Consider the following 70,699-nt stretch of genomic DNA (forward strand, 5'->3'; position numbering starts at 1 on the left):
GTTCACCAGTCTTCACAGAAGTAATTGTGAATGCCGTTTATTTCTATTATTAACACACCTTTTATAGGATTCTACAGGGTCTGCGGGCAGAGCAAGCTACTATTGGCTAACACACACAGGTTTACATTCTTATCCTTGTACACAAGGATATTGTTTTGCTTTACTCTCTCTTCTGCAGGCAAGTTTCAAGGATTTTAGCCCTTAATATCACGACTTATTTCAAAGGCTGGTTTGTGCATACAGGCCTTTACTAATATATAAAATATAGCAACAATTCCCCCTTTCTCTTTTTGCACAAACCAGGCTTTGGATAAGATATCATACCACTTAGACTGTCATCCCAATTAACATTATAAGTAAAGTCCGTCCCCCTTCTAGCACAAGAGACCTCAACCATCCGGTGTTGCCCCAGCTGGCGAACCAGCTTCCAGTGGGGTCACTATCTTCCTCCAGGGCATGTAACTCATCCTGTAGCTGTTGCAGTTGCTTATGGATGGAAGCTGAATGATCAGTAAGATCCAAGCAGCACATGCCTTCAAACTCCCCACAACCACGTCCCTGTGCCAAGAGCAAAAGGTCCATTGCAGCTCGATTTCATAATATTGCATGATGTACACTACTCACATTGGCTGAAAGCTCACTTAACATTGTGGATGTTAAGTTCAATCCTTCCTTAGTCCAGCAAGCGAGCCTTTTTAGGGTGGCTAAACTTTAATTCATTCAGGCTTCGCTTTGACTGTTCGATGTTCTTCATTTTGCTAGCTATATTCAACAATTGGTGTTAGCTTGGGTGGAACAAAGTTAAGCTTCCCAAGATAACAGGGTCCTCTATGTGGACTAGCAGGAATCCTATTCCATGCCCTATCCCCACAGATTAGGAAGATGGAACTAGGTAATCGCTTTGGTAATTGCCCTGTGAGATTGCACCACAAACAAAGGTTTTACTTTCAGTGGTAGTAACGAGATCAGCTATAGGGTTGACTGCAGCTCAGGGCTACATTACTTCGTTAGAATGACTTTTTGTCAGGGGTTCAAACATTATCTGTCCACTTGAGGTATTGGTGGAACTTAACAAATCTAATTCTTCTGAGGGTTGTAACATTGAGAACTTTGGTAATTTTTTGCTTGCCGACAGGCTTCAGGTTGTCTTAATGTGAAGCCAACAGTGCAATTGCACTCTTGCAACATTGCCAATCAATTCAGTTGAGTCTCATTACTAATTAAATCTTTAAATGCTGGAGGATCCCATTCAGGGACTCCTATGAGACAGGTGCGAAAGGATCTCCAGGTGTGGCTAGGCTTAGACACATTGACCTTTGGCCAGTTCAATGTGCCAGTGACCCACATGTTCTGCCTCTTTTGGATGTTAGTTAGCAGACAGTTGGTTGGGACTATACACAACACAATTACCATAAGCAGTTTGTTCCATGCAAATGACACCATATTTGCAAACTTACAGCCAAAACTCCAATCGTTAAATGAACTTTCAAAGATGCTTACACTAGCTCTTGAAGGGGGAATACTTATACTTTATACTAACATAACAATTACTACACAGGCTAAACTATCTTAACCTATTATATAACTACTTTTAACACACGTGCTTTGGTATATATGTAGTCTAAGCGTGAAAGCAATTTGCTGAAAAGGTAAACACACAACTACAATTTGCTTTATATACAGTTAAATGGAGTCTCTACACTTCTTAGATCTTCTACAGAATTTCTCTAACACGATTCAGTCCTGGAACGTTCACTGCTCCCGTGATGTCAGCTGGCAGCTGATGGGTGACTGAGGGTTCTGATGTTCAAGTTGTTCTTCAGATCCTTCTAAATCTTAAAACAAAGGATACCTGAAAAATTGGTAGAGATATAACATCATAGTAACGACATAAAAGTTCTGTTGGCAACAGTCTGTGTAGTGTTCAGACACAACTGTGTCCTGACAGGTCCACTTCTGATCCATGTCTGGAGTACCAAGGCTGTGTGGTGACTTCTCTGTTCACTGGATCTCGTGTGTTCAGAGGCACACAGTCTGGTCAGATGGACAGGTGACCTTTTTGAACCTGCCAACAAAACACAGGCACTTCTCTCCTTGAAGTTAATGAATTACACTAATCAAATGTTTTTAGGGCATCCATTTCCCCCGTTTTCTTAAAAAAAAAATAAAATGAGTTGTACTTCTGTTATAAACATCAACAGCAACACAAAACCATATACACAATTAATAAGAACTTATACCGGTTAAAAATCAATTAAATCATAAACATTATTAATAACACATGTAATATAAAACTACTATTAATTACTAAAACACTGCACCAGCATCCCATAGTTAGCAAACAAACAGAAACAAAACAATCAGTGAAGGATTGGGTAATCACCTCCGGAAATGATTCTCCAAGCCCACTTCAAAACTGATCCAGCTGTCATATCAACAGGGTCAAATTGCTGAGTCAAAAAGTGACTCAAATACTGATTTGGGACAGAAAACATCTGGATCTGATGGCAAACGTTCCCTCCAGGTAAAGTCAAGGCTTGGCCAGGGCCTGGCTTTAAACTGGAAAGATGCCTCTTAACATATTTCTAGAACAAGGTTCTCAATAGCAGCAGCTATGAGATGCTTACAGCACAGCAAACTGTTAAAATACATTTGTACAAATCAAATGATCAGAAGCCTCAGGTACCAGACCAATTAAACCATGCAGCAGTTGGTTTAATCTGAAGCCTCTCCTATGGCAGCTGATCCTCAGCAATGATACTTACTTACTTAAAATTCTGGAAACACTGAAAAATAAGAAAGCTATAACAAACAAAACTGCAGAGATTGCAACAACCAATAGAACTCCTGATGAAGTCAAGGGTGTCACAGACTGCATTCCCTTCTATCCACAAGCAGGTGTTCACCAGTGTTCCGTCACTGCTGTTTCAGTTGTGGCTGTCTTCATATCTCTAGGAAAATAACTATACTTTGCAGTTTAAACAAGTGTCTCCAATAAAACACAAAACAATTTAAATTAAACAATATTTAAACCTAACAATAATTATATATAATAAAAGGAAATAACAAACTTAACCTTAAAAGAATATCTAAGTTAGAAAACTTAACTTAAAAACATTCAAGCCTAAACATTATAAAACTTAACTATCCTTAATTCTATTAACACTTAATCTATATTAAATAAAATCATAACTTAATATTATTCTGTTAGTACAAAAAGGCAACTAAAAGTTTGATATATACTTTTTAAACACAATATAACAGTAACATGAATTCACTATAAAGATTATAAGAATGCAACAAATACATCACAATTCTATGTCATCTAGCTTTGAGAATAATTCACAATAACTGCAAATGTTACTAAAAATACTTATTCATAACAGGAATTTGCCTAGTATATGCTTAAATTGGTTAGGATTTGAAAGTGCAGCTTTTCTAGAGAAAAACCACAACAACACAGGATTTGGCGAGTTGCCATCCAGCTTTGTAGCACTTTTCAAAAGTACTACATTTACATTTTTTCAGAAACATTAAGTCCAATTCTTAAACTAAAACCCAAAATCCAAATTGGTGTATATGCAGTTATATGTGCTTTATATAACAAAAGGACTCACATTAAAATTACCTTATTAAAATTGTGGAAAAAACAAGCAAATAGATAATATATACTTTAACTTAACTTTGTCTTGTACAGTAAAGTTCTCTTAACTAATTATTTTTTAAACCATAAATCTCTTCTGTAGATAACATTAATTGGAAGGTTTTCCTAGAAGCTGTAAATCATACCATGTTTTAACCTTAGGTTCTAAAACCAATTATTGCAAGGCAACTTCTGTTAAACACTTTTTCTCTCTTTTTTTTTTATTTTTTTTTAATTTTTTTCCCTTTTTTTTTTTTTTTTTTTTTTTTTTTAACGTTCAAAGAATCACAATAACTTCTCTAGCAAAATCCTAAAAACTGCAATTGCATAAACTCATAATTACTTAAAACACAGAATTAACTCTACAATGGCATATAAAAACATTTTGAAAACCCAATAAATTATGACTTTTTAACAAACTGGGTATTATCTGGGTGCTTCTTCTTAGAGAGGGAGCAGGGGGGTGAGCTGCCCACCCTGTTGCTGCTGCAGCTCTGCTCTTATCTTCCTTCACATTCTCTACATACTCTTGCAGCGAGGAAAACGGAGAGAAAGGAAAAGAAAAACCTCACAAAGTTAACTTTAACAAATGCAGTTTTTTCTCTCAATCTCTCTTGTTGTTTGCCGATAGAGGAAAAAAGGGCACGATTTTAAAAAAGCAGGCGATGTTACACGAAAAGTCTCTCAGGCCAGGTGCTAACAACGGCGATCATTGCAGCTTATCAGCGTGGCTTTGGAACTTTTCTTGCTGCTGCTTCTGCCCCCAGGGTGCCTTTGTTCTCACAGAGCCCACCTCTGTGCTCCCTCATGTCCCCCTGGTTCAGGTGGAAACCAGACTAAATTTGGCTTCTTTTCTTCCAGGGTGGTAAAGATGGAACGATCCAGATAAGATCCAGATAAGATTGTAATGCTAAAAGTGACTCCAAAAATGAAGCAAATATTTCTGGATGTATCACATCCTGCCATAACTGAACAGATTCTGTTCGTTGTTTCAGCGTTCGCTGTGGAACTTTTTTTTTTTTTTTTTTTTATTTATTCTTTATTTTCTTCTCTCTGACTCTCCCTCCCTCTCTCCATGGGCAGCATAGATAGGAGTGCTAGTCCAGCAGTGGGAGGTAAAGGCATCTGCCGCTGTGACGCAGGTAGAATTACGGGGCTCACAGCCTCAGCATATCTCTCTTTTTTGTCTTTTAAGGTATTAATTGCAATCTGCTAAGTTCAACCGAGAGACGCAGTGTCCTTGCTCTTTTCTGTAATTGCCGTTTCCCATATCAGAGCCGACATATCAGTCCGTTCTTGCACCGCAAAAAGCAGTGTGAGCACTGCAAATGCCCATGACAATTAGCCCATATAATGAGCATATCCAGGTCCTTTTCCTGGGCTGCTTCGCCTCGTTTAACGAGGATGCAGAGAAGCAGTTTTTTAACCGCCGCAAACTCTGCCTCCATGCTGACGGCCACCCGCAAGGGGGAAGGTTGCGACCCTTCTACCACGCCCTTGCCTTCCTGGGCCTCCCCCAGCAGCCTGACTTTCCACGTCCTACCGCTCAGCGTCTCACCGCGCTCAGGCTGCCTATCCGGTGCCGATCCAAGCCCGCGACGTCTAACGCCCAGATCCACTCCGCTGACTCCAAAGCCCCTCTGCCCACAGGGGTGTCCTTGGTCGGAGCGCCAGATGTTGAAAGACCCCCGAGCTGTTCACCAGTCTTCACAGAACTAATTGTGAATGCCGTTTATTTCTATTATTAACACACCTTTTATAGGGTTCTACAGGGTCTGCGGGCAGAGCAAGTTACTATTGGCTAACACACACAGGTTTACATTCTTATCCTTGTACACAAGGATATTGTTTTGCTTTACTCTCTCTTCTGCAGGCAAGTTTCAAGGATTTTAGCCCTTAATATCATGACTTATTTTAAAGGCTGGTTTGTGCATACAGGCCTTTACTAATATATAAAATATAGCAACAACAAAGTTCCACAAAATCTAAGAAACATCCCTCACAATTCTTCAAGTTTGCTCCAAATACCACAAAATTCAAGAAAAATCTCACCAAACTGCAGAAATCTTCTCAAAACCCCACCAAATTCCAGTAATATCCCACAAAATCCCCAGAAATTTCCACAAAATCTAAGAAAATACCTCAAAATCCTTCATGTCTCCTCAAAATCCACAGAAATTTCACAAAACTCCCAAAAAAATCTCAATATCCGACAATATTAAAGAAAAATCCCACAAAATTGCAGAAAAACCCCATACAATTCCCTAAAAGTTCTCAAAACCCCACCCAATTCCAGTAATATCCCACAAAATCCCCACAAATTTCCAAAAAATCAAAGAAAATATTACAAAATTCTACGTCACCTCAAAATCCTTCAAAATTGTACAAAAATCCCACAAAATCTCAATGTCCTACAAAATTCAAGAAAAACCCCACCAAATTGCAGACAAATACCACACAATTCATTAAAGGTTCTGAAAACCCCAGGAAATGCCAGAAACATCCCACCAAATCTCCACAAAATTCAAAAAAATCTAGGAAAAATCCCTCATCATTCTTCAAGTCTCCTAAAAGTCCCACAAAATACCAGAAAAAATTCCAACAAAATTGCAAAAAGCTTCTCAAAACCCCACAAAATTCAAGTAACATCCCACAAAACCACAAGAAATTTCCTCAAAACCTAAGAAAATTCCTCAAAATCCTTCATGTCTCCTCAAAATTCCACAAAACACCTACAAAATCTCCTCAATATCCTACCAAATTCAAGAAAAATCCCACAAAATTGCAGAAAAATCCCACACAAATCATTAAATGCTCTCAAACCCCCACCAAATTCCAGAAACATACCACCAAATATCCATAAAATAGCTCAAAATTTAAGAAAAATCCCTCATAATACTTCAAGTCTCCTAAAAATCTCACAAAATTCCAGAAAATCTCCAACGAAACTGCAGAAAGCTTCTCAAAATCCCACCAAATTCCAGAAACATCCCACCAAGTAACCATAAATTCCCACATAACCTAAGAAAATACCTCATAATTCTTCAAGTCTCCAGAAAATCCCACCAAATTCCAGAAAAGACTCCAACAAAACTCCAGAAAGCTTCTCAAAACCACACAAATTCCAGTAACAGCCGACAAAACCCCCACAAATTTCCACAAAACCTAAGAAAATACCTCAAAATCTTTCGTGTCTCCTCAAAAACCCATCAAAATTCCACAAAATTCCCACAAAAATCTCCTCAGTATCCTACAAAATTCAAGAAAAAACCCAACAAATTGCAGAAAAATCCCACACAAATCAATAAATGTTTGAAAAACCCCAGCAAATTCCAGAAACATCCCACCAAATCTCCACAAAATAGCACAAACACTAAGAAAAATCTCTCACAATTCTTCAAGTGTCCTCAAAATACCAAAAAATACCAGAAAATTCCACAACAGTACAAAAAAATCCCACAAAATTCCACAAACATCCCACCAAATTGCCACACATTTCCACAAAATTTCAGAAAAATCCCACAAAATTCTTCAAGTCTCCTCAAAATCCCGCAAGATACCACACAACTCCCACAAAATCTCCTCAATATCCTACAAAATTCAAGAAAAATCTGACAAAATTACAGAAAAATCCCACACAATTCCCTAAATGTTCTCAAAACACCAGCAAATTCCAGAAACATCGCACAAAATCCCCACAAATTTCCACAAAATCTAAAAAAATACCTAATAATCCTTCAGGTCTCCGGAAAATCCCTTAAATTTCCACAAAACTCCCACAAAATCTCCCCAATATCCTGCAAAATTCAAGAAAAATCCAACAAAATTCATTAAATGTTCTCAAAACCCCAGAAAATTCTAGAAACATCCCACCAAATCTCCACAAAATTCCACAAAATCTAAGAAAAATCCCTAACAATTCTTCAAGTCCCCTCAAAATCCCTCAAATTTCCAGAAAAAAATCTCAAAAACTTCCCCACATATTCCCAAACCCCTTCCAAATTCCAGAAATGTCCCACAAAATCCCCCCACATTTCCACAAAATCTAAGAGAATTCCTCAAAACCCTTCATGTCTCCTCAAAATCCCTCAAAATTCCACAAAACTCCCACAAAATCTCCCCAATATCCTACAAAATTCAAGAAAAATCCCTGGAAATTTCAGAAAAATCCCATACAATTCCCGAAATGTTCTCAAAACCCCACCAAATTCCAGAAACATCCCACAAAATCCCCACAAATTTCCACAAAATCTAAGAAAAATCTCTCACAATTCTTCAAGTCTCCTCAAAATCCCACAAAATACCAGAAAATTCCACAACAGTACAAAAAAATCCCACAAAATTCCAGAAACATCCCACCAAATCGCCACAAATTTCCACAAAATTTCAGAAAAATCCCTCACAATTCTTCAAGTCTCCTCAAAATCCCGCAAGATTCTACAAAACTCCCACAAAAACCCCTCAATATCCTACAAAATTCAAGAAAAGTCACACAAAATTTCAGAAAAATCCCATACAATTCCTTAAATGTTCTGAAAACCCCACCAAATTCCAGTAACATCCCACCAAATCTCCAAACAATTCCAAAGAAGCTAAGAAAAATCCCACAAAATTCTTCAAGTCTCCTCAAAATCCCTCAAAATTCCACAAAACTCCCAAAAAATCTCCTCAATATCCAACAAAATTCAAGAAAAATCCCACAAAATTGCAGAAAAATCCCATACAATTCCCTAAATGTTCTCAAAACCCCACCAAATTCCAGTAACATCCCTCAAAATCCCCACAAATTTCCACAAAATCTAAGAAAAACACCTCACAATTCTTCAAATCTTCTCAAAAGCCCACAAAATACCAGAAAATGTCACAACAGTACAAAAAAATCCCACAAAATTCCACAAAATTTCAGAAAAATCCCACCAAATTCTTCAAGTCTCCTCAAAATCCCTCAAATTTCCAGAAAAAAATCTCACTAAATTCCGTAAATCTTCCCCAAACCCTACCAAATTGCAGAAACATCCCACCAAATCCCCACAAAATTCCAAAGAAGCTAAGAAAAATCCCTCATAATCCTTCAAGTCTCCACAAAAACCCACAAAATTCAAGGAAAATCTCACAGAATTGCAGCAATCTCCTCAAAAGACCAACAAATTCCTGAAACATCCCACAAAATGTAAACAAATTTCCACAAAATCTAAGAAAATACCTCAAAATTCTTCATGTCTCTGCAAAAGCCCAGAAAATTCCACAAATCTCCCACAAAATCTCCTCAATAGCCTACAAAATTCAAGAAAAATCCCACCAAATTGCAGAAAAATCCCACACAATTCCCTAAATGTTCTCAAAACCCGACCAAATTCCAGAAACATCCCACCAAATCTCCACAAAATTCCAAAGAAGCTAAGAAAAATCGCTCATAATTCTTCCACTCGCCACAAAATCCCTCAAAAATCAAGAAAAATCCCAGAAAAATTCAGAAAAATCCCATACATAATTCCCTAAATGTTCTGAAAACCCCACCAAATTCCAGAAATATCCCACAAAATCTAAACAAATTACCACAAAATCTAAGAAAATACCTCAAAATTCTTCAAGTCTCCTCAAAATCCCTCAAGATTCCAGAATTATCCCACAAAATTATTTAAACTTTTGCAAAATCCCATAAAACTCAAAAAAAATCCCATGAAATTGCAAAAAAATAAAAAAAAATCCCTCAATCTTCTTAAACCCCCAACAAATTCCAGAAACATCCCACAAAATATCCTCAAATTTCCACTAAATTCCACAAAAATCCCACAAAATTCCTGAAACATCCCACCAAATTCCAGAAAACCCCACAAAATTATTTAATCTACATTTGTCTTGTCAATTGTAGATCCCGGCTGCTATTGCCCCTCTTCTGCTTGCCACCTGAATTTTAGCAGTACAGCTGCAATTGCCTCTTTCAATCAGTGCTACCCACTGTGCTTTTGTCACAGGGAACTCAGGATTTTTGTTTCAGGCATCATGATCACTAGAGATCAAAAAGCTCCCAAGTCCCTGAGCACTAAGTCGAGGGGAATTAAAGCCACACAGGTCACATTTGCAGTGTTCAAACACAGCCCTGTTGCTGCTGCTGCTGCTGAAATAGAATCAACTGACAGAGGCCATCACAGAAATTGCCTCTGCAGTGGCAAATAAAATGAAAAAATCCACCAGGAAAAAGAAAAACCAGAACTTCCCAACTCGCTTCATTGTTTCTTCTGAGCAGCAGAAGAAAAAGGAACAGGGCACCTTTCAGGCAGCTCCACAAGCTCAGGGTTCTCATTTCATTGGGAATCTGAGATGCAACTGGCCTTGTTAAAAGGATAAAAGCAAAGGGAATGAATTGGGAATTATTAGGAAAAAATGACCCTTCTTACACACAAAGTTCACCAAGTCATTCCCTGCATTTCTCCTTTTCACATTCTTTCTCTCATCCACTGACAGGTCCAGCTTATCATGTTCTGCTGCTTATCATCAACTGATTGTGCTCTTGATTTCTCCCAGTGCAAGAGATGTAGAATCATCTCAACAGAACACAGAAACAAACTCCCTCTGTCAGCCCATCTTCATGTTCCAGATCACTTTCCAGATGTCCATGGGGCTGTTGGAATGATGAGCTCTCCACTGCTGGCTGCAGGCTCTGGAGATTCTTTCTCCACATTCAGCCAGGCTTGTATTCCCCAACAATTCCTGGTAGCCCATCATGTTTTCTTTGGGTAGAAGAGGAACAATGAAAACCTCACCAATGGCACAACTCCCCTGTGCACAAGGAAAAGAAAAAACAAGTTGTCAAGTTCTTCAAACATTTGTCCTGCTTTGCTGCAAGAGTTGTGCTGCACTCACAGTGTGGGAAGCCAAGAGAAGCTGCAGCTGGGGGCACATCTTGTGACAGGAGCTGCGCCTCGTTCTCCAGGACAGGTTTTTGGAAAGAACAGACGGGACTGGGGAGAAGATTCTGGGAAAATGGAAACAGCTTTTTTAAGAAATGAAAATAAAATCCAAAGAAACAACCAATATGCTTTTCTCTATTTTTCTCTATTCTCTATTTTTATGTTCCCCTTTTCCATCTTGCACTGTTTCTCCATCCCATTCATTCCAAATGGCTCTCACCTCTAAGATCTGAGACTTGGCAAGTTTTAGACCCTGTAAAATACCCTGAGCTATAGCCAGTTTGCCTTGCCCTGTTTTCCTTGGAAAGCAATGCTGGAGACACAAGTGCAGTGCTCGGCTCAGGTACAAATTCTGCATTCAGGGAATGTGCTCAGACGGTGTCTGAGCCTCAGCAGGGACAAGGCACAGCAGCAGCCAAGGGCATTGCTGTGGCCCTGTGCAGGAGTCCAGACTCTGGCTCTTGGCTCAGCAGGGCAAAGTTGCCGTGTTTGGCCAGGCTCAGGGGCTGCCCGGGGAGCGCGGGGCTCGGGGCGGGGCCGAGCGGGCAACGGACAAACGGACACGGGGACAAACGGCCCCGGTGCTTCAGTTGCAGCGGCAGCGGCGGCAGCAGCGAAAGCAGCGAAAGCAGCGACAGCAGCGAAAGCAGCAAATTTATCAATTCTCTCTCTCTCTTCTCCCTCTCCCACTGTCCCGCATCTTCTCCCGGTCTCCCTTTTCCTGTGTCCCCTCCTCTTCCAGGTTCCCTCCCCCGTGCCCACCCGGGCCATGCCCCCACCCCGCCCCCGGCCCCGGGCGGGGCTGCCCCGTCTCCGTCCCCGTTCCCGGCCCCGTTCCCGTCCCCGGCCGTCCCTCCGCGGTCTCGCCTCCGCCCAGCTCTGGCTGTGCTGGCGCTGGCGCTGCTGGGCGGGCATCATTGCCTGGGGCTGGGGCGGCATCGCTGCCCTTTGGCTCCGCCTGGCCCGACCCCGACCCCGACCCCGACCCCGACCCCGACCCCGGCCCCGGCCCCGGCCCCGGCCCCGGCTCCTCCCGGGGCCCGCGGAGGACACAGGCGGTGCGGCCGCTGCCGCCGCCTCCGCTGCGGCTTCCCCGGCCCGAGCTCCGCCGCTGTCGCGTTCCAATGAGGGAACGCCTGCGGGTGCCCGGCCCGGGGAGCTCGGGGAGCGCTCGGGGGCCGTTCCTGGCCCCGGGCCGAGCACTGACGGCCGCGTCTCTTCCCCAGGGAAGGCGCAGCAGGCCCTGCAGCAGCGCTACCGAGTGGGTTCACTGCTGGGGCGCGGCGGCTTTGGCAGAGTTTTTGCGGCCACTCGGCTCTCGGACGGACTCCCGGTGAGCAGAGGGGCCGGCGGCGGGCGGAGGAGGAGGAGGGGGCGGAGGAGGAGGATGGGGCTGGACACGGTGGGCGGTGAGCTGAATCCGCTGTTCCCTTTGGCTTGCAGGTGGCCATCAAAAAGGTGCCACGGAACCGCGTCCGGCACTGGGGCGAGCTGGTGAGTGAGCCGGGCCAGCGGCAGAAGCCGGGCCGTGCCGGGCGGGGATGAGCCGGGGCCCGGCAGGGTGGGAGCCGCCAGGACACCTGCAGGGAGAGCGGGCGTGGGGCCAGCGGAGGGCACAGAGCATCCCGGGCTGGCTGAGGGCTTCCCGAGCCCTGGCACGGCCTCAGCCCCACTGACGGCACCGTGCTCCTCCCGCAGCCCGACGGCACCAGCGCACCCCTGGAGATAGTGCTGCTGGACAAGGTGTCCACAGGCTTCCCCGGTGTGGTGCAGCTGCTGGAATGGCTTGAGCTCCCCAACACCATCGTGATGGTGCTGGAGCGCCCGGAGCGGTGTCAGGACCTGCGGCGTTTCATTCGGGCACGGAGGTTCCTGTCCGAGGAAGAGGCGCGGGAGCTGTTCCAGCAGGTGCTGGCGGCCGTGCGGCACTGCACCAGCTGCGGGGTCCTGCACAGAGATATAAAACCTGAGAACGTCTTGGTAGACCTGGACACCGGCGAGGCAAAACTGATCGACTTCGGCTGTGGCACCTACCTGCAGGACACAGCCTACACTCAGTTTGCAGGTGAGCCCACACAGGGGTGGTGATCCTGGTCCTGGCATCTCCTGGCCCAACCTGGGTGTGGCAGCAGGGATTCTCCCAGGACTGGGGCTGGGGATGGGGCAGCCAGCCTGACAAAATCCCCCATGGGTGGGGGTAGCAGAGAGGGGGAGGCAGAACCTGTGCACCAGCTGGTTTGGTGTGCAGGTGAGAATGGGCTTGGACTGCTCTGCTCACCTGGTTTGCCTTGGTTCAAGATATTTTTTGGGCAATGTCAGCAGGGAGGATGTGGGTGTGGTTTTTCCCCAGCACTGAGTGGGTATTTCCCTTTGTGTGTCATGGTCGGGCCTTGCCAGGGTTTCTGCTGCCCTCTTCCAGCAGCAGTGGCTTCTTTTCCAACCCCAGGTTTGTACCCAAGTCCCAGGTGCTGGTGAGAGGGCAGCAGGTCACCCCGTGTGCCACTGGGGCAGCCCCCACATGCCCAGGGATGCTGGGGCCAGGCTCTGGGAGCAGCAGCATCCCCCTGATGAGCTCCATCCATATTCCATAGGAACACCGTCATACAGCCCCCCGGAATGGAACGACTTCGGCTGGTACCATGGCGAGGCAGCGACCGTCTGGTCCCTGGGCATCCTGCTGCACGAGATGGTCTGCGGGGAGCACCCTTTCAGGAGGGGCAGGAACATCAGATGGGGCCAGCTCCCGCTGCCACAACGGCTCTCCCAAGGTGGATCCTCATCTCTGGGCACGGGGGGAACACCAGTGCTGGGAGACAGCAGCGGGCTCGTGAGCATCCCGCTCTGGCAGCTGCTGAGGAGGTGGCACATGTCCTGCTCTCCTGCTCTCCTCCAAAACAAAGAATTGATGGGAAAGTTTAGGCCCAGCTCTGAGCACATCCAGCGTGGCCTGGGCACGAGAATAGTGGGGCAAAGCCGACAGGAGCCTTCTCCAACTGACCAGTGGTTTGTGGTTTCTCTCTCCAGACTGCCAGATTCTGATCAGGTGGTGTTTATCCCTGAACTCCTTGGACAGGCCCTCATTAGAAGACCTGTCCTGTGATCCCTGGATGCAGGATGTTCATCAGCCCTAGAAGAAGGGAGAGAGCCACAGGCACAGTGATGCAGGGACCTGGTAAGTTACAGCTCCACACATGCCCTGGCAATCAGCAGCAAAGAAACCCAGACTTTTTTGTCCTGCCTGTGTCACTGCACTGCGGTCATGGAATGGGAGCACACAGCCCTTGTGCTGGAGCTGAGCTGCTCTGCCCAGCACTGGTGGGCACCATCTGAGCTGGTTTTGCTTGTCCTGCTTCACTGACAGCCGGGCCCTGGGCAGAATCCTGACAGCCTGGTGTCACCCCAGGGAAGAAGGAGCCCCTGGAGAAGCTGTACCAGGTGGGGCTGCTGCTGCTGCTGGAGACATGGAGGACAACAGCAAGGATGACAACCTCTTCCTCCACCTGGCCAGCGGGATCTGGCGATGATGGACTTTGATTCTGGCACCTTCTTCAAAGCCAGGCTCCACAGGGAATTTTCAGGTAAGTCCAGACCCAGGGGGATGCTCCCAGATTTGTGCATTGGCCGGGAACCAAAGGTTTCCCTTTCACTGGGGCAGATGCAACTGATTCCTCAGTGGCTGCCCAGCTGGTTTTTGGCAGGGCTGGGGACGTGGGCTGGGGTGGATACGAAATGGGAGTGGGATCCTGGCCCTGCCAACAGCCCCCAGCACCCACCGTGCCCCGGGCTGGGGCTGGGGCAGCCAGCCCGACACAAACAAACCCCCATGGCAGGAGCACAGGTGGGACTCCAGAACCTGAGCACGGCTGCTTTGCTGTGCAGGCAAGGAAGGGCTTGGGCTGCTCCACTCCCCTGCTTTGCTTTGGGATCACCGTGATTTTGGGGGACAGTGCAGGGGGAAAGGGAGAAAGCATGGGCTTCCCTCACCCATGGGTGGGTTTTTCCCTAGAATGTAGGGGTTGGGCCTTCCTCAAGCTCCTGACAGACATAAGATTTTTTTACCATTTTTCTTGTTTCTTCTTTTTGTCTGTGACCTATTTTCATTAATTTGTTGTTTGTTTTTCTAAAGGAAGCGTTCCAGGTGGGGTCCAGTCTGGATCAGGAAGTGCTTGGGACCAGCTGTGGCGTGGATGGGCCGTGCCCTTGGAGAAGACTGAGGACATGGTTTGGGACCAGCTTTTCTTGTGGCAGCGGATGGTGTGAGGTGGGTCCTCATCTCCTTGGCATGGGTGGGACAAGAGCTTTTGGGAGATGGCAGCGGGCACAGGAGCATCCCGCTCTGGGCAGCTGCTGAGGGGCTGGGTGTGCCATGGCTGGCTGCAGGCTGGGCACATGTCCTGCCCTCCTGCTCTGCTCCCCAAGGCAGCAGTGATGGGCAGCTTTGGGCCCAGCTCTGAGCACGGCCAGCATGGCCTGGGCACCGCGGCTGGCTGGGACAAGGGGACAGGAGCCTTCAGCTGACGGGCGGTTTCTGCTTTCTCTCCTTGCAGCCGGGCTCTGCGGATGCTGAGGCTGCTCTGGGCTCTGCCAGGGCTCTGCTGGGCTCAGCACCGGGCCGGGATCAGCCAAAGAAGAAACGCTGTGACCTGCAGCAGAGACTTGAGCGTTTTGGCAATGCAGCTCAAGTCTGCAGTGTCCACCTCCAAGGGAAAACATGACACCCCCCAAAAATTAAACTTGTTCCATAACTTCTGAAATGAAATCCATCTGGGATGACCCCAAATGACATTTTTCAGCTTCCTCAAGCTGTAGCTCAGCCCTTCTCTGAACAGTTCTGTCCCCCACCTGCCTTTTACTTCACAACTGCTCCATCCTTTCCCCCAGTGAGTTCCCAGCCCATCACAGTCTCCATCACACTGCAGCCTTCCTTGATGCACCTCTCCACGAGGAAAGCCAAGCCCCAGTCTCAGGGACTGTTGGGGGTTAGGTGTCTTTCTTTTTTATTTCTGGCTTGCCCATAGGATTTTTACCCATTAGTTTGGGGTAAAACCTAACTGTGGGTACTTGGTGGGTGCTTGAAAAAAGACAAAGAGTTTGGCCGGGACCAAGGAGGGAAGGGGGCAGGAAAAAAAGGAGGGTGGCAACAGTTTGGTGGGCTTTCTTCAGTTTTGGAGAAGGACACTTCGGGCGCAGAGTTGTTGTGGTGGGGAGAAGGGAATTTCACCATCACCCAGACGGAGCTGCTGCTGCTTCTCCTCCTCCCCTCTTTGTTGGTGGCCTCGCACCCCCTGTCCTGCCGGGATGTGTGGCAGTGCCAGGCACCGCCGTGGAGCTGCTGATCCACCTCAGCCACCGGCCCAGGATCTCAGCTCATCCCTGCTGTTCCAGCTGAGTGTTCCTCAGAGCCCTGCAGGAGCACCGGGACTGCCCGCCCGAGGGGGTTTGTGAAACAAAGCCTCTCCTCCATCCCGTCTCAGCCGAGAAAGCTGTCACGGGGCCCCTGGTTCTGTTTTCTTGTTAATGCTGTAGTTATTGTTGTTTGTTTGCCTGGTTATAAATTCTAATAAAGAGCTGTTATTCCTATCCTCAGATCTCTGCTTGAAAGCCCCTTGATTTCAGAATTATAATAATTCAGAGGGAGGGGGGTCTACATTTTCATTCCAGGGGAGGCCCCTGCCCTTTCTAGCAGACACCTGTCTTCCAAAACAAAGACAGATGGGGAGTTTCTCCATCCTCCTTACCCTTGTGGGGCCAGCAGTGCTCTTGGTTCCTCATGCTCTTTTTGTGGGGCCTTTTGTGTCTGTGCCCCTCCGACTTAGGGGGACAGGGGATATTTGCTGCCCCCTTTCTGCTTCTGGGAAGCCTGTGCGGGCTCTTTGTCCCTCTCTGATTTGGGGGTTGCCAGTGTTGTCACCATCCTGGCATCCCCCGGCTGCTCTTTGTCCTTTTCCAGGCCAGGGGTGTTCTCTGTCCCCTTGTAATTTGTGGGGCTGGCACAGGCACAATTCCCCTCCTCTTTGGAGGGGCTGGCAGTCTCCTCTTCCCCCTCTGACTTGGGGTATGCTCTGGGCTACATCCATCTCTTAGTTTGGGGGGGGCAGGTATTTATCTCCCTTCAGTTTGGGGGGCCCGGTGATAGTCTCCATCCTCCTCCAGTTTTGAGGGGCCTGGGAGTAGTCTCTGTCTCCCACCGATTTGGGGGGACTGGTGCAGGCTCCACCCCCCTCTGATTTTGAGGGACAACCTGGAGGAAAGGCACCAAAAGCTTGACAAAGGCTGAAGGGAACGCTCTGATTACCCCTTTTGCTAAGAGGTTCCCTTAGCTGAAGTTGCTAACCAGGACAAAACTTCCAGGCCCGCAGTGGGTTTTGGGTTGTTTTATTTCCTGGGCCCTCAGTCCTGCGTAGGACACGGGAACTGGGTGCTGCAGAGGCTGCGCCAAGGCATCAGAAATGCCCGCCCAGCACCCAAGGGTGGTAGAAGATCTGCTCCAGCACCGGCCGGTCCATGGGGTGCTTGGACAAACACCAGCGGATCAGATGTTGGCACTCTGGGGAGAGAAGGCAGAAAGCGGCGCTCACTTGCAGAAGGCTCCTGCCCAGCTGCTCCCGGCGCCTGCAGAAGCCGGGCCACGCTGCGTGTGCTGGGAGCTGCCCTTGGCGGGAGAGCGGCACGGCAGGACAAGCGTCCCCTCCTTCAGCCAAGCGTGCCACACCCAGCCTGCCACGGGCCACCTGCTGCAGCCGGCCCTTGAGGGCACATGGACGTCCCGCGCAGCTGCGGGAGGGCCGGGCTGGGCTGCGCGGTGCCACCTGCCAAAGCCTGCCTTCTTCAGGCCGTGTACCAACCTGGAGAGACCTCCTGCGGGAAGAAGAGCTGCCCCAACACGGTGTCACGCTCGTTCTCGAAGGGCAGGAACCCACACACCATCTCAAACAGCAGCACGCCCAGGGACCAGATGGTCGCTCCATCGCTGTGGTAGCAGCGCAGGCCGATCCACTCGGGTGGGCAGTATGTGCGTGTTCCTAGGGGAGACGGGCGGCGCTGCTCAGGCGCAGGCTGCTGCCTTCCAGAGCCTGGCGCCAGCCTCCTGCCAGAGGCAGGGGCTGCAGCCGTGGCCACAACTTCCCCCCAAGGCCTGCCTGCCTCCCCCTGACAATGTGCCAAAGCCAGGAATCCATTCTGCAAGGCTGACAACACCAGTGGAGCAGCCCAAGGCCTTGTGGGCCTGCCAAGCCGAGGAGCCAGGGCCCGGCTTTTGCAGCCCCTTGCTGTTGGCAGGGCCGGCAGCCGGCTCCTGGGGCACAGCACCTGCCCCGTGCCACAGGGCAGCCGGCAGCCGGCTGAATGCCACACCCCACGGCCCAGGAGGGAATGGGGCCGTGCAGTGCCTGGCACTGGGAGCAGGGCCCGCGCTCTGGGCTCACCGGCAAACTGTGCAAAGGCCCACTCCTGGAGGAAGGTGCCGCAACCGAAGTCGATCAGCTTCAGCTCGCCAGTGTCTGGGTTGACGAGGAGGTTCTCTGGCTTGATGTCCCTGTGCAGGACGCCACAAGCCGTGCAGTGCCATACAGCCTCTCTGAGGGACGGAGGCTGTCAGAGATAGTGGAGGCTCCTGGCACCATGGACGTTCTCTGACCGCCTGAGCTTCTTGCACGGATGGCGGGTCTTCTCTGCTGTGCCATCCTTGCAAGGCTTGAGGCTCTCCCAAGGATGGTCAATCTTGCTGGGAGCATCCTCCTGAAGGGATGGTGGCTTCTGGAGAAGCTGGGCGAGCCACAGCAGGGCAGGTGGCCTCACCTCATCAGCTTCTCCAGTTCTTTCCACAACGCCAGCCACATCCCAAAGTAGAGTGGCACAGATGTCCCATTGCGTGCCCAGTGCCGGATAATCACTTCCTGCAGCTCTTGGGCCACTGCCATGCAGGGACCGCAGCTGCAGGAGCTCTCCAGAGGGCTTGCGGGAGCACCTGGCCGCTGGCGAGGGGTGGCCCGAGGCCTGGAGAACCTGGGAGCCTCAGGGGCTGCTCGGTTCCTCCATGGGCCTCTGGGCCTAACCCTGGGGTGCTTCCTCGTCTGCCGCCTCCGTGGTTGCCAGTGGCCACAGGCCCAGCAGACAGCCCCAGCGGCCAGCAGCAGGACAAGGGCAGGCATCAGGACACCACCGTCACCCATGGCTACGGCACGTCCCATGGCGACTGCACTGGCAGCTGAGGGGGCTGGCCCGGTTTATATAGGGCTGGCGCAGTGATGTCATAGTGCTGTGGCCAGGACAGCTGTGTGACATCACGGCCCTGCATCACACCAGAGCTCAACCCCTTTGTGACATCACGGCCCCACCCAATTCAGGGATCACAGCCCTGGCTCATCCCTGAAGATGAACATGGCCTGGAAAAGCCTGGAAATCAGAACCGGAGCTCAGCCCCTTGCAATGAATCCTTCCCTGGAGCAAGCGGCAGCACATCAGGAAGAGTGCTGCTGCCACCTGTGTCAAGCCCTGGATCTCAGGACGCCACAGTGGCACCAACTTCAAACAACCACTCCCCTGTGCCAGAGAAGATCCCCCAGAGACAAAGGGAGGTGAAGTTCCTCCGTCTCTGGGGAGCTCTCCTGAAATGGCTGGCGAGGACTGCAAGAGTTTTCTCTTAGCAGCTCACCAACTTCCGCAGAGTCTCCATTCTAAATAAATCTGGATATTCCAAAGAGCGCTCATGCTTGTCCCACTGCTCTGGTTTTGACTGCCATGGGGTTCCTCTCTTCCCAAGAGCTGGCATGTGCTGGGTTTGGATTCAAGATGGGAATGCTGTGATTCAGTCTGGGGTGGTTTGGTTTCTGCTGAGCAGGGCTTGCCCTCTTCAAGGACTTTGCAGTGTCCCTTGGTACAATGCGTGTTTTCCTCTGGGTAGGGAGGGGTGAGTGTTGAAGACAGAGGCAATAAATGCATTAGAAAACCTGCACTGTGTCTGTGTCCATGTTTGTCAGGTGACCATCCACATCCTGGAAGGGGATGATGTAATTTCTATTTTTTAATTTTTTTTTATTAATGTATTTAACAAGTCAATTTTTATTTTGCCTCACATTTTTGGCCACCTTCATCTCCAGCTGAGCTTTCCGTGCACCAGATTTCTTGCTGCAGTGGCAAGAAGCATCTCTGTATTCTTCTCCTGACCTTCATTCCTTGTCCTCTACCCGTCCCATCCCACCCCAGGGAGCAGGGACCGTCCTGGGGCAGATCCAGGAGGATATCCAGGACCATCCCTGCCTGGGACGGGTGCCAAGGAGATCCAGGAGGGTTCAGTGTCCAGCTCTAAGTCCTGGGACACCCTGTGCCGTGCTCCCAACAGCCCTGATTTTCAGGAAGGAGCCACAGCAGCCTCCCGGCCATCAATGGATTTTTCTTAAAGGAATTCGCTGTGGAGCTTGTTTCTGTTTTCCTGCTCTTTCTGAGCTCCTGTCAACATTGTGGTAGTGCATATTTCTGGGAGTTACTGTGTTTCTCTGTGACGTGTTTTTCCCCTCCCCTCCCTTATCCCTGAAACGTTACCCCATTGGTTGGTGCTATATATCCCCCCCGCCCCTCTCCCGAGGTTTGAAAGAGTCCGGGAAAGAGTAACCCGGCCTCTTCTCTCTCTGGCAGCTAGCCAGAATAAACATCTTCTGATCCCCTGGAGGGAGAAGCAGCACCTTTTGGTCTTTTCTCGGTCTCGAGGAGCCTCCCTGACCCCTCCATTCGACAGAGCTAGCGTGGATTTACTTCGGGGGGCAAAGGGAAGGTCTCCTCAGGTGGCGCCCATCGTGTGGGGCTTTAAAACCCCTCCGGACGGCTGGAAAACACCCCACGGGTGTTTTAACAAGCCTAGGGATAGCCATCTACCTCGCAGTTTTTCTGACGAGGGTCGAGTTGGTAGCTCGCGGACTACACGAGTCAACTCGGACTGGGACTTTTTTCTTTTCTTCGAACACCGCGCATCCTTCAGGAAACAGGTACTGGGGGGGTCGCGGGGGGTGTGAGAAATCTGGCAGTTGTTATAGGTGTTTTTGCGGGGCACGGTGGTGGTAGTGCTGCTGGCAAAGCCTCTCCCTGGTATCGGGACCAGAGGAGTCCACGTGGAGTGGGGGGGGAGTGCACCGGCAGCAGGTCCTGGGCTCCGCGGTGGTTTTTAAACCCTGAATGCAGTTTGGATCTTTTCTGCTTTTTCGGAGATAAAAAAAGGGTTAGACCAACCTGTGTAATAAAGCCTTAAGATTAGCCATGGGTACTCTTTTGTCTACACAGGAAAGGAATAAATATTCCCTTATTAAGAATATTTTAAAAGCTGGAAATATCAATTTCTCAAAAAATAAGCTGAAGAAATTAGTAAAATGGGTTTTTTTGCATTTTCCGGATTTAAATGTTGATTCCCTGCCTGACTGGGAAAAAGTTGGTCAAGCCCTTACTGTGCAAGTTGAATCGGGGGACAGCACAGCTGGTGATTTCCTCCCCCTTTTCCTTTTAATTCGGAAAACCATATTACAGAGGAAGAAGCTTCCGGCTTTCTCCTCCGCTTACCTTCCCTCGGCACCTCCACAGGAACGCTTGTCCCAAGCATTACAAGCAGACAAAAACTGCCTGTACCCTTCCCTCCCCGCAGAAAACCCTGAAAAATATAGCTTTAAATCCTCCCTGCAAGGAGGGGAGAGCTCTGCTGAATTTACTCAAGAACATGTGCAGAGCCAAGATGGCGCCGGCCACGTGTTAGCCAGCCACATGGTGAATCTTCCTGTGTATTCCCTTTCTCCTACCCATAATCCCCCCCAGCCCTGCCTGGCCCCACCCTATGACCCTGTCCCCCGAGGCTGCAACCCTATTCCCTGTTCCTCCGGCCCCTGTCCTGTGGGGAGGGGGGGCGGAGAGAGAGAGAGTTATACCCCTTGCTCCTGCAGAGGGGCAGGGAGAGGGGTGTCCCGGCTCTGCCCCCCGATGGGGGGGTGCCAGCCTCCCGGGCCTGGCATGGGGGGGGGGTGGAACCCCGAGGCCCGGTGTGGGGGGGGGTGGGACCCCGAGACCCGGCATGGCGGGGGGGGAGACCCTGAGACCCGGCATGGGGGGGGGTAGAACCCTGAAGCCCGGCGTGGGGGCGAGTGCCCCCCCGCCCGGCTCCTGCGGGGGCGGGGCTGGGGGCGGAGATGGGGCGGAAACCGGAGGCGGGGCTGGGGGCTGGGCCGAAGGGGGGGTGAGGGGCGGAGCCCCTCCCATTTCCCACGGTCTGGGGGGCGGGTCTGAGGGCGGAGCCGAGTGGGGGCTGAGGGGCGGGGCCCCGCCCAGTTCCCACGGTCCGGGGGGCGGGGCCAAGACCGAGCAGGGAGGTGAGGTTGCCTCACCACATTCCAAAGGCGGGTGTGGTTGTGCTGCTGCAAATTGCCCTGATGGCCCCGGGGGACGCCCCGGGGGATGGAAGGGTGGAACCTCACAGCCTGCTCCCAGTGTGGAGCCACATGGTGCCCCTGGGGAATGGGGGAATACGGGCTTCCCCGATGTCCGAGCAGGACAAGCCCTTCCCCCCGCCCAGCTCAATACAACTGAGAATGGAAAACTAAATAGTTTTAATTCAGCCTTTTTCCCCACTGTTGCTCCTGTCACCTTTACTGGAACGAGACCTCAAAACCGTACTTACAAACCGTTTTCATACCAAGACAAAAAAGAAATTTGCAAAGTACAAAGAGAATTTGGCCGTAATAGTGAAATATTTAAAAGCATTGTTAAAACAACATTAACCTCAAATGATTTAGTTCCTACAGATATTAAAGATCTTTTTAAGTGTTTGCTTACACCATCTGAATTTGAATTATGGGAAAACACATGGAAGCGGTTTCTAAAAAACATACTGGTGGAATTATTAAAAACTAATCCCCAATATGTAGATTTATTAAATAATCCTATTTCTTTAGAGCATTTATGCGGTGAAGGAGTATGGGAAAAACCTGAGGACCAAACTAGGGCATTGCCAAAAGCTGTGATAGATAAAATCACTACAGCTGCAGAAAAGGCTTTCACACAGCTACCTACAGCTGACACTAAGGGCAGTTATATTAATGTAAAACAAATGCCCTCAGAAGGATTCCTGCAATTCTTAGACCGATTAAGAGAACAAGTCTCCCGTCAGGTAGAAGACCCTGTGGTGCAGACAGAGTTAGTCAAGGAACTTGCTCAGAGAAATGCTAATGAATCTTGCCGTAGAATTATTTTAGGTTTGCCTGTGGATCCCCCTCCGACCCTGGCACAGATGTCAGCGGCCTGTGCAAAGAAAGCAGAGATGTTTTCGCAAGAAAAGAGACCTCCCTGGACCACCCCAAGACCTGTTGCTGCAGTTTCATCTGAGACAAAGAATGAACAGATGACGCCTGACCAGCAACAGCGAATTTGTTTTTATTGCAGAAAACCAGGACACTTTGCTAAAAACTGTCCTTTAAAACAACAGAAACACACAGATACCAGCTTGCCAAAAAACTTACATCACAGCGCTTATCCACTCAGCGTGCAGACATAAATGAAGTGGAAACGAATCTCTGTCCTTTAATAAAAAGGGGGAAGGGGGGTGAAAAACTGCAAAACTATAATTGTGAAAAACGTTTGCCTAATAAGGTCTGGCAACCGCAAAAGCGATTCAGACTTGTAACTTCTAAAGCTTTTTGTTTCAGATCTGACCGCTGGACTGTCGTGGGAGTAGATTTGCAGGATAATTCACAAGACCTGGCTGGACTGGATAGTAGGTATTTTGTTATTGGAGACACAGCACACACACCAATAGAGATTGAGGTGGCTCCCATGACAATCACAGGAGGCCTAACACACCTCACTCTCTTAGCTAGGTGCCCCCAACCACCTTTCTATATAGACAAAGGGCAGGTAATAGCCCAGGTAATCCCTGTTCCAACAGAAGTCCCAGTAGATGACAAAGCACCGGGAGTTTACTGGGCAGAAGTAGTGGGTGAAAACAAGCCTATTATAGGATGCAATTTAACACATAAATCAGAACATCTCCATGTAGAAGGGTTAATTGACACTGGGGCAGATGTGACCATCATACCGGAAAAGGTGTGGCCATCACACTGCCACTACAACCAGTGGCAGGAAAAATACAAGGTGTTGGAGGGATGAAACTGGCAAAAATTGCTAGAGATATCGTCCAGATCGAAGGTCCGGATGGTAGGATTGCTAGTGTCCGACCTTTTGTAATTGACTACAAGTGCCCCCTGTGGGGGAGAGATACCATGTTGCAGTGGGGGGTGAAACTCACTATTCCTGAGACACCTCAGGATTTTTGATAGAGGCCACTGTACAGCGTCCTGTCCAAAAATTATCTTGGCTAGATAATGATCCAATTTGGGTGAACCAGTGGCCTCTCAGCAAACAAAAACTTGGGGCGCTAGAAAAATTAGTGGAAGAAGAATTGGCTAAGGGACACATAGTAGAAACAACCAGCCCTTGGAATTCCCCGGTGTTTGTAATAAAAAAGCCAGGGAAAGACAAATGGCGTCTCCTTCAAGATTTAAGAGAAATAAACAAAAAAATACAAAACATGGGATCTCTCCAACCAGGAATGCCCTCCCCAACCATGCTACCACAAGATTGGCTACTAGCAGTACTGGATATTAAAGATTGCTTTTTTCAAATTCCCCTGCATCCAGAGGATGCACCAAGGTTTGCCTTTTCCATTCCTACCATTGACAGGGAAGCCCCAATGAAACGGTACCACTGGACAGTATTACCTCAGGGGATGAAAGCCAGCCCCTTCATCTGCCAGTGGTATGTGGGGTCATTGCTGTCCTCAGTGCGTGCTGAAAAGAGAGAGGCTATCATTTTGCATTATATGGACGATATTTTAATATGCTGTCCCAATAACAACATACTGAAAGACACCCTTGACCTAGTGGTTAAAGTTTTAACCTCTGCTGGATTCCAATTGCAGGAAGACAAAGTTCAGAGGATGCCACCTTGGAAATATCTGGGCCTGCAAATTACAGCACGGACTGTTGTTCCACAAAAATTGGAAATTATTGGTAATCCTAAAACTCTAGCAGATCTTCATTCTCTATGCGGGTCACTAAACTGGGTCAGACCCTGGCTAGGTCTCACCAATGAAGACCTGGGCCCCCTACTCAATTTATTAAAAGGGGAGAGAGAGTTACTGTCTCCCAGAGTGCTAACTCCAGAAGCAAAAACTGTAATTGAAAAGGCACAAAAGGCCTTGACAGAAAGACAGGCACACCGCTTCAAACCTGAGCTGCCTTTCAAATTTATTGTCCTGGGAAAATTGCCACACCTACATGGGTTAATATTCCAATGGGCTGAAGGGCAGAGAGACCCACTCTTAATAATAGAATGGGTCTTCCTCTCCCATCAAAGACCCAAGACTATCACCAAGCCACAAGAGCTGATGGCTCAGCTGATTCAAAAGGCCAGGGTAAGGCTGCGGGAACTGGCAGGTTGTGACTTTATGTGTATTCACCTCCCAGTCAGGCTCTCTGGAGAAGGGAAAAACTCCCCTGAGAGACTGACCAAAGAGATGTTTGAGCATCTGCTGCAGAGCAATGCTAACCTCCAGTTAGCTCTGGACAGCTACAGTGGGCAAATTTCAGTTCATGCACCATCACACAAATTGTTTCATGAGGAATTCCATCTCATTCCTCGTGAGAAAAGGAGCCGGAGGCCACTCAAAGCTCTCACAGTGTTCACTGATGCATCTGGGACATCTCACAAGTCGGTGATGACTTGGAGAAATCCACAGACTCAGCTTTGGGAAGCTGATGTTGAGTTTGTAGAGGGGTCACCCCAGATAGCTGAACTAGCTGCGGTCGTGAGAGCCTTTGAAAAATTTTCAGAACCGATTAATTTAGTTACTGACTCAGCCTACGTAGCAGGAGTGGTGTCCAGAGCGGAACAGGCAGTTCTCAAAGACATTGAGAACGAACATCTCTTTAGATTGCTTTCAAAACTGATTTACTTGGTCTCGAATAGAGAACAACCTTTCTATGTGATGCATATAAGATCGCACACCCCATTGCCAGGTGAAATCGCTGAGGGGAACCGGAAGGCTGATTCCCTTGCTGCCCCAGCCGAAAAGGTATGTCTCCCTGATGTGTTTCAGCAGGCAAAAATAAGTCACCAGCAATATCATCAAAATGTGCCAGGACTGATTCGTCAGTTCCAGCTGACACGGAATCAGGCCAAAGCCATCGTGGCTACCTGTCCCAATTGTCAGCTCCAGGCAGTGCCATCATTAGGCATCGGAGTTAATCCCAGAGGCCTTAAGAGCTGTGAAGTGTGGCAAACAGATATCACTCACATTCCCAGTTTTGGTCGCCTGAAGTATGTACATGTGAGTATTGATACATACTCAGGAGCGGTGTATGCCTCTGCTCATGCAGGAGAAAAGTCTGTACATGCTAAACAACACTTAGTACAGGCCTTTTCTGTATTGGGAATCCCTAAAGAAATTAAAACAGATAATGGCCCAGCGTATAAATCCAAGGAGTTCCTGGAATTTGTCCAGCAGTGGGGAGTGGAACATAAAACTGGCATCCCCCACTCCCCCACAGGTCAGGCTGTAATCGAGCGTACGCACCAGACGCTCAAACAAGTCCTAGCCAGGCAAGGTAGCGAGGCAGTGTGGATGTCTCCCCAACAGAAACTATGTAAAGCTCTGTTTACTATTAATTTCCTAAACTGCTCATTTGAAAACATGAATCCTCCTGTAACTCGGCATTTTAACAGTAGTGATCAGTTTAAATTGTCACAGCATCCACCGGTGTTAATCAGAGACCCTGAAACTTGGCAAACCAAGGGTCCCTATGAACTTGTCACCTGGGGGCGTGGCTACGCGTGTGTATCCACCCCTTCAGGCCCCCGATGGATTCCTCAGAAATGGGTAAAACCTTTTATTCCAAAGAATCCAGCACCAGCAAGAAGAGAAGAGAAGCAAGTAGCTGTTGCTTCCAAAAGAAGACGCCGCTGAAGAGAGCAAGAAGAAACCTGCATACTGTAACTGTAAATATGTTTTAAAGAATGTCTGTTTCCTTTTTTTTAGAAATAACCTACCTCTTACTCAAATCCATGATGAGCCTTAAGCCTGCTGTCATCCTGCTCGCACTGAGCAGCCTGACAACAGCCTGGATCGTCCCACAGCCACGTCAAAACGTCTGGGTGACCCTGGCACAAACACTCCAACAGGAAAACATATGTCTATCGACCGCAGCAACAAAAAATCCTATGTCTACCTGCCTGGTAGGAATTCCCCTGCAGCATGATGAATTCACACACAGCTTTAGTACACTGACTCCTGAGGCAGATAATAAACTACACAGCACTCATGTAGAAGCAGAGTTAAGAAACCCTGTCGAAGAGTGGCTACCCCATTTTCCTAAGGCAACCCAGGAACCCCAGGAGTTAGAGTTGCTGGGTTCCTCCCCAGCATCATACTGTGTACACTTTAGAGTTAGTCCTCCTACTCATAAAGAAACATTCCACCATATAGTACAACATAGAGAAGAGTTCACAGCAAAAAAGTGGTGCCATGTACTAAGCTACATCAAAGTGCACTCTTCAGTTCATCCACATCCCAAAAGCCTCCCCAAAGGACTGTTCCTCATTTGTGGGGACCGTGCATGGGCAGGAATTCCATCCCGTCTCCTTGGAGGGCCGTGTACCATAGGGCGTCTGTCACTGTTAGCGCCCAATCAAACATTAATTGGCGAGTGGACCCATAAAAACAATTTGACCAAAAAAATTCAAAAGAGAAGTGCTACAAAATTAGATGAAAATTGTGACTCAGAAATTTTCCATTGGTCAAAATCAAAAAGGATTGCTGCATCCATTTTTCTTCCCTGGGTAGCTGCAGCTAAAGCCCTAGGTGAATTGGGACACCTAGAATGCTGGGTAGTAAAACAAGCAAATTTAACATCCAATGCCATAAGTGCCCTCCTAGAAGATGAGGAAATTACCAGGCAGGCGACACTTCAAAACCGTGCTGCAATAGACTTTCTCCTATTGCTCCACGGGCATGAGTGCCAAGAGTTTGAAGGTCTTTGCTGTATAGATCTAACATCGAAGGCTCCTAACATCCATGCCACTCTCCGAGAGATGAAAAGCATGATCGGACAAGTCAAGCAAGAAGCTGATGACTGGTTCAATGGACTGTTTAAGAACTGGGGGCTCTCGGGGTGGTGGGCTTCAGTAGTGAAAACTATTCTGTCACTGCTAGTCATTGTTTTGCTGACCGTGTTAGTGTTTGGAGCGCTAAGCAAAATACTGTACAGAAGCATAGTTAAGCTAGTCTCAACTACCTCAGATGTCAACCATATAGAGTTGGCAGACCGGAGTAACCCTCACCAACCTACAAATGGGAATTGGTGGGCCACTTCGGGTCAGTAAGTAGTATAAGCTCATTACCTTTCATTTAATTACATATGTTAAAGTAGGGGCAGATGTGGTAGTGCATATTTCTGGGAGTTACTGTGTTTCTCTGTGACGTGTTTTTCCCCTCCCCTCCCTTATCCCTGAAACGTTACCCCATTGGTTGGTGCTATATATCCCCCCGCCCCTCTCCCGAGGTTTGAAAGAGTCCGGGAAAGAGTAACCCGGCCTCTTCTCTCTCTGGCAGCTAGCCAGAATAAACATCTTCTGATCCCCTGGAGGGAGAAGCAGCACCTTTTTGTCTTTTCTCGGTCTCGAGGAGCCTCCCTGACCCCTCCATTCGACAGAGCTAGCGTGGATTTACTTCGGGGGGCAAAGGGAAGGTCTCCTCAAACATGGCATGGAGCTGGAAGAGGTGGAGAGGAGAAACGTCGGTAATGGGAAGATAGAGGGAAATTGCTGGGAAAAGGAAGACACACACCCCTAACGGTGGCTGCAGAAAGCTCCACACACTCCAGCCTGCCCCAAAACCAGGGAAGCCCTGGCTAAAATCCAGGAAAAACACTGCTGAGGATCCAAGGAATCCGAGCCATGATCTGTGTGGAGAGTGTCCCTTACAGGAGGAACGTGAATGGAACCGAGCGAGGCTAGGGCAGGAGGGTCAGAGCGAGCAGAGAAGGGGGGCCCATCAACATCCTAATTTACTGCTCCAGAGAAAGAAAAATTCCCAGCTTTAATTCCAAGGAGGATAATTTAATATCTCCTTGGCATCTGCAGATCTATGACCTGAATCCAGTCATGAGTTTCCTTCAGGTCTCCACCCTTGGGACCAGTTAGACAGATAGTAGGGTTAAACTCTTTCCCACTTGTTAAATCTGGATCTGCCCATTCCATGAGAGACTTTTAATTGTGTCCCTCAGAGAATCCTTCTGGAGCAGAAATCCCAGTGTGAAATGAACGGGAACAGGGAGTGTTGGGCGAAGAACTGACTAATGTGATAAGGGAATGTGCCTCGCTGGGGATCCAAGCCAGCCGAATTTCACCCAGAAAAAAAAAAGAGGCATTAAGTTCAAGCCTTGGGAAGCATTTGATTAAGATGTGGCAAAGAGAAAGGGCTTATGGCAGTTAATATGTTAATCCACTCACCCCTTATAAGGTTATGTTTCTAGAATGTTCCTGGTTCTCTCCCCTGATTGGTTGTTATTTGTTGCAGTATTTTGCATATTTCTAACCCCAGTTTGTGGTTGGACCCATGCCCTCAGGCTCTGCCCTCAGACCTACCCTGTATATTTTTGTGTCTGCCCGTAGTCCTGGTCTTTGCAGTTTGTCCCTATACTGCGCACGGTTTATGGGCGTTGTCCTTATTTTATTTCTCATAAAAAGTGTTAATTTTAGGTGGACACAAACTCCATCATACCCTTTCATTTTATTTGCACCTCAATTCCCTGAAGTCGGAGATCCCTAAAGTATTAAAGGTACTGGTTTTCAATGGGATAGGATCCATTTAATTCCCAGAAAGAGGCACAGAATTAGATTTGAATCCAAGTTCGGATTCAGCATGGGAATGTAGTGGACAGCACACTGATGGTTTCCATGTTGCTGAGCAGGGCTTGTCCTGTCCATTGACTTTGCAATCCCTGACTGGACAATCCATGTCCCATGCTCTGCCAGCAAGGAGGTGACACCATCACCGTTCCCCTCCTCATCCCCGTGTCCTATTTAGACAAGAATCTTCCTTCTCCTCTGCTCCAGAGGGTGCTCGAGTGCCCACAGGGAGCCCCTTCCTCGCTCCCGTGGAACTGGTGAGGGCTGGGGTGACGCAGGGCTGTGATGTCACAAAGGGGTTAAGCTCTGGTGTGATGCAGGGCCGTGATGTCACACAGCTGTCCTGCCCACAGCACTGTGACATCACCGCGCCAGCCCTATATAAACCGGGCCAGCCCCCACAGCTGCCAGTGCAGTCGCCATGGGACGTGCCGTAGCAATGGGTGACGGTGGTGTCCTGATGCCTGCCCTTGTCCTGCTGCTGGCCGCTGTGGCTGTCTGCTGGGCCGGTGGCCACTGGCAACCACGGAGGCGGCAGACGAGGAAGCGCCCCAGGGTTAGGCCCAAAGGCCCATGGAGGAACCGAGCAGCCCCTGCAGCTCCCAGGTTCTCCAGGCCTCGGGCCACCCCTCGCTGGCGGCCAGGTGCTCCCGCAAGCCCTCTGGAGAGCTCCTGCAGCTGCGGTCCCTGCATGGCAGTGGCCCAAGAGCTGCAGGAAGTGATGATCCGGCACTGGGCACTCAATGGGACATCTGTGCCGCTCTACTTTGGGATGTGGCAGGCGTTGTGAAAAGAACTGGAGAAGCTGATGAGGTGAGGCCACCTGCCCTGCTGTGGCTTGCCTAGCTTCTCCAGATGCCGCCATCCCTTCAGGAGGATGCTCCCAGCAAGATTGGCCATCCTTGGGAGAGCCTCAAGCCTTGCAAGGATGGCACAGCAGAGAAGACCCGCCATCTGTGCAAGAAGCTCAGGCGGTCAGAGAACGTCCATGGTGCCAGGAGCCTCCGCTATCTCTGACAGCCTCCATCCCTAAGAGAGGCCGTATGGCACTGCACGGCTTGTGGCGTTCTGCACCAGGACATCAAGCCAGAGAACCTCCTCATCAACCCAGAGACTGGCGACATGAAGCTGATTGACTTCGGTTGCGGCACCTTCCTCCAGGAGTGGGCCTTTGCACAGTTTGCCGGTGAGCCCAGAGCGCGGGCCCTGCTCCCAGTGCCAGGCACTGCACAGCCCCATTCCCTCCTGGGCCGTGGGGTGCGGCATTCAGCCGGCTGCCGGCTGCCCTGGGGCACGGGGCAGGTGCTGTGCCCCAGGAGCTGGCTGCCGGCCCTGCCGACAGAAAGGGGCTGCAAAAGCCGGGCCCCGGCTCCTCGGCTTGGCAGGCCCACAAGGCCTTGGGCTGCTCCGCTGGCGTTGTCAGCCTTGCAGAATGGATTCTTGGCTTTGGCCCATTGTCAGGGGGAGGCGGGCAGGCCTTGGGGGGAAGTTGTGGCCATGGCTGCAGCCCCTGCCTTTGGCAGGAGGCTGGCACCAGGCTCTGGAAGGCAGCAGCCTGCGCCTGAGCAGCGCCGCCCGTCTCCCCTAGGAACACGCACGTACTGCCTGCCCGAGTGGATCGGCCTGCGCTGCTACCACGGCGATGGGGCGACCATCTGGTCCCTGGGCATGCTGCTGTTGGAGACGGTGTGCGGGTTCCTGCCCTTCGAGAACGAGCGTGACATCGTGTTGGAGCAGCTCTTCTTCCCGCAGGAGGTCTCTCCAGGTTGGTACGCGGCCTGAAGAAGGCAGGCTTTGGCAGGTGGCACCGCGCAGCCCAGCCCGGCCCTCCCGCAGCTGCGCGGGACGTCCATGTGCCCTCAAGGGCCGGCTGCAGCAGGTGGCCCGTGGCAGGCTGGGTGTGGCACGCTTGGCTGAAGGAGGGGACGCTTGTCCTGCCGTGCCGCTCTCCCGCCAAGGGCAGCTCCCAGCACACGCAGCGTGGCCCGGCTTCTGCAGGCGCCGGGAGCAGCTGGGCAGGAGCCTTCTGCAAGTGAGCGCCGCTTTCTGCCTTCTCTCCCCAGAGTGCCAACATCTGATCCGCTGCTGTTTGTCCAAGCACCCCATGGACCGGCCGGTGCTGGAGCAGATCTTCTACCACCCTTGGGTGCTGGGCGGGCATTTCTGATGCCTTGGCGCAGCCTCTGCAGCACCCAGTTCCCGTGTCCCACGCAGGACTGAGGGCCCAGGAAATAAAACAACCCAAAACCCACTGCGGGCCTGGAAGTTTTGTCCTGGTTAGCAACTTCAGCTAAGGGAACCTCTTAGCAAAAGGGGTAATCAGAGCGTTCCCCTCAGCCTTTGTCAAGCTTTTGGTGCCTTTCCTCCAGGTTGTCCCTCAAAATCAGAGGGGGGTGGAGCCTGCACCAGTCCCCCCAAATCGGTGGGACACAGAGACTTCTCCCAGGCCCCTCAAAACTGGAGGAGGATGGAGGCGATCCCCGGGCCCCCCAAACTGAAGGGAGATAAATACCTGCCCCCCCCAAACTAAGAGATGGATGTAGCCCAGAGCATACCCCAAGTCAGAGGGGGAAGGGGAGACTGCCAGCCCCCCCAAAGAGGAGGGGAATTGTACCTGTGCCAGCCCCACAAATTGCAAGGGGACAGAGAACACCCCTGGCCTGGCAAAGGGCAAAGAGCGGCCGGGGGCTGCCAGGATGGTGACAACACTGGCAACCCCCAAATCAGAGAGGGACAAAGAGCCCACACAGGCTTCCCAGAAGCAGAAAGGGGGCAGCAAATATCCACTGTCCCCCTAAGTCCGAGGGGCACAGACACAAAAGGCCCCACAAAAAGAGCATGAGGAACCAAGAGCACTGCTGGCCCCACAAGGGTAAGGAGGATGGAGAAACTCCCCATCTGTCTTTGTTTTGGAAGACAGGTGTCTGCTAGGGAGGGCAGGGGCCTCCCTTGGAATGAAAACTTAGACCCCCTCCCTCTATATTATTATAATTCTGAAATCAAGGGGCTTTCAGGCAGAGATCTGAGGATAGGAATAACTGTTCTTTATTAGAATTTATAACCAGGCAAACAAACAACAATAACTTCAGCATTAGCAAGAAAACAGAACCAGGGGGCCCATGACAGCTTTCTTGGCTGAGATGGGTTGGAGGAGAGGCTTTGTTTCACAAACCCCTCGGGCGGGCAGTCCCGGTGCTCCTGCAGGGCTCTGAGGAACACTCAGCTGGAACAGCAGGGATGAGCTGAGATCCTGGGCCGGTGGCTGAGGTGGATCAGCAGCTCCGCAGCGGTGCCTGGCACTGCCACATGTCCCGGCAGGACAGGGGGTGCGAGGCTACCAACAAAGAGGGGAGAAGGAGAAGCAGCAGCAGCTCCGTCTGGGTGATGGCGAAATTCTCTTGTGCCCACCGCAGCATCTCTGAACCCAAAGTGTCCTTCTCCGAAGCTGAAGAAAGCCCCCCAAACTGTCCCTACTCTCCTCTTTTCCTGCCCCCCTTCCCTCACTGGGCCCGGCCAAACTCTTTGTCTTTTGTCAAGCACCCACCAAGTACCCACAGTTAGGCTGTCCCCACAACTAATGGGTAAAAATTCCACAGGCAATCCAGAATTAAAAAAAAAAAAAGACACCTAACCCCCAACACCTGCCCCTGACAATGACCTGAGATGGGATTGAATATAACAAAAGGGCCATGGCCAGACCCTCACGTTCTTTGATCCCACATCATGTCATTGCCATAGGCAGGAAAAGGTACAGGTGTCTCCCCAGCATGGATCACAGGGAACATGGATCACCATGTCTCTGCCAAACTTGAATTTTCCAAGGGGGGATGAAGCTGGAGCAGTGCACAAAGCTCTTCCTGTACTTTGGGGCATTTGCAGAGCTTCCCTTACTGGTGCTGCCGTTGGTGTTGGGTCAAGCTAGATCTCCAGGTGTAGCTCTTCCCACACAGGGGACACTCGTAGGGTGTCTCCCCAGTGTGGAGGCGTTTGTGGGTGTTGAGGCTGGAGCTGTGGCTGAAGCTCTTCCCACATTCCCCACACTCGTAGGGCCTCTCCCCAGTGTGGATGCGCTGGTGGGTGATGAGGTGGGAGTTGTGCTTGAAGCCCTTCCTGCAGTCGGGGCAGCGGAAGGGCCTCTCATCCGTGTGAATCCGCTGGTGCTCGAGGAGATGGGAGCTGGTCTGAAACCTCTTCCCACACTCGGGACACTCATAGGGCCTCTCCCCAGTGTGGATCATCTGGTGGATGGTCAGATGGGACCTCCGGCTGAAGGTCATCCCACATTTCTCACACTCATAGGGCTGTTCCCCGGTGTGGATCCTCTGGTGGCAGATCAGGCTGGAGTTCTGGCTGAAGCTCTTCCCACATTCCCCACACTCATAGGGCCTCTCCCCAGTGTGGATGCGCCGGTGGGTGATGAGGGTGTAGTTCTGCTTGAAGCCCTCCCCACAGTCAGGGCAGCGGAAGGGCCTCTCATCTCTGTGAATCCGCTGGTGCCTGAGGAGAGTGGAGCTGCTCTGAAACCTCTTCCCACACTCGGGACACTCGTAGGCCCATTCCCCAGTGTGGATCATCTGGTGACAGATCAGGCTGTTGCTCTGGCTGAAGCTCTTCCCACACTCCAAGCACTTGTAGCGCTTCTCCCCATCCTGAAGCTGCTCATGGACCACCAGCTCAGAGCCCTGGCTGGATCTCCGGCCGCCTTCCCGGCACAGGGTGGGTCTTTCCTCCTCAGAGCACCCTGGGATGGGTTTGGATCCCCTCCTCCTGAGGGATCTCTGGGGATTTTCCTCCCCATTGGATTCCTGTGCCGTGGAGCTGCTCAAAATTGCCTCTTCCATGAGCTTCTCCGGTGGGGATTTGTCCTCCCTGGTCTCCATCCTCAGCTCCTTGTCTGGGGGAGGAAGGACAAGGAGAGGATGGGATTTGCCTCCGTGCCAGAGGGAAGGGGAAGGAGATCCCCCCAGTGCGTCCCCGGCAGGACGGCGTCGGCAGCGGGGTTGTCCTGCAGCCGGGGGCCAGGCTGGGCTGGGAGATGGAGCAGGAGAGAGGGGGAAAGGGGCACTGACTTCCTCCTCACCTGCCTGGGTGTCCTGGGACATCTTCCTCTTCCTCACAGCCTCCTTCTCCATCCAGCCAAGGTTTGGGAATGGGAAATCCTGGTTTGAGGAAATACAAGGGATGAGGACATTGAGTTTGCAGGTCCCTCTGTCCAAGCTCATCTCTAGAAGTCACCGGACATCTGGGGTCCATAAAACCTCCAAAAAACACCAATATTCAGCTCTGAAAATGCCTCCCAGGAGTTCCCCATCTCTAGTCTCCCCTGTCTTCAAGGAGAGAAGGTTCAAGGGTTCCCGCCTGTCCCAGCTGCTGGGAGTCAAGCTTGTACTGGGGACAACCTGTCTGCTCGGTCCCTACCATCCCCAGGCTGCTGGGAGTGCCAGGAATCTGAAAAGTTCCCCCTGTTTCCATTTCCCCACTTAGGGATGGTGAGACCCCCCAATGTCCCCCCAAGTAGGATTTTCCACTCAGCTTTGGAGTTCCACATTCTCCAAACATTCCCCGCCCGCAAAATAAACCCAACCCAGGGACCCCCCCAGGATATCCGGGCAAAGCTCCCACTCCCCCATCACCTGTGGGATGGTGGGTGATGATCCCACAGGAGGGGGCTATGAATTCAAGGAGTGCTCAACCTTGTGGTTCCTTCTCCTTTCCGTGATCCTCCTTTGTCCCTCCTCTTCCTCCCTCTCCTCCCCTTCCATCCTTCCTCCTCCTCTTCCTCCCTAACCCCACCTCCTTCTCCTACTTCCATCCCTTCTCTCTCTCCTTCTTCCTCCCTCCTCCCCCAGGAGCAGTGACACCCTCGGTGCCCCGTTCCCAAACCCCTCACAGCCCACGGCAGGAGCGGGGATGGAGCCGGGACAGGTCGGGATGGGCAGCGCGGGGCTCTCCGCTGCTCCCACCCGCTGGGGACGGGGGGAACCCGGCCCGGGGAAAAGGAGAGGGAAACTGGGAAAACTGGGGGCTGCAGATCCAACCTGGGGCTGGCTGGGGACCCTGACTGGGGACTGCCAGCCCTTGGGGCTCCTCTGGGGAGATGTGGGACCGGGGAACACAGAGAGGGCTGGGGGATCCCAGGAGTGGCAGCACTGGCAGGGACTGGTTTGTACTGGGATCATCCTGGCAGTGGCTGAGATTGCACTGGCTGTGTACTGACATCATACTGGGATCAGACTGGGATCAGACTGGCAGTCAGTAGGAGCCTCCAGGGGGCAATTGAGACCAGGTTGTCAGGAACTGGGAATATGCCCTGCACTCCCCAGAACCCCGGGATCGCCCCCCATATGTCCCATGTGTCCCCCAGACCCTTCAGGATCCCCGAGTGCCCCCTCAGCGCCCGTTCGAGGCCCCCCAAAGCGTCCCTGGATCCCTGAATGCTCCCGACCCCACAGATTCCCCTTCCAGCCACTGCTGGGAATTCATCTCCCATCATCCCACAACACAGTTCCGCGCCCAAACCTCCTGCCGTGCCCCGCGCCCTAAAGAGCCCGGTCACAGCTCCGCAGGTTCCCCCCAAGTGCTCCCGAGCCGTGTACATTCGCCCCGAGCACCTGCAGCTCGGACGCAGAAGTCTTCTCCAAGCGCTTCCCCACACCGCCGAACGCGCCTTCGGAGCCACTTCCGGGACTACAGCTCCCATCATGCTCCGCGGCGCCCATAGAGCGCTATTCCGGCCGGGACTTCATCTCCCGTCATGCCCCGCGCCTTACCGGAACCTATTGGCGCTGAGCCTCCAACTCCCGTGATGCTCCGCGGCCCCATTAAGCCTCATTATACCGGCGCCTACAACTCCCATCATCCCCCGCGACCCAGAGATTCCCCGTTACAGCCCCCCGAGTGCCCGCCCGGACCCCGAAGGGCCCCCAGATTCCCCTCCCTGACCTCCAAGTGCCCCCCTGGACCCCCAAGTGCTCCCCCTGACCCCGAATTGTCCCACAGAATCCCCAAGTGCCCCTCCAAGTGCCAACCCGGCTCCCCCAAGTGTCCTCCAGACCCCCAGGTTGTCTCTAAATTCCCTCCCCAGACCCAAAACTGCCCCAAATGTTCCTCAGAAAAATCTCCATGGACCCCAAACTTGCTCCTTTTACCCTGTCTGAGGAGATTTTAATAATGATAATCTAAGGATTAAAAATATGTGTAATTAGCATAAAGAGGGAGAAATAGTGGTTAATTAATTTATGAAAGAAATTTTGGTATTTAGAAACAAAGACCAATAATGTTTTTAGTTGCTAAAAATGTATAAATTCTTTCATATAAATATAAAAATTAGGTTATAAAAATACAGAATTATTATAAAAAGTAAAATTTTATTTTTATTAATGAATCAGATTTTAATGATAAAGAAAAGTTGATAAATGTTCTCAATGTTTTGGGATGTCAGTCCCAGGTGGGCGATGTCAGACATGCTGAGGCTCGGGGTGAGGAGCAGGTTGTCCAAACAGGGACAGCCCAGAAGGAGCTCATTCTTCTCTGTGACCAGACTTCCTCAGGAGACATTCAGCATTAGGATCACTTGGGGAATGCTTCTGTCACCTCTTCTCTCAACTAGAAAATAAAAAAATACACCCTTGATTTAAAAAAAATAAAAAAAATTAAAAAAAGTGGTGGATTTTCAAATCTTCCTCCTCAACAGAACTCCAAACTGACTCCAAGCAGATGCACAAACTTTGGACTTGAAGACAATGGAAGGAAGAGAAAGAGCCCCAAGGCTTTCTGTATTTTAATGAACCCCAGGGTGCATTTGGGGCTGAGTCCAGCACCCTCAGGCACTGAGAGAAGGTTGAAGGTGCTGCTCAAGGAGTCAGAAGCAAAACTCCAAGTCCCTTGGAGCATCCCTGGGCCCCACTGACTGCCGGCTCCTGGCACACACAGCCATGGCATGGTCCGGTCTCACGCTGGGACACCTCCTGCACCAAAATTCTACCCTGGCAGAGACTTTTCTTTCTCCTCCCCACCAGGCTGAACCTGCCAAGCTGCACTTTGGGGAGGTTTCCTTCTCTTGCCACTGCCAAGGAAAGCTGTCTCTCCTGCTGTTCACAGACAGAGAAGAGCTGCTGGGGGATGTGGTGGTTGGAGGCTGCCTGGGGTACAGTGGCCATGAAATCACTGAGTTTTGAAATATTCTGTGAAAGAAGGAGGGGCATCAACAAAACTCCTACACTGGACTTAGGAAGAAGAGACTTCAGCCGATTAAGGATGCAGATTTGGGGAGTACTAAATCAGCTACTGAGTTTTTAAGGGAAACAGCCTTTTAAAACAAAGGATTCCAGGAAGGATAGACACACTTCAAGAAAAAAGTCTTGAAGGAGCAGGAACAGCCTGTCCCTCTGTGACAGAAAATGAGCTGGTGAGGAAAATGACCGGCCTGGGTGGACAGGGAGCTTTTGGAGGAGCTCAGGGAAAAGATGAGAGTGCATCACCTTTGGACAGAGGGGCGGGCAACTCAGGAAATGTTTAAGGATGTCATTAGGTCATGCAGAAAGAAAAGTAGAGAGGTGAAAGTTCAATTAGAGCTTAACCTGGCTGCTTCTGTGAAGGATAATAAATATGTGTTTATAAATACATGAATGGCAAAAGGAAGGCTATGGACAACCTCCATTCCTTATTGGGGGGGATATGGTTACCAAAGATGAGGAAAAGGCTGAGGTACTTAACTCCTTCTTTGCCTCACTTTTCAACATCAAGACAGGATTTCCTCAGGACAAGTGTTCTCCTGAGCTTGTAGATGGGGACAGGGAGCAGAACAGCCCCCTGTAATCCAGGAGGAAGCAGTCAGAGACCTGCTGAGCCACTCAGATGCTCACAGGTGGATGGGATGGGATGGGATCCATGCTAGGGGGATGAGGGAGCTGGTGGATGAGCTCCCCAAGCTGCTCTCCATCATTTCTCCTCATCAGTCCTGGCTCACTGGGGAGGTCCCAGAGGACTGGAGGTGCCAGTGTGAGCCCATCCCCAAGAAGGGCTGGCAGGAGGCGCTGGGGAACTGCAGGCCTGTCAGCCTGAGCTCGGTGCCTGGTGAGGTTTTGGAACAGATCCCCTTGAGTGCCATCACACGGCACCTCCAGGATGGCCCAGGGCTCAGACCCAGCCAGCGTGGCTTTAGGAGGGGCAGGTCCTGCCTGACCAACCTGATCTCCTTTTATAACCAGCTGACCCGCCTGGTGGGTGCGGGAAAGGCTCTGGATGTGTCGAGCTGGACTTGAGCAAGGCCTTGGACACGGAGAGCCGCAGCATTCCCTGGAAAAGCTGCAGCCCACGGCTTGGACCAGAGCACTCTTTGCTGGCTGCAGAACTGGCTGGAGGCCGGGCCCAGAGAGTGGTGGGGATGGTGCTGCATCCAGCTGGTGTCCAGTCCCTGGTGGTGTCCCCAGGGATCTGTGCTGGGCCCAGGCCTGGTTAATATCTTCACTGAGGGTCTGGCTGAGGGGGTCGAGTCCAGCACTCACAAATTGCAGATGACACCAAGCTGGCTGCGAGTGGGGATCTGCTGGAGGGCAGGACAAGGAGACACAGCCTTGAGCTGCACCAGGGCAGGTTTAGGCTGGACAATAGGAAGGAGTTCTTCCCAGAAAGGCTGATTGGGAATTGGAATGGGCTGGCCAGGGGGAGGTGACAGGGTCACTGTCCCTCTCCAGTGGTCTGGGGGAGTGACATCAATCTGTGCTTAATAACTGATTTTGCTTTAAAACAATTGCTTCAAAAATTCTTCCTGTTACACCCTGAGTGTCTGTGCTGGTTTTATATTAGTTGATATTTGGTGAGGAGGGAAGAAGACACCCATGCAAATGACTTTTTCTAGGAGGGAGCTGCTAAGAGCTTCCTCTGTGCTTAGCAAAACCAACAGCTGGCTGGCTCTGAGAATTGTCAAGGTATTAAACCATTTAAAAGCTGTATCCTCCTGTGTGAAATCCACATTTTAAAGACGGGCAAGCCCTGGAAAGCTCTCTGTTGTTTCCAGCTGTGAAGAGTTAACTGGGTGCTGGTCAGGCCGGCCCTGCTCCAGCCTGGCCTGCACCGAGCCGGGCTCCGCCAGGCCCCGGGAGCGGCTCTGGGCTGGGCCAGGCCCCTTCACCACGGCCCGCACGGCCCCAGCGGCTGCCGGGCACAGGGAGGGGAAGCCATCGGCCCACAGCTGGGATTGAAGGGAGCAGGGGCCTGGGACCAGCCATGTGGGCAGAACAGCCACGACTGTTCTGGCCTGGCCCCCTGAGATCTTGGCACAGCCCCAGCGCTGCCTGAAATCCATCACCGTGACTGCTTCGGCCACTGCCCGGCAGAAACCATCATGAGCATCTGCAGGTCTGGGTGAGATATGAACTCTTTCTGTGCACAGATGAGACCTGCAGACCTCGATCCTCCCCTTGGGTGAGAGAAAAGGACAGAGTGGGAGACTAATGCCACAAGTATGGTAGGCTACACCTGTCTTCATGTATCATTGAATTAGAGAAAAACTCTCTCCAGGGCAAATTATGCAACACTTCGCCTCACAATCCATCAGTCTTAATTACAATGAGTGGTAGATCTTAATTACAATCCAATTAGAGCATATCGACGTTGTATGAACGGCAAGAAGAATTTGCTTGTCAACAGATGAATATGTCCCACTCAAGAATGAACAAAATCTGCCTTTACTTGGAAGAAAGTAGACATGGAGCAATGCAGTATTTGGGTTTTATCCAGTGATAAATGGGGCAAGAAGTTGTAACAACTCACCTGTTTTACAGAACACAAGTACTGATACAGCCAATAGTGCACCCACATTGAAGGGATCTTCAGGACATTCCTTTATTTCTTAACAAGGAATGGGCAGCAAAATGCTGGCATTTATCTGAGCTGGAAGTCCTGTTCCTCTCCTGTTTCTCCTTGAGCACACTGTTCTCTGCAGACTTCACTGTGCAGCCCATCAATCCTCTCTTGGCCAACAGCTAAATGGCACAACTACCAAAACACAGGTGCCGGCATCATCACCCCAGCATTATTCCAGCACTGCTTTGCTGGTGCACAGGAACATAGAATGGCTTGGCTTGGAAGGGACATTTAAAGGCCATCTAGTCCAGTGCCCTGCAGAGAGCAGGGACACCTTTAGATCAGGTTGCTCAGAGTATGAGCTTGAATGTCAGCAGGGATGGATGCCCACCTCTCTGGGCAACCTGTGCCAGGGTTTCAAAACCCACAGTGTAAAAAACGTCTTTCTTATGTCTAGTCTGAATCTACCATCTTTTAGATTGAAAACATTCCCCCTCAGTCTTGTCACAATGGGCCCTACTAAAAATTCTGTCCTGTCTTTTTTACAAGCCCCCTTAAAGTACTGAAAGGTAGCAATCAGGTCTCCGTGGAGCCTTCCCTCTTCCAGGCTGAACACCCCCAGCTATCCCAGCCTGTCTCCAAAGCAGAGGGGCTCCAGCCCTCAGAGCATTTTGTCCCTCCTCTGGACCAGCTCCAACAGGACCATGTCCTTTCTATGCTGGGCACCCAGAGGTGGATGCAGTACTCCAGGTGAGCTCGCAGCAGAGCAGAGGGGTGGTGGAATCACCTCCTTCAAGCTGCTGGGCACCCTCATTTGGGGGCACATGGCTGGCTCATGTCCAGCCTCTCTCCTTGCAGCAGCCACAAGTCCTTCTCAGCAGGGCTGCTCTCCATCCCTTCATCCCCCAGCCTGTGAGATCAGCTGGGCTGGGACCCTGTCATAGCCCTTGGACAGAGCTGCTGGGCAGGATGAGGTCCCTGGTGAAGAAGGCAGATCCCACTCCCCACACAATTCCACCCTGGCCATGAGGTCACAGCAGTCTCTGGGGTGACAGCAGGCTGAGGTGACAGCAGGCTCTGAGGTCACAGAGGTCCCAGAGCCCCGTGGTTGCACAGCACCACAAGGACCGAGCAGTCAGTCCTTGACCACGACTGTTGTGGCAGCAGCGGCGGCGGCAGCAGCGGTGCTGACATTGGGACAGCGGTGTCAGGACAGTGGTGGCAGCAAGAGCTGCAGGACTGGCAGTGGGCAAGGCACCATGGCCTTTGCTCTGCGCCTCCTCCTCCTGCTCCTCCTGGCAGTGGCCCTGCCTGACAGGGCTGCCCAGGCTGCTCCGTGGCGAGCAGGGCGAGCAGGTGAGCCGGCGGCCTCAGTCCCCCTTCCTGGGACAGTGCTCCCTTCTCCCTGGGAAGTGTTGGGGATGGTTTTCCCCAGGGCTTTAGGGAGGGTTTCCTCTGTGGGAGGGACAGAGGCCTCAGGGGCCCTTGGCTGGTCCCACTGCCCCTCCAAGGATGTTGCACAGGGCCGGCAAAGAGGGTGGAGAGCGACCAGAGCCAGCCCAGAGCTCCCCAGGCCACTCTGCAGCTTTGGCCATGTCCACTGACATCTGGCTCCCACAGCCTTACCCATTCACCTTGCAGTGCCCAGTTCCCTAAAACAGAATGGGATCCCAGCACACCATGGAATGGTTCTGATCTGTGCTCCCTTCTAGATTGGGATCGTGACATGGAGTACCTGAAGGCCCTGGCACATAATGGTTTGAGATCCATGGAGAATGTTGGAGGCAAGTTTTCAATGTCCCTTTCTGCACAGAACAATCAGTGTCAAGGTGGCAAGAGCTGACTCACGTGCCATTTCCCTTGAGAGTCTGAAGGTTGATGGATTCTGGAAACCTCGCCCTGCTCCCTTCTGGAGCCCTGAGTGATCCCACAGCATTGCTGTCAGTGGGAGGAAGGAGCATTTAGCTGTCAATCTTCTTCCCATGTTTAATGCCAGTGTCACCTTCTGTGTGCCCTGTGCAGCCACGGAGAAGAGCAGAGAGGGAAGGGGCCAGGCCCAGGGCTGTGCCCCAGGGCTGTGCCTTGTGTGGCTCATTTCTGGCCCCAGGGAGCCTGAGCTGTTCTGGCTGCTGCTGCCAAGCCCTGGCCCTGCCTGGGGCTCTGTTCATAGCTGCTGGCAGCTCCAGGGAGTTTTTTCTCTCCTGTCTGCCATGCAAGGGGCTCCTTCCATCCCAGTGTGAGGCCACTGCAGGCACGTGGTCCCCCTGCTCCTGCTCCTGAGTGGAAGGTGGAGAGGAGGGAGTGCCTTGGAGGGCAGCAGTCACCCAGGTGCACTCACTGCCACTCTGGCCTGAAGGAGAAATGGAACTACTTTCCATTAAGGTCCTCCTAGATGGAAGAACCAAGACACAGAAGACAAGAAATCCCTGGAGGCATCCCAACTTCTGGACAAGATGTTGAGTGATCTGGAGAGACGCCGTGGTGGGTCCATGTCCCTCAGCCTTCTCCTGAGACTCAGCAGCCGGGGGCTTTCTCTGCACATCTGGACACGCTGTGCCCGGCACAGCAGGAAGGGATCCATGTCAGCCTCACTGCCCTGCATGTGTTCATGCCCTGCAGGGCTGTTTCCCAGCCTGGCCTGGCTGCAGCTTCTCCCCAGCCTCTGCAGGAAGGCATTTGGCATCAGCTGACAGGGAGCCCAAACTACACCATGGGTCATAAACAACCTAAGATCCCCTGCAATTTCCCAGTCTTGGGCTAGATCAGGTGTAGGGACTGTTTGGAGGAGGGAGGGCCCTGACCCAGCCCCAATAACCTGGCCTTTCCTCTTGATCCTTATCCATGATTTGACAAGTATTGCCTCCTGAAGATACCACCTCACCTAATGGTGAACAGTTCTATCTTATCCAGCTGTCCCTTTTCCTTTCTCAAGTGCTGGAGGAAATGTCTGTGCAGACAATGACATATGCTAGAGGAAGCAATGTCTCTGTGCCAGCTGCTGATGCAGGAAAGGAGGAGATTCCAGGCCCAGACACAGGAGGTAATTGCTGTGCTGGGCTCTCCCTTGGCCGGGCTGTGTGCCAGCAACTCTTTCCCCAGGGCTGGCCCTTGCACGGCTGAGCAGCAGCCAAAGCTGGAGGTGCTGCAGCTTCCAGGCCTCTGGAGCTCATTCCCAGCCCTTAGGAAAAGGTACTCGTTCACCAACATCCATCCCCAAGCAGCTGCTCCTGGAGCTGGCCCTAAGCATCCAGAGGCCCAAGACACAGGAGCAGCCCTGAGCAGGAGCCCTGCTGCGATCCCAGGGCCACAGCCAGCCCTGGCTCCCAACTGGGCAGGGGCTGCACTGGCCCCTGACAGGACCTGGCTCTGTCCCCTTGGGCTGGGGGAGCTGTCACAGAGCAGGGAGGGTCAGGGGTGGCAGTGGCTGCTCAGGGATGGGTTTGGCCCGTGTCCCTGGAAGGAGCCACTGCCCAAGCAGCTGCACTGCCCCTGGGCTCTGCTCCCGGCCTTCTGGGCTTTGTTGGGTGTCACAGCCTGTGCCAAGGGGTGCCAAGGTGCCTGCAGGCCCCAGCTCTGGGGGCAACAGAGAATATCCTGGCCGTATCCAGTGTGCTGCCAGCTCAGCAATGGAGCACAGCAGAGGCTCACGCTGCCCATTGCTCCCACAGAAGCGCTTGGCAAGTCAAATATAAATGCTGAGAATGCACCGAGCACCCCAAGAGTGTTCTGCCCGCAGGATGTGCGCAAGTCCTGCATGATAGGCACTGTAGTGACACTGTTCACAGTGCCCCTTTCCATGGTTCTCTGCTATGTTGGATTCCGGTGGTGGAAGGACAAGAAACAGTAAGTTGTTGTTCATCCCCACCCTCCAGCTTCTTGAAAGGCTGCTCATAGTCAGGAGACATTCCCAATGAGGCTGCTGTGGACTTGTGGCTAGTCCTTGGCTGCCCAAAACACTCTGCTGAGAGTTCTGCTGCTGCCCAGGCCTTCCATTGGCCTCTTAATTGCTGGGCCTTGTCCTGGGGAGCCCGCTGGGGCTGCAGCCAGTGCTGGCTGCCACTGAGGCTGCCTGGCCAAGAGCAGCCCCAGGAGCAGCGGGCAGAGGCAAAGCAAGGTGGGCAGGAGAAAGAGCGGGGACGAGATTGCCCTTGACAGGCAGAGGTGCTCTGGGGCCCGCTCCTGGTCAGGGACCCTGCCCAGAGCCATCCCCTGCTCTCCAGGGCCTTGAGGGGCAGCTGTCCAGCTGGGCCAAGCTGTGCCAGCAGCTCCAGCCGTGCTGGGGAGCCTTGGCAGCTCTGGGCCCTGCTGTGCAGGAGGGTCTCTGTGTGCCAGCAGCAGCTGGGGGCCTCAGCCGCCTCTTCTCTCCACAGTCGCCCTGCTGCAGCTCCAGCTTCCCGGCCAAGAAGGCGCGACTCTCCCTCGCCCCCAGGGAGCCCAAAGACTGTCCGGTTTGACAGCTCTCAGACGTGGCCTCAGAAGGAGGAATCGTTCCAGAAAGCAGAACACCAGCACTCCGTGCCTCCTCCACGGCCCCCCAGCCCGGCTGTGAAGCAGAAGCCCCCTGAGATCCCCCCACCTCCTCCCCTCCCGAGCCGGCCACCCTGGTCCAGCTAGGACTGAAAGTGGGCCAGTCACGGCAGGGCTTGGGCCACCAACAGCTTGGCCCATCTGCTCTTTGCTGCAAATAACACGTTACCTGTGGGTAACAGCCAGAGGCAGTTTTCCTACTGTTTTACTTTCAACAGGGAAGGGCTGAAGATTCTTCCCATGCCTCGTCTCATCCTTCATTCTTTTGATTTTCATATAGCTAGGTGCTTGCTGAATCTTTTCAAAGAACTTTATTAACACTTCATGTTTTACCCCACCTAGCAAGGGAAAAAAAAAATAAAAAAATTCCTCAATTTAGACTTCATTTTTACTGTGGTTGAGCCTCTCAGATTTTGAGCAATTGATTTTCCATGGTACTTCTTCCCTTTTCCTTCCTATCTACCAAAAGTTCGTCTGGACAGGAAAATCAACAGAATTACTAAGATTCACCTCAAAACCCAGAAGAGAATCTAGCACAAAATATTCTCCCTGTGTACTGCAAAACAAGAAATATTCAGAGGAAAATACTGTGGGAGCTGAGGCTCGTGGAACTCCCAGAATCCTGAGCCTGCAGAGGAGGCAAGCAGCCCTGGCAGTGGCTGAGGGGAATTCTCCTCACAGACTCCTCAGAAAGTGTGTCACTTCAGGAGGGGAAAGCTTTTAAACTTTGCCTTACCTTCCTCCTGTGCTAAAATGTAAGGCTCCTCCTGAGAAAATACTGAGCTACAAACAATTCTCCATTCCTTAACAAAGCTACTCAGGTGCTCGACTTAAAGAGTAAAACTAAATGTGGTCAGAAATTTCCCATCAAAGCCCATTTGCAGAGAAACCCCACCATATGTGAGCAAATATTTATTAGCACGAGTTCACCCTAAAGATTGCTCCTTTTTTGTCCCAGAGAGAATATTAGAACCATTTGCTCTTGACAGGACTCCTTGGATGGCCCCCAGACCTGGCTCCTCACCACGCCTTGCCTGGGCTGCTCATGCAGCCGGGTAGCACCACCTGACTTTGCCACCCTGTTCAGACCTTGGGCATGGCTGGTGCCACGGTCCCCTCTGGTGCCACGGTCCCCTCTGGTGCCACCGTCCCCTCTGGTGCCACAGTTCCCTGCTGGCTTGTGGCGTGTCCCTGCTGCTGGAGGAGTCCTGCTCGTGCTGCTGCCGGCGTTCAACAAGGCCGGTGCTGCTCCCCAGCCAAAGAGGGACTAAAGTCACTGCTTTTGGCAGCTCATTGGAACGAGTTCAACACTTCCTCATCTCTATCACAGATAAAAACCCACATACTCCTAAAACCCACATACCAGCAGTATAAAGCCACCTCATCTACAGAGGTGAGGAGGCCTGGGCAAACAGAAGGTCAGCTTTCAAGCACATTTTTAACTTAGTGGAAGCACTCAGCTGTTCACAAGCCTTATTTGTCAAACAGGACTGTGCGATGTTATTCTCTTGCTCGTGTTAAAGAGGAGCCAGGGAGAAATTAGCTAAGAAACCAGAAACATTTGAGGCTCAGGTCTGGCACACAAATAGAGCAGGGTGGCACCTGCCCGCTTTTCCCGCATCCCTTTCCCTGCTGGACAAAGGCGGATGCAGCTCTGCTGGGGGCACCATGGAAAGGGTTCTGATCTGTGCTCCCTTCTAGATTTAGATCAGAACATGGATTATCTGAAAGCCCTGGCACATGGCAGTTTGAGATCCATGGAGAATGCTGGAGGCAAGTTCTCAGTGTCCCTTTCCACATAGAACAATCAGTGTCAATGTGGCAAGGGCTCACTCACATCCATTGCCTCCTGAAGATGCCACCTCCTGTAATGGTTAACAGTTCTATTGTTGTGGTGTGTTTTGTTTGAGTGGTTTCTCCCATTATTCCCCTAAGTCATTGGTTTGCTCCTAGTTTGTATCTTCCTACCCACCTATCAAATCCTGCCTCAAGCCCACCCCTTGTTTTCTCATGTTCCCCATCTGTCATTACACCCATTTGTCAGTCTTCCCTTAGGCCAGCCTCCTACCTGAGCCACCCCTCTGGAAATCCCCTGATCTCCAATGCCCCATTGGCCCATGTGACCCACTCTGCTCCCCTTGTTTCCCCTATTGTATTGTTGAATGGAACCTTCCACTCCTCCCACAGCTTCTTCCTATTGGTTAAAATTTTGTACCCTCCCTCTGGCCTCCCCCATATAAAAACCCCCCCACACAATTGTGTTCTCAGTCTTCAGTCCCTGGACCCTGCAGTGGCGTAAAAGCCTTTGGAACCCATACTGGAGGTCTCCTCCTCATCCTTGTCTCCACCATGTGCCTACCAATATCCTTGTGCCGTGGAGCATTTGCTCTAAGCCGCACCTTGGGTCACCCCGCTGCCGAGTGTCACGATCCCCTAACACAAGTGGGAGTCGTGAGAGGTTCGTTTGAGCTCAGAGTGCAAAAAGGACCCCAGGGGATTTCAGTTTAAATCACAACAGCAATAATGCACCTTTATTTTAGTGCCAGCAACATGTGTTGTGTGATAGATGAGAGGGGGAGAGAAAGAGGGAGAGAGGGAAAGAGGGAGAGAGGGGTAAAGAGCCAACGTAAAGAGAGAAAAGAGGTGGTTATAGTTACCAACAGACGAGACGGGGTCACTGGTGTCTTCTTCCATGGGGACATCTCTCTCGAAGAAAGTAACTTGGAAAAGTCATTTTTACAGTCTGTTTCAAAGCAAGGGGCAGCTGGCCAAGAGGTGGGGAAATTCCCAGGCTATTGTGATGAGACCCCTTGCTCTGGGAAGCAGGTGTAAGGTACAGAACAGGCCGCTCCTTACGAGTCCCTGCTCAGCAGCAGGAATGAAGGCAGTGTACCTGGACAGCACAACAAGCACACCTGCAAACCATCACCTGGCAAGCTTCCACCTCAACCAGGCCAGAACCCCTGCACAAATTCCCTTGGGGTCTTCAGGGTCTTGGTCTCTGTTTTTGTGATGGTTGTGAGGCAGATGAGGGAAACTTCAGACTGTCTCTTACACCCTAGTAACCCCAAATGACACCAATGAACCCAAATCACCACAAATAACCCCAAATTACTCTAAAGGACTCCTCTGACCCCACACCTGACCCCAAATGACACTTCTGGCCACACACCTGACCCCACAGGACACAGACATTTACCCCCTGCTGAGCTCAGTCCTATACAACCCCAAATCCTTCAAAAATCCTCAAAATTTGACCCTGGGAACTTCCTGGATGAGCAGGGTCAGTTCCAGTGCAATGAGGCCTTTGTGCCCTTCTCGGCCAGTGGGCACCCCAAAAATCCCATAAATCCTTGGGGTGGGGCCCTAAATCCTTCTGGAATCCCAAAAATCCCCAAATTCCTTTGGGGTGGGGCCCTACATTCTTTTGGGATCCCCTAAATCCCATAAATCCTCGGTGTGGGTACTCCAGACCCATTTGGGACCCCCACCCCTGAAACCCCCAGACCATTTGGGGACCCCAATCCCAAAGCTCCCAGACCCTTTAGGGACCCCCCAGACTCTGAAGCTCCCAGACCCTTTAGAATCCCCTAGGCCCTTTTGGTATCCCCAACCCCTGAAACCCCCTGACCCTTTTGGGACCCCCTGACCCTTTAGACAGCCCCACCCCTTTTGGGACCCCTAGGCCCTTTTGGGACCCCCTGACCCTTTAGAAATCCCCAGCCCTTTTGGGACCCCCAGACCCTTTGGGATCACAGACCCTTTTGGGACCCCCAACCCTTTGTGGTGGGGCGGTGCTGACGCCCCCTCCCCACAGGGCAGCGGCTGTGCCTGGGGGAGGCGCTGGTGTGGGCAGAGCTGTTCCTGTTCCTGACCTCGCTGCTGCAGCGCCTGCGGCCGCGACCCCCGGCACCCCCCGAGGAGCTGCCCACGGCCCCCCTGGAGAGCGGCTGTGCCAACATCCTGTCCCCCTTCCAGCTCTGCCTGCTGCCCCAATGAGACCCCTCCCAAATTCCAGACTGCTCCCCAAATTCAGGAACTGCCCCAGGACCGGGACCCTTCCCCATGCCTGGAAAATCTTCCCCCAGATCCTCCCCAGATTCCACTCCCAACATCCCCCTCGCTTCCAGCTCAGGATGGTGCCCTGATGAGACCTCTCCTCAAATCGCACTCCTGAGATGCCTCCCCATCGCTGGAAAATCTCCCCAAATCCAACCCAAACCCTGCCCCAAAATCAGGAATTCCGCTTGAGACCCCTCCCCAAATTCAGGCCTCCCCAAAGTGCCCCTCCTCAATGGGATCAGGACCCCTCCCCATCAATGGAAATTCCCCCAAACCAAAAAAATTCTCCCCAAATCCCCCTTACCAAAATCAGAACCTCCCCCAGGACCCCTGAATTTCCCCCTAAAACCACCAAATTCCTCCCCCAAAATCCCAAAATTCCTCACAAATCCCCCCCAAAACCAAAAACCCCCCATACACCCTCAAAAGTCCCAGATCCTCCCAAGACTAAAAAATTTCCCACAAAACTCCAAATTTTCCCAAAAATCCCAAATTTTCCCCCCAAAATTCTCCCCACCCCCTAAATTTTTCCCCAAAACCCCCAAATTTCCCCCCCAAAATCCCAAATCCTCCCCCTAAAAAACCAGAAGTTCTCCCCAAAACACCAAATTTCCCCCCCAAACCCCCAAATTCCCCCCAATTTCCCAAATTCCACCCCAAAACTCAGGAGATCCCCTGCAAAAAACCAGTGACCCCTCCCAAGAAACCCCCCAAAATTGCAACTCCTTTCCTCAAAAATCACCAAAAAGCTGAGAACATAAATTTTTTATTTCACATTTTTCACACTTTGGGTAGGGGGGGAAACCCCAGATTTCCTGGGATTTTTCCCATTTTTTTGGGGATGGGAGTGCCCCCAACTTTTCCAGCACCCTTGGCGACACCTCTCCAAAATTCCTGCCCCAGTCCCCCCAAATTAAATGCACATAAATAAAAAGAGGGGAAAAAATAGGGAAAAAAGGTAAAAATAAAAAAAAAAAAGAAAAAAAAGACCACCCCCACCCCATTTTGGGGAAAGGGGGACAGAGGAAAAATTGAGGGAGGGGGTGATTCCCCCCCAAAGAAATTGAGGGACCCCTCAAAAAAATTGTGGGAACCCTCTCCAAAAAAAGCCCACTTTGAAGAATGCCAAAGCCACCAAAAAATAGAAAAAAAAAACAAGAAACAAAACCCAAAAAACAAAAAAGGATAAAATTTGGGGGAGAACCCCCAAAAAATGTGACAAAAATGGGGGAACCCCTCCTTGAATCCAAAGAATTTTTTAATTTTTTTTTTTTTCCCAAAAGCAGCAGGTTCTTGGGAGTGGCAGGGGAGGAGAGACCCCCTCCAAATTCCTGGGGCTGTCCCTGAGATCCAGCCGAGGCACCTGGTCCTGGAGGGGGACAAAAAGGGCATTTTAAGGAAATTAAAGGAATTTTGGGGGACTTGGGTGAATTTTAGGGAATTTTGGGGGGCTCTGGGGGCAGGTCTCAATTTTGTGGGGTCTTGCGTTCCGGGGCCGCAACATCATGTCCATGGAGGCCACATTTACCAGGAACCAGTCGGGGACACCAACGAGATGGGATTCTGCTCAGGAAACCATTTATTCAGCTCAGGAACAAACTCAGATCCAGAGACAGCCCCAAACAGAGGCAGGGAGATGGGGTTTGAGAACCAGGGTGGAGTTCAAGGTCAGGGACCACTGGGAACACAGCAAGGGAAAAACCCCAGGGGCCCAAACCCAATCAGAAATCCCTGGGCTGCCACCCCACGAGGGGCCCAGGATGGAGTTTCTTCCTGGGCTCGCAGGGCCCAACCTTCGAGGCAGAGGCTTCCCTTACCGGTGCCTCTGTTGCTGTTGGGTCAAGTTAGAGATCTGGGTGAAGCTCTTCCCACACTGGGGACACTTGTAGGGCCATCTCCAGCGTGGATACGCCGGTGCCTGACAAGGGTGGAGTTGTACTTGAACCCCTTCCTGCAGTCAGGGCAGCGGAAGGGCCTCTCATCCGTGTGAATCCACTGGTGCTGGAGGAGATGGGAGCTGGTCTGAAACCTCTTCCTGCATTCAGGACACTCATAGGGCCTCTCCCCGGTGTGGATGCGCTGGTGGATGGTCAGTTGGGACCTCTGGCTGAAACCCTTCCCACATTCCCCACACTCAAAGGGCCGTTCCCCAGTGTGGGTCCTCTGGTGGATGGTCAGGCTGGAGCTGCAGCTGAAGCTCTTCCCACACTGGGGACACTCGTAGGGCCTCTCCCCAGTGTGGATGCGCCGGTGCCTGATGAGGTGGGAGTTTCGGTTGAAGCCCTCCCCACAGTCAGGGCAGCGGAAGGGCCTCTCATCCGTGTGAATCCGCTGGTGCACGAGGAGAGTGGAGCTCCTCTGAAAACTCTTCCCACACTCAGGACACTCATAGGGCCTCTCCCCAGTGTGGATGCGCTGGTGGATGATGAGGTGGGAGCTGAAGCTGAAGCCCTTCCCACATTCCCCACACTCATAGGCCCATTCCCCAGTGTGGATCATCCTGTGGCTGATCAGGCTGTTGCTCTGGCTGAAGCTCTTCCCACACTCCAAGCACTTGTAGCGCTTCTCCCCATCCTGAAGCTGCTCACGGACCACCAGCTCAGAGCCCCGGCTGGATCTCCGGCCGCCTTCCCGGCACAGGGTGGGTCTTTCCTCCTCAGAGCACCCTGGGATGGGTTTGGAGCCCCTCCTCCTGTGGGATCTCTGGGGATTTTCCTCCCCGTTGGATTCCTGTGCCTTGGAGCTGCTCAAAACGGTCTCTTCCATGAGGTTCTGCTGTGGGGATTTGTCCTCCCTGGTCTCCATCCTCAGCTCCTTGTCTGGGGGAGGAAGGACAAGGAGAGGATGGGATTTGCCTCCGTGCCAGAGGGAAGGGGAAGGAGATCCCCCCAGTGCGTCCCCGGCAGGACGGCGTCGGCAGCGGGGTTGTCCTGCAGCCGGGGGCCCGGCTGGGCTGGGAGATGGAGCAGGAGAGAGGGGGAAAGGGGCACTGACTTCCTCCTCACCTGCCTGGGTGTCCTGGGACGTCTTCCTCTTCCTCACAGCCTCCTCCTCCATCCAGCCAAGGTTTGGGAATGGGAAATCCTGGTTTGGGGAAAAATACAATTCATGAGCACATTGGAATAGGGGGTTCCTCCTGCCCAAGGCCCTCTCTAGAAGTCACAGGGCACCTTGTGCCCATATAAACCTCCTAAACACCAAGTTTCAGCCCTGAAAACGGCTCCCAGGAGCTCCCCATCTCTGGTCTCTCCCCTTTGCTGTTCATGGGTTCCCCCCTGTTCCAGCTGCTGGGGGTCACGCTTGTACTGTGGGTCCCCCATCTACTCGGTCCCTGCCCTCCCCTTGCTTCTGAGAGTGCCAGGAATCCAAAAAGTTCCTCTCATTTCTGTCTCAACATTTAGGGATGTTGGAGGTTTTTGGGGTCCCAGGGTCCCTTCTCCCCTTATTCTCTTCTTGGGGGTGCAGGTGGTCCATGGAGACCCCCCTGACCCCTCTCCAGGCTGTTGAGGGTCTTGTGAATTGTGGCGCTCCCCTTCTCTGGGGGTCCTGGGGGACACAGGGCTCTGCTCCTCCAGGCTGCCTCTGCCAGCAGCTGCCACCAGGACCCCCCAAGGGGCATTTTCTGCTCAGCTTTGGAGTTCTTCATTCACCGAACATTCTCCCCAAAAACCCAACCCAGGGACCCCCCAGGATATCTGGGCCAAGCTCCCCCTCCCTGGTTATTGCTGGGATGGGGGGGTGATGATCCCACGGGTGGGGGACTGTGAATTTGGGGAATGCTGGACTGGGATATACTGGGTGTGACTGAGATAATACTGGGATAACAAGCACCTGACTGGGGTTACTGGGAGTGTCTGGGAATGGCTATGGACATGCTGAGAACAACTGGGATATACTGGGAACACACTGGGAACAACGGGAACCATGCTGGGGACAACTGAAAGCAACTGGGCGTGACTGGGACCATGCTGGGAGGGGATGGGACTATACTTGGGGCTACTGGGTGCAACTGGGATCACACTGGGAGAAACAGGGAGCAACTGGAACCACGCTGAGGGCAACTGGGATCTAACTGGGATCACAGTGGAAGCAGCTGGGCCATGCTGGGCAAGACTGGGACCATACTGGCAGCAACTGGGACTGCACTCAAGAGTGACTGGGAGTGGCTGGGAGCAACTGGGATCAGCTGGAACCACACTGGGGGCAACTGGGAGTGAGTGGGACCCTGCTGAGATGGACTGGGACTATTCCAGGGACAACTGGGATCACACTGGTAGCAACTGGGAACAATTGCAACTATTCTGGGATCATACTCAACTGGGATCATACTGGGATCACAGTGGGAGCAGCTGGGTCCCTGCTGGCTGAGACTGGGATCCCACTGAGGGTGACTGGAGTCATACTGGGATTGACTGGGAGTGGCTGGGAACAACTGGGATCATGCTGAGAGCAACTGGGAGGAGCTGGGAATGACTGGGAGCGTGCTGGGGCTGACTGGGATATACTGGGAGAGACAGGGAGTCCCAGGGATCACACTGGAGGCTACTGGGGTCACACTGGCACTGCCAGGGAGCAACTGGGGGCCACTGGCCTCATCCTGGGAGTGACTGGGATCAGACTGGGAGTGACTGGGATCAGACTGGGAGTGACTGGGATTAGACTGGGAGTATCTGAGATCAGACTGGGAGTGTGAAGGAAACTGGAAAATTGGGGAAAAAATGGGAAAAAAAGCAGGATCAATAAAAGGAAAATAGAAGGGAAAAATCAGGGGAAAAAAATAGAAAAAAACAGGATGAAATAAAAAAAAAAAAAAAAGGGAAAATCAGGAAAAATTTGGGAAAAAAAGAGAAAAGTCAAGGAATAAATGGGAAAAATTGGGGAAAAAATCAGGAAAAGAAAAAGAAAGTGGAAAAAATCTTGAAAAAAATCAGGAAAAATGGGGAAAAAATCAGGACAAAATAGGAAAAGAAGGAAAAATCAGGAAGAATTGGAAAAAAACTGAGAAAATCAGGAGAAAAACTGGGAAAGAACTTGGAAAAACCAGGAAAATAAAGAGGCATAAAATCTAAAAATAGTAGAAAAATAATGGGAAAAAAATTGGGAAAAAATCAGGGAAAACTCAGGGAAATTTGAGAAGAAGTTGGGAAAAAGCTAGAAAAAAAATGGGAAAGGAAGATAGAAAAATCAGGAAAAAATAGGAAAGGCATGGAAAAAAAAAAAGGGAAAAAATGGGAAAAATCAGGGAAATATCAGGAAAAGAAAGCCAAAAAGACCCTGGGAAAAATCAGGCGAAATCAAGAAAAAATTCGGAAAAAAAATTGAAAAATCAAGGAAAAAACAAAAATGTTTGAGAAAGCTTGCAAAAAAATCAGAAAAAAAATGTGAAAAAAGAGAAAGATCAGGGGAAAATCAGGGAAAAAAACAGGAAAAGGATTAAAAAATCTGTAAAAAATCAGAAAAAATAATGAAAAATTTCAGGAAGAAAATGGGGAAAGCCAGAAAAAATTGGGAAAGGAAAAGAGATAAATCGGGAAAAAAATTGGAAAATAATTGGGAAAAAATGGGTAAAATCAAGAAAAGAGAGAAAAAAGAAACCTGGGAAAAAACCAGGAAAAATCAGTAAAAAAAATTAGGAAATACAGGGAAAAATCAGGGGAAAATGGGGGGAAATCAGGAAAAGAAATGGTGGAAAAAATTGGGAAAAATCAGAGAAAAAAAAATCAAGGGAAAAATGAGGAAAAAAACCTGGGGGACAAAACCTGGGAAAATGTTAAAAAAATTGGGAAAAAGCCAGGAAATATTTAGGAAATGAACAAGCATAATTTAGGAAAAATTTGGAAAAAATGGGGAAATATTGGGACAGATCAGAGGGAAAAATCAGGAAAAAAAAAATGTGAAAAATGAGAGAAAAATCAGAAAAAGAAAAAGGGAATAAAACCTGAAAAAAATCAGAAAAAAATTGAAAAAATTGGGGGAAAATCAGGGAAAAAATTGGGAAAAATCAGGGAAAAATTTGTGAAAAAACAGAAAAATCAGGGAAAAATTTGAGAAAAAGTTGGGGAAAAGATAAAAAAATTTGGGAAGAGAGAAAAATCAGGGGAAAATCAGGAAAATTTGATAAAAAACTGGAAAAAAATGGGAAAAATTGGGAGAAAAAGGAGGGAAAAAATCAGAAAAAAAGCAAGGGAAAATTAGGAAAAAACTAGGAAAAAACAAAAAAATGGATGAAAAAAAGAGTGAAAAAATTGGAAAAAATATTGGGAAAAAAACTGGAAAAATCTGGGACAAAACGAGGAAAAGAAAGAGGAAAATAATCTGGAAGAATCAGGATAAAATGGGGATAAAAAATGGGAAAAAAATGGGAAAAATCAGGAAAAAAACAGGATTAAATCCCCCTATCCCATTTTTCCATGGAATTTTAGGAATTGCCTACCTGGGAGATCGTAGAAGAATTTCCAGACCTGAGAATCCAGGGACTGGGGAAAGGTGGAATTGCGGATGAGCTGCTCCAGGTTTTTTGGGAGACTGATGGCTTGGTCCTCTTCCAGCTTCCAGAACATTGGGATGAATCCCACACCTCCTTCTGGCTGGAAATCATGGAAAAATCATGGGAAAGCTGTGATTTAAATTCATGAAATTTTGCCACCAAAGCACCCTTTTTTCCCACCAAAATTTCTATTTTTTTTAGCCCAAATATCAATTTTTGGGATAATTAAATGGGGAAGATAGGGGGAAATGGGGAAAAATAGGATAAAAATGGAGGAAGAATGGGGAAAAGTTAGGGAAAACTACAAAAATATAGGGGAAAAGTGAGAAAAATGTCAGGAAAAATGGAGGAAAATGGGGAGAAATGGAGCCAAAATGGGGGGAAAAAATGGGAAAAAATTGGATAAAAATAGGGAGAATTTTGGGATAATGGGATGGAAATGGAGAAAAAATTGGGAAAAATGGGAGAAAGGAATGGAAGAAAATTGGGATAAAATTGTGGAAAAGTAAGATAAAACCAGAATAAAAATGGGAGAGGGGGGAAATGGGGAAAACTGGGACAAAAATAGGAAAAAAAAGGTAAAGATGAGGCAAAAATGGGGGAAAATTGGAAGAAATCGGGGAAAATAGGAGTAAAAATGGGGAAAAAACTGGGAGAAAATGGAGCAAAAATAGCATAAAATGGGGAAATAATAGATTAAAAATGGAAAAAATGGGAAAAATAGGAAAACATGGGGGACGATTTGAGTAAAAATGGAGGAAAAATAGGGAAAAAAATGGGAAAAAATGAGGACAAATGAGATAAAAAAGGGGAAAATTGAGAGGAAAAGAAAAAAAATGGGGAAAAAATTGGGGAAAAATAAGAAATAGGATTAAAATAGGGGAAAATTATATGAAAATGGGATAAAAATTAGAAAAAATTGAGCAAAAATGGGAAAGAAATGGGATAAAAATGGGGAAAAATTGGATAAAAATGTGGAAAAATGGGATAAAATGGAGACAAATTGTACTCTAATAGGGAATGACTGGGAGTGATTTGGCTTATCGTGGGGCGCAGAGGAAACTGGAGCCACACGGGGGGAGCAACTGGGCTCATGCTGGGAGCAGCCACTGCCGGCACCGGGAGCCCCGAACCCCTTTCCCGGCCATGCCGGACCCGCATCCCCCCGGCCCCTTTGCCGGGGCTCTGCCGCCACCGCCACCGGGACCCCCCAAAAACACCTCCCGGGGACCCCCGGGGTGCCCCCGAGGGGCATCTGCGGCTCGGCTCTGGAGCCCTGCCATCCCCAAACATCCCCCCCAAAAACCCCAAAGCCAGGGAGCCCCGGGGGATTTGGGGCGAGCTCCCCCTCCCCGGGCACCTGCGGGATGGGGGGCGATGGTCCCGAAGGAGCTGCAGATGCAGAGAGCGGGGAGCGCAGGTGGAGCCTCCTCTGCCTGCTCCAGCTCTTCCTCCTCCTGCTCCTCCTCTTCCTCCTGCTCTGTCCCTCCTCTTCCTCCTCCTCTGTCCCTCCTCTGTCCCTGTGCGTGGTTCGGAGCCCTCGGGTGAGCGGGGCCGGGCCGGGACACGATGGGAAAGGGCTGGGTCCCCCCCAAACCGAGCTGGGGGCAGCGGAGCTTTGGGGGAACAATGGGAACAGGGTGGGACAGGGGAACAGGGGGAGGTGGGAGCACTGAGGGTCCCCCAGTTCACCCCAGGAGCCCCAAGCCCCGTCCCAGCCCCCCCAGTTCCCCCCGCAGCCCCGGCTGAGGGGGGCTCAGCCCAGGAGCCGCCGTCGTTCGGGGCTCCCCCGAGTGCAGGAACGGGAGAGTTCCCGGCTCGGGGAGGCCCCAGCACAGGAGGGGATCTTGTCCCTCTTCCAGGGCCTTTCAGGGTCTTCAGGCCCCTCTCAAGAGGAGTTTTTCTCTTTTTCAGGTATTTTTGGGGGGGATCCCACCACTACAGGGGTGTTTTTTCCTCCCCATTTTAGGGTGTTTGTGCGGCCGCAGCCCCACAAGCCCCTTTTGAGGGGGGATCATGACGGCTTTAAGTGACATTTTTAGGGGTGTCCCCACCCCAAGCCCCTGTAGGGGATGTTTTGTCCCCCCAGGGTGGATTTTGGGGGTTCTCTCTACCATGGCCGCTTTAAGGGCCCCCGGTGTTGTCGGGTCCCACTGTAACTCCTCTTAAAAGGGCAACACCGCTCCCGTTGGTTCCGGCAGTGGAGCCCGGGAGGGGTTGGGGGTCCCGGGAGGGGTTGGGGGTACCTGGGTGATGCCGATGAAGGTGATGGGGTCTCCATGCGGGGTATAAACCTTTGTGAGCGTTTCCTGGGGGTTTTTGAAAGTTCTGGGTGTTTGGGGGCCAAAATGGTTTTTTGGAAGTTCTCAAAGGGGGTTTACAGGGGTCCCAATGGGGGAATTTGGGCGATCCCGGGGGTGGAACTGGGGGTCCCAAGGCTGTTTTGGGGAACCTGCTGGTGATGGAGATGGGGACCCCATGCCAGGTATGAACCTTCTCAATGTCTGTATCGGGTTTTGCGGTTTTAGGGAGTTTTTGGAGCATCCAGGAATGTGTTTGGGATCAGGGGAGGTTGGGGTGTCCCGGGGGGTTTGGGGGTTCTCGGCAGGTTTGGGGGTACCTGGGCCATGCGGGTGGCAGTGCTGGGGACCCCGTGCCGGGTTTGAACCTTCTCACTGCGCACGGGCAGCGTCAGCGTGTTCAGGGAGATCCTGGGGGGCCCGGGGGGTCACCCCAAATCCCAGGGACCCCAAATGCTGAGGGACCCCCCGAACTGCCCTCAGCGCTGGATCTGCTGCAGGCAGGGGGGCACCAGCACTCGGCCCCCACCCTCCACCATCACAGGGGGGCTGTGGAAGAAATCTGGGGGTGCACGGACAGGTCGGGTGGGACCCCCAAAGTCCTGGGGGAGGGGACACGGGGGGACATCCAGGAATTCCTGTCACAGGGGGATGAGGGGGAACCCAGGAAGAGTTGGGGGGGCTGGATGGGTCCTGGGGGGGACCCCCAGGAGTCTTGTGGGGGGTGGGGATGGCAAGGAACAGGGCGATCCCCAGGATGGGTTTGGAGGGGAACCGGATTGGGGCTCTCATGGCAGTGGGATGGTGAGATCTGCCCATGGAATTCCATGGGAATGGCATGGCAGTGAGATCCATCCACAGAATTCCCATAGGAATGGGACAGCAGCGGGATCCATCCATGGAGGTCCCGTGGGAATGGGATGTCTGAGATCCATCCATGGAATTTCCATGGGAATTCCCACATTCCCAAATTTTGCCTACCGAAATCCCACATTCCCATTCCCATATTCCCATGGGATTTCTGCCCTCCCCACCTTTACACTCCAGCGCCTCCCGCCCATATCTGACATATTTCTGGAGACATTCCCTGCAGCTGTGAGCCAGGGAATTCATTAATCCCTCAGCCTGGATTTCAGGGATCCTCATGGCGGTGCCACAGTTGCCATCGCAGCCCCACAGATCCCCCAGCCCCGGCTCCCCCCGCTCAGCCCCGCTCTGGCTGTGCCGCTGCTGCAGCATCTGCAGCTCCCCGCTGGCCCCGCCATTGGCGCCGCTCTTTGCTGCCCGCCAGTGACAGCCCGAGGCTGCAGTGACGTCACCGGTCGCCGGGCAGATCCCGGCGGCGCAGGGCGGCCAAGGCGGAAGCGAAAGTGCCCGAGGGAGCGCGGGGGGAGGGGACGGGGCAATTCCAGGGAATTCCCCTGGATCCCCTCCCGGGATCCCCCGGGACCCTCCTCGGCCGCGCACTGCGGGACCCCCGGGACAAACTGGGCTGAACTCCCGGGCCCTGCGCCCAAACTCTGCCTGGAACCCGCCGGCTTCGGCCCAAAGAGGGGGAAGCCCCGGCATCCGCGGATCCCATTTTTCCTGCGGCTGCGGCTCCCCAGCCCCGGCGGAGCAGGAGCGGGCGCTGGGAGCCCGAGCCCCGATTCCCGATCTCCTTCCCTCTCTCTCTGCTGCTCTCTCCCTCTCCTTTGGGTGATCAGAAATGCCAGAGCGGCTGGAGAGCCCCGTGCCCAGCTCGGCTTTCCCTGGAAAGGGAGGCCTGGGGGTGCGGTGCCCCGGGATGGCCGGGAATGGGGCTCCGGGGGTCCCCGGGCTGACGGAACCGGGGGATCCAGGGGCTGCCAGGGGAGGATCCCCGGGAAAGGGGGTGCAGGGCGCTGTTGGTGCAGGAGAAGGGGGTGCAGGGGGTCCCGGAGCTGGGGAAGGAGATGCGGGGGGGTCCCAGGGCCCAGGAATGGGGATCCAAGGGGGTCCCAGGGGGGCTCCCCAAAGCCCCTCCCAGGGCACAGCAGGAGCTGGGTCAGGAGCTCTGGCAGAGACCAAAGGGGGTGAGCCCGGCATGGGGGGGACATGGGGGAGTCACAGGCGCTCCTGGGGGGGGACACGACCCCCGGGGACCCCTCCTCACCTTCTCCCACGCACCCCAACAGAGCCCCTAAATGGATGAGCAGAGCTCGGTGACTGCAGTATGAAACTTGTTCCGTGGCACAGGAGGATTTAGAATTGAGGACAGGGGAAGGGTTTAACACAGCCTCCTGATTGAACAGCCTGGAGAGGGGGCTGGGGAGAAACCCATGCCTGCATTGAATTGAGAGAGATCCAGACCCGGGCTGGGAGAGATTTGAGACACACCCACCATTGGACTTTGCTGTCCACAACACCCTGTCACATGAAGGTAAAACCTTACAAAAGAAAGGACTTGGAAAATCATGGTTTGGGACTTGTTACGTGGGCTTAGTGTAGCTAGCAGCTGGCCTGATAAGTTCCCAGGCAAAAACATCTTGAGAATGAAAAGTTTGTTAACATAACAAACTATTCTTGGGGAGAAAAACAAGTGCACCTGTAGCAACAAGGGATCTGTCCCATGGGAATCAGTAGAAAAAGTATGTAAACATTGTTAGAGAGAAAAGTTTGGATTGACGTGTACACTCACCATTACCAACCAGTGAACTGAGTTCCCAACCAACTGGAATTAAGCACGGTGCCTTCTGATAACCATGTAAATATAAGCTGTGTGCAATAAAGCTTTGGCTCTGATGGAAGAAGAAACAGGTGTCATTGTCCATCTCTACTGTGACACACCCAAGCAGGACATCGGGTCCTGCCGAAGCAGTGGAAAGAAGCAGCTCTGGTGGCCAAGTGGCACGGCCCATTCCAAGTGTCCCTGAGCACAGAAACAGCCCCAGCACAGCTGAACACGGGGGGACCCCTCAGCCTCGGCTCAAGGGCTCTGCAGCCCCGCAGATTTGGATTTCCCGGCTGCAGCAGGAGGATGGGAGCCGCCCCTGAGCCTGCACTGAAGGCAAGGCAGCAGCAGCCAGGGCTCCCCAGCGGGGGAAGCCCCTGGGCCTGCCCACAGATCCTCTGCTGAAATCCTCGGCCTGGGCACCCTCCTTTGGCATCTCCAGCCCCTGCGGGACAATCCTGGCTGGCACTGCTGGAGCTTCAGGGCTTTCTGTGCCTGCCCTCGCCACAGCTGCTGGGGAAGGCACCGGGAGAATTCCACTCTGGCTCTCAATTACACTCACACTCTGGGCTGCCTGGGATTAGAGTACTAGAAAATATACCAGGTGTAAAATCATTTTTTATTTGAATTCTCCAGTCAGACTTGGTTTGCATTTGCCTTGGGGAAAGGAATTTTAAAGGGTTTAAGGGATGTTCCACCACTCAGCAGAGATGAGCTTAACATCTCAACAGACTGGGAAGAGCCCAAAAGATTCCCACAAAGACAACGACCATCAACAAAACATCAAGGCCCCACAGCAAACATCAACCAACATCTACCCCAGACACTGCCCTGGCACAGCTGGAGACACCTGGTCTGGAAAAGGCTGAGCAGGAAATCCAGGAGTGCAGACCTAATTCACATCAGAGGCACAGAAATCCGGATGCAACAGGAAACCAAACACTAAGGACTCCACAACTTGGAAACAATGAACACTAAACCAATGGATTTCTATGGGTTCAGACTGTATAAAGTTTAGGAAATATCTAGTAAAACTCACATGTCATGGAATGATTTTCTCTGCACATGCAGACTATGTGTGGTTGAAATGATTCTGTTCAGAATCAAGTAATGCTTTATTTTTCTAAAGACATTGTTGGAGAGTTTTTGCTTTTCACAGTTTCAGTGAAAGGATTACACCATTAGAAGAATTTTTTGCAATAATTCTACTTTTATATTGTCAGTTCTGTTTGGGCCAGGGGTGTGAGAATCAGTTTTTAGTCAGAGGAGAAGAAAAAAAAAACTTTATTGCTTTCTAATTTTTGTTTTTATGTTTGTGCGTGACTCTTAGTGATGACAAAACTATGGTATGGGTTTTTCCATGTTCACCTTTAAGCTGCATTTTGAAAACCAGAAGACCTTGAAATGTGGCCCTTTAAAAGGTAAACAGTTAATAGAAAATTGTCTTAAAAAAGAAAAAAAAAAAAAAGCAGATTGGGGGGGGTGGGGGGTGGGGCTCCATGTGAGTCATCCCATGGCTGCCCTGGAAGAGAAGCTTCATTCCAGGCAGCCAGCAGAGGAGCTTTAGAAATGCAAATTACCACCCCTGGGGCAAAGCCTGGACAATGTACCAGGGTGTTCCTGCCTGGGGGAGGAATTGGGCTGAATTCCTCTGCCCCTCAGCCCAAGCTCTGCCTGGGGGCACAGATGGAATTTGCACAGCTAAAGGCAGAGCCCATGGTGAGGATATCTGACTCTGCAGCAGAAATTGGTTAAGCTAAAAAGGAAAAGTGCAAATGGACAATGCTGTGAAAATTTCACTATAAAAAATGGGGGAGAATCATCCCACTCCCCACCTCAACTTGTGCTCTCACTTTCTATGTTATCTAGGGTGAATTACAGCTCCGGATTTTGTTGCTACCCCAAGTTAAGGGAATTCAGTTGGGAATCCAAGTATGTGCTGATTTAATTAGAGAAAAGCCAAAAATTGATGCAGCCCTGCCCAGAGGGAGCACCCAAAAATAAGGAAAAGATGAATGGCCACCAAAACAAATCCTGCAACACCACGGACCAGGCCCTGTAAACCCTAATGAATTCATATCAGGAGCCAGAGAATTAATTTATCATTTCCATGGCATAATTAGATTACATGATGTGCTCAAAATAATCTCCAACCAGACAGCTCCAGTTCCAGACTTCCCAACCAATCCACCCACATGAGGAACACAACATTTCACCATGGGATGGGGTCAGATTATCTTTCAGCAGAAAAAGGAGGCAGAGTTTGTGGAAAATTAAATAACTCAAACTGCTGTTGGCAAATAGATCACAGAGGAAAAGTGGAGAAACAGATGACAAAGGATATAAGAAAAATGTCATGTACTGGTCCAAACATGGAAAGGATGGGAATGGGCAACTTTTTTGTGGTTCCCTGGCAGACCATGGGTTAAACGAAAGCTGTTTCTCCTCTTATGTTCTACAGCAACTCTCATCTTTTCACCATGCACACACCTTGCTGAGTGCAGCTCATTCAGCAGCTGAGCAAGGGGATGCAGGGGGCAGCCAGGCCTCCTGAGCCACAAACGGCTACAAAAGGACAGCGAATGAGGGCAGTGAGAGCAATCCCAAAATCAAAGAACAACCAGGAAGAAAAAACAGAGCCAATGAGTGAATCTGCTTGCAGATAGGGCCAAGGACTTGCACATAAGGAAGCAATGGGAAAAAGCCTCAGTTTCAGAAAATGTTACCAATTGACAAGGACCGCTGCTCTGACAAAGTCCCGCTAAATTCCTGAACTTCCAGAAGAACAAAGACTTAACAGAGCCATCAATATCGGATGTTCTACAAAAGTGGTGGGTACATATTAACCGGGACATGCAGGAGGCAGATGGGGAAGTCTGAACCTTCCCAGCACCTCCGCCAGTGGGGAAAGGGACAGGGACACGCGGCCGGGAAAATCAGGACAAAAACGAGGCCGCGTCCTCCAGCAGCTGGAGAGAGCGCACGGCAAATGCCCCACGGCCTCTCCCTTTGGGCAGCAATAAAGTCACTCTCACACCGCTCCTCGGGCTCCTTTGGCCACACAAACCTCTGGCGCCGGGAATTTTCCCGCCCAGCCCCGGGCACAGCGCAGCCACCTCCGGGCTACCGACACGAACCGGGACGAGCCAGCGCTGCTCCGGCACCGGCTCCTGCCGAGGCCCCAGCGGGAAGGAGACCGCGGGCAGCCGCTCCCGCAGCGCCCTCACGCCAGGGCCAACACGGGCCGGCCACGGCACAAGCCACCCGCCACAGCCCCCCGCCGCCCCCTCCCGGGCCCGCAGCGAGCCCCGAGCCCCCGCAGAACCGAGCGCGGCTCCCACCTGCGATGGCTGGGGCCGCCTCCGAGCTCCGCCGCCGCCTCACCGGGCTCCGGCCGCTGCCGCCGCTGCCGGGCCCGCACAGACGCTCCGGCAATGGCGGCTCTCCTGCCCCACGGCCGCCCTGGGGGCGCCAGCGGGGCCGGGCTTGTCCCCGCTCTGCCCAATCAGAGCGCGCCAGAACCAAGAGTGACGGCAGCAGCAGCCAATCGCAGCCAGCGGCGGGCTCTGCACACGGCACAGCCCCGCCCCGCGCTCTCAGGGCCCCCCGGGCTGTGTGAGGGGAAGGGCGGAGATGAGGAACAGGCCTGGAACGGGCCCGGCCCGAGCCGCCATTGAGCTCGAAACACAAACAAAGTTCTCCGCAGCTCCCGGCCCGTCTTTCCCTGCCCTGGGTGTTCGGTGGCTCCGGCTCAGCGGGAAGCCCGGGAGCCTCACTTCTCCCGGCGCTAATTAGGTGCCTCAGTGCATCACTGGGTTTTCCCCTAAAAAGGGAAAACCGCTCCAAATCCCTGTGGATGAGTGGGGGAGGAGAGAGATTTCTGGCAGAAAACTCCAAAAACTCCGAGCAGGATCATGAGAAGTAAAGGAAGACCCTTAAAACCAGCTTCCCCCACCCCTCCCTCCTCCCAGCTGTGCCTCCTCCCCCGGCAGTGCAGGGACACAGGGAATGGGGCCATGGTCACTCCATCCCCCGGGGCTTTTCCCGCTGCTCAGGGACAGGAGTCGTTCCCCTGCTGCACCCTGGGCTCTCTCCCACCGGAGACTTCTCCAGGAACTTCTCCAAGCTGAGTCCATCCCATGGGGAACAGCCCCTCACAGTGCTGCAGCGTGGGTCACTCTGCCACAGGGTCAGTCCTTCTGAAAAGAGCAGGCAAGGAGAGCAGCTCCTTTTTAATGCCTTTATTGAGGGCAGCTCTGGGTGGGGGAAGCTCAACCACTGCTGTTCCAAATGGATGACCCAGAGGAAAAAATGTTCAATATTGCCACAGGGCAGAGCTGGGGATTCTGCCTTCACGTGAGCCTCTAGAAGGACTCTGGTTTACTGTAAATCTTGGGTAGTCCTGGAGAGCAAATGTGGTTTAGTTATGGTGATAAAGTCTGGAACATCAGTCAATTGCTCAATGTTCTCCCTTGCTCCTCAGTGTAGGTTGGAGTCCGGTTTGTGCCCTGGCTCGCTGATTCTAGGGGTCTTTGGATGTTAATCCCACTTCCCCTGGGTGCTACCCCCATGGGAGTTGGCCTCATCTACACACTGGGTGCTGTCATCGGTGCCATGGGGGGTGCCAGGAGCAGCAGAGGCAATAGACAAGGCCAGGTGGCATTAACAAGGCTGGTACAACAACATTGGTATTTACCAAACATGACACAACATGAGCTATATTAACAAAGAAGGCCCCTTACGGTGACAACATTCTACTGCTCAAACTGTAAAACATCTTTGTGTACTGATCAGGAGGTCACGATTTGCTCTTTACAATCCTGATGCTGAATGTCTCCTGAAGAGGTCTGGTCAGGGAGAAGAATGAGCCCCTTGTGGGCTGCCCCTGTTTGGACAACCTGCTCCTCACCCCGAGCCTCAGCATGTCTGACATCGCCCACCTGGGACTGACATCCCAAAGCATTGAGAACATTTATCAATTTTTGTTTATCATTAAAATCTAATTAATTTATAAAAATAAAATTTTACTTTCTATAATAATATTATTCTGTATTCTTATAACCTTGTTTTTGCATTTATATAAAAGAATTGATACCTTTTCAGGAACAAAAAACATTATTGTTCTCTGGCTCTAAGTACCACAATTCCCTTCATTAATTAACTGACCTCTATTTCTCCCTCTTTATGCCAATTACTCCTATTTTTAGCCCGTTAATCATAATTTTGAAATTATTCTCAGACGGGATAAAAGGGACCACTTTGGGGTCCATGGAGACTTTTCTGGGGAACATTTGGGGCAGCTTTGTGTCTGGGGAGGGAATTTAGAGAGAACTTGGGGGTCTGGAGGACACTTAGGGGAATCGAGTGTGCACTTGGAGGGACATTTAGGGATTCTGTGGGACAATTCGGGGTCAGGGGGACACTTGGGGGTCAAGGGGGGGGAATCTGGGGACCCTTTGGGGTCCGGGCGGGCACTCGGGGGGCTGTAACAGGGAATCTGTGGGCCGCGGGGGATGATGGGAGTTGTAGGCGCCAGTATAATACGGTTTAAAGGTGCCGCGGAGCATCACGGGAGTTGTAGGCGCACCTCCAAAATCCCACAAAATTGTTCCTATGTCCTCAAAATCCCTCAAAATTAAAAAAAAACCCACAGAATTTCTTTCAAAATTCTCAAAACCCTACGAAATCCAGAAACATCCCACAGAATGTCCACAAATTTCTACAAAATCTGAGAAAAATCCCTCTAAATTCAAGTCTCCTCAATATCCCACAAAATTCCACAAAAATCCCACAAAATTCCAGAAATATCCCAAAAAATTCCCTAAATCTTAAAACCTTACCAAATTCCAGAAACGTTCCACAAAAACTCCACAAATTACCACACAATCTAAGAAAAATCTTTCAAAATTCTTCAAGTCTTCTCAAAATCCCACAAAATCCCAGAAAATTCCAAAACATTCAAAAAAAATCCTACAAAATTTCAGAAAAATCCCACAAAATTATTTAAATTTTCTCAAAATCCCACCAAATACCAGAAAAATCCCACAAAATTCTTGAAATGCCCAAGAAAATTTACTCAAAAATCCCACAAAATTCCAGAAAAATTCCTCAAAATTCCAGAAAGAGGGCACAAAATTCAAGAAACATCCCACAAAATCTTTACAAATTACAACACATTCCTAGAAAAATACCTCAAACTTCTTCATGTCTCCTCAAAATCCTTCAAAATTCAACAAAAATCCCACAAAATTCCACAAACATCCCACAAAATCTCCTCCAATTTTCATACAATCTAAGAAAAATCTTTCAAAATTCTTCAAGTCTCCTCAAAATCCCTCAAAATTCCAGAATCATCCCTCAAAATTCCAGAAAAATACCACAAAATACCACAATCATCCTAACAAACTCTCTAAATCTTCTCAAAACCCTACCAAATTCCACAAACATCCCACAAAATTCCAGAAAAATCTTCTCAAAACCCTACCAAATTCCAGAAACTTCCCACAAAATCTTTACAAATTTAAACACAATCTAAGGAAATCTTTGGAAAATCCTTCAAGTATCCACAAAATCTCACCAAATTCCAGAATATTCCACAACATTCCAAAAAAACCGCACAAAATTCCAGAAACATCCCACAAAATTCTTTACATTTCTCAAAATCCCACAAAATTCCAGAAAAGCATCACGAAATTGTGAAAAAACCCTCAAAATTCCCTAAACCTTCTCAAAACACTACCAAATTCCACAAACAACCCACAAAATCTTTACAAATTTCCACACAATCTACAAAAAATCCCCCAAAATTCTTCATGTCTCTTCAAAATCCTTCAAAATTCCATGAAAATCCCATAAAATTCCAGAAACATCCCACAGAATTCCAGAAACATCCCACAAAATTCCCTAAATCTTCTCAAAACCCTACCAAATTCCAGAAACATCCCACAAAATCTTTTCCAATTTCCATACAATCTAGGAAAAATTCCTCAAAATTCTTCAAGTCTCCTCAATATCCCAAAAAAATCCTGAAACATCCCATAAAATTCTTTAAATTTTCTCAAAATCCCACAAAATTCTTGAAAAGCATCACAAAATAGTGAAAAAATCCCACAAAACGCCCTAAATCTTCTCAAAACCCTACCAAATTCCAGAAAAATCCCACAAAATCTCCTCAAATTCCCCATATTTAAGAAAAATCCCTCAAAATTTTTCAAGTCTCCTCAATATCCCACAAATTTTCCAGGAAAAATCCCTCAAAATTCCCAAAACATCCCACAAAATCTCCACAAATTTCCACACAGCCTCAAAAAATAACTCAAAATTCTTCATATCTCCTCAAAACCCCTCAAAGTCTAAGTAAAATCTAACAAAATTATTTAAATTTTCTCAAAATCCCACAATATTCCAGAAACATCTCACAAAATCTCAACAAATTTCCACAAAATCCCAGAAAAATCCCTCAAAATTTTTCAAGTCTCTTCAAAATCCCACAAAAGTCCAGAGAATTCCACAACATTCAAAAAAAATCCCACAAAATTCCAGAAAAATCCCAGAAAAATGTTTACATTTTCTCAACATCCCACAAAATTCAATAAAAATCCCTCAAATTTCAAGATAATCCCAGAAAATTCAAGAAAAATCCCTTAAAATTACTTAAATTTTCTCAAAATCCCATTAAATTTCAGCAAAATTTCACGAAATTGCTGAAAAATTAAAAAAAAACCTAAATATTTTCAAAATCCTACCAAATTCCAGAAACATCCCACAAAATGCCCTCAATATCCTGCAAAATTCCACAAAAATTCCATAAAATTTTACAAATATCTCACAAAATTCCGGTAAAATCTGATTAAATGGTTAGCGTTCAGGAACACACATAATCACAAATGATCATATGCAGGTGCATTATTAAGAGCTCTGGGTGTCAGGGGTACACAGACCCAAATCTGACCCATCTTGGTTTTGGACTGAACATCTTTTATACTCTATCATTATATAACTCACATATTAATTACTAAACTTACATTGTTCTATTGTATGCATTGTTTTTACCCAAGCATGGATTTCTTGTGATACCCCCCAGCCCCCTAACATTGTTCCTCATGTTCTTTAAACAATAATTATATCTAATCATATCTAACAATTGTATCGTGATCATCTACTGATTACACAGGTGCAGTTTGACCTGATCTTTAGCAAGTACAAAGCCTAACATTTCCCAGGGCCTACTTTTCCAAGGCCTTTCCAAACCTAACTTCCTTTCTAAGTCCCCGAATTTTCTAACATTTTGAGACCTTTTACTATCACTTACAGGACTTGTGCTCCAGACCCCTCACCAGCCTTGTTGCCCTTCTCTGGACACGCTCCAGCCCCTCCATGGCCTTCCTAAATTGGGGGCCCAGAACTGGACACAGCACTCGAGGTGCTGCCCAACCAGTGCAGAGTAGAGGGGAGGAATCCCTGCCCTGCTCCTGCTGGCCACATCATTCCTGATCCAGGCCAGGAGCCATTGGCCTCCTTGGCCACCTGGGCACACTGCTGGCTCATGCCCAGCCTGCTGTCCATCAGTGCCCCAGCTCCCTTTCTGCCTGCCTGCTGTCCAGCCACTCTGTCCCCAGCCTGTAGCACTGCAGGGGTTGTTGGGGCCAAAGTGCAGGACCCGGCACTTGGACTTGTTAAACCTCACCTTGTTGGGTTTGGGCCCTGGATCCAGCCTGTCCAGCTCCCTGTGCAGAGCCCTCCTACCCTGCAGCACATCAACACTCCCAGCCAACCTGGTGTCACCACGGTTCCATGGGGCCCTAGAGTGTCACAATGGTCTCCAGGATTCCATGAGGACTCCCAGCAATCCAATTTTGGATCATACTGGGAGTGACTGGACTCATACTGGAGTATCTGAGAATGACTGGGAACACACCATGCACATCATCCCCCATACTGGGGGTGACTGGGAGCAACTGGGAGCATGCTGGGAGCCAATGGCATCATACTGGGACTGACTGGGTTGATCTAGCCAGAGGCAACTGGGACCATCCTGGGAGTGCTGCCATGTGACAAGGATCATACTGGAGCTTACTGGGCTCATGATGGTGTTGAAAGGGAACAACTGGGATCTCTGAACACCAAAGGTTCCTTTCCTGCTCACTGAAGAAGGAGCTGTGCAGTATCCATGTGTGAAGGGACCTTCACCTGAACCAGATGCTGTTAGGAGAAAAAGCTGCCTCTGCTGGAAAATCCCACACAACAAGTCAATGCCAAGAGAGCATTTTGCTTTCACAACTCCCCTCCTGGAGCCACAGTCCTTTTGGATCACACAGCAAGCAAGAGAACAGCACAAAATACAAGGCTGTGTCCAGTTTTTGGCTGGATCAGCAAACAGAGGGAATGCCAGGGTTCACTGCCACAGACTCTTCTCCTCTGGGGAACAGAACCCCCCCAGGCTCCATTCCAAATGCTGTGCACACCCTGCTGGCTACAAACAACCCCTTTTTAAAGAAGTTGTTGGCAGGAGCTTTCCCAAACGGATGGCATCTTAATGGCAATTTTCATTCAAAATCACCTCTGTTCCAAAGGAAGAACAGAAAGCCCACAGCAATCCCAAAGGCACATATGGTGCACCTGGGGAAATCCTTGATTTAGGGGCCCAGTGGGTTAAAAAATACCCGTCAGAAGCCACAGAGTGCAGAGTGCAAACTGCAGCAACCACTTGCTGGATCATTTTGGCTGTGCTGCACACACCTGCAGACTGTCTGTCCCCCTGCCAGGACAGAAGGACACCCGTCAGGGGCTGGGCTGGCTGCTGAGAATGCCTCGGGCAGGAGGATCCTCAGGCAATGAGCAGGTGCCCAGAGCCGCTCTGACACTGAGGCCTCTGTGCCCCACAGCAACGGGAACACCACAAGGACACGGCAACGTTCCTGTGACATCACAGCAGCAGCTCCCCCAAAAACCGCCTGCAAGGTTCTCCTGGGTCACCAAGGAGCACAAAGGATCCTCAGAGGGCACAACCTATTGCTCAAGGGATCCAAGAGGAACTCAGAAAATGCAGCAAATGAGGACACCCCACAGCCCAGCCTGAACACTGAGAAGGAACAAAGATGTGAGCAAACCAATGGAAACACAACTTTTGGTCACTGATGCTTCTGACTAAAACCAGCAAGGCTTGTTCCATCTGGGATCTTTGTTCTAGTTCTAGAAACAAGCAAGGTTCTCTACTGTCAATGTACAGAAAGCAGGAACTTGGGGAAAAGAAGGCTGAGAGTGCCAAAGCCTTGTGTGACTCCTTGGACATCCTGTGGCTGAGGGTGTCCAAGGCAATGGACTCACAAGCGGGGTCCC

At 50.8% G+C, this 70,699-nt stretch overlaps 2 protein-coding genes across 2 annotated transcripts; both read left to right on the plus strand.

Annotated features, from left to right (window-relative positions):
* Window positions 1-22,718: 22,718 nt before the first annotated feature.
* LOC147645261 (uncharacterized) lies at window positions 22,719-28,235 on the plus strand. Its single transcript, XM_086874890.1, has one exon. It carries the CDS (start codon window positions 26,596-26,598, stop codon window positions 27,958-27,960), a length of 1,365 nt encoding a protein of 454 aa, XP_086731016.1. The 5' UTR covers window positions 22,719-26,595; the 3' UTR covers window positions 27,961-28,235.
* A 13,191-nt stretch (window positions 28,236-41,426) lies between these two features.
* On the plus strand, window positions 41,427-45,205 carry LOC147645262 (uncharacterized). Its single transcript, XM_086874879.1, has 5 exons — window positions 41,427-41,649; window positions 42,006-42,077; window positions 42,676-43,333; window positions 43,962-44,136; window positions 44,664-45,205. The coding sequence occupies exons 3-5, from the start codon at window positions 43,237-43,239 to the stop codon at window positions 44,905-44,907; spliced, it is 516 nt and encodes a 171-aa protein (XP_086731005.1). The 5' UTR covers window positions 41,427-41,649; window positions 42,006-42,077; window positions 42,676-43,236; the 3' UTR covers window positions 44,908-45,205.
* Window positions 45,206-70,699: the final 25,494 nt, after the last annotated feature.

This window comes from Cyanistes caeruleus, unplaced genomic scaffold (genome assembly GCF_971803275.1).
Source record: "Cyanistes caeruleus unplaced genomic scaffold, bCyaCae1.hap1.1 HAP1_SUPER_30, whole genome shotgun sequence".
Lineage (NCBI taxonomy): Eukaryota > Metazoa > Chordata > Aves > Passeriformes > Paridae > Cyanistes > Cyanistes caeruleus.

Coding starts and splice junctions, on each gene's coding strand:
- LOC147645262 (XM_086874879.1), top strand. CDS start 43,237: ATGTCTGTGCAGACAATGACATATGCTAGAGGAAGCAATGTCTCTGTG. Junction 43,334..43,961: donor TCCAGGCCCAGACACAGGAG/GTAATTGCTGTG, acceptor TTGCTCCCACAG/AAGCGCTTGGCAAGTCAAAT. Junction 44,137..44,663: donor TGGTGGAAGGACAAGAAACA/GTAAGTTGTTGT, acceptor TTCTCTCCACAG/TCGCCCTGCTGCAGCTCCAG.
- LOC147645261 (XM_086874890.1), top strand. CDS start 26,596: ATGTCTGTTTCCTTTTTTTTAGAAATAACCTACCTCTTACTCAAATCC.